Consider the following 72,089-nt stretch of genomic DNA (forward strand, 5'->3'; position numbering starts at 1 on the left):
GCGCACTAAATGTCAAAATCAATATTAAAAGTAACAGATATGTGAATCTACTCGCTTTTTTGAATGGTAAATCAAAAGGTTTTTAAATGAAGAAATCCAGTGTCCGGACAGCCGATCAAATAAATAAATTTTTTGTGAAAAATCCAAATGAAAAGTTTTTAGTGATAAAGCTACAATTTATGTTCCTACTGACTAATGATTTTACAAATTCATTATTAGACCATTAAAATTTGTTATATGTGACCTGGACAGTGAAGAAGGACCTTACGTGCGAAAACAAGTTTTCGAGAAAACAGCAGTTAAAGTTTAACTTAGAAAAACCCTTTTAACTTTTTTAAATATGAATATTTTTTAATCAAGTTAGGCTTATTTTCTTCACCGTGGATCACAGTATCAAAATAAAAAACATACAAGTAATGAAATTTTTTTTTAATAATTGTTTATATAAATTAATAACAAACTCCCAAAACATAGAAAAAACAAGTTGTTCATTTCATGACCATTTAGCTTCCTCAATATATAAAAATTGCGGTTTTGCAAACTTTTGAAAAACTATGTACAAAAGGGTTCGTCCAGAAGATTTCTTAAAAATAAAATTATATAAATCATTTATAAGTTGTTGTATAAATATTTGGTGAAATTTACACTTTCATTTGCCAATTGCTTCTATTTTATGATAGAATAATCATTTCAAAATATTAATATTAAATTAATTATGAAAAAAATACAAAATTTGAATTTTTTGTGAAAAAGAAAAATATTTATTAATTTTATAAATTTTGATAAAATACATACTTTGTATACATCAAGCGATTCGTTTTCTTGTCAGGAATGTAATTTTGAGAATAATTAATGAAAATATTAACAAATAAAAAAATTATTTCAAAAAATACAAAAAAAATTTTTTTCTGAATTTTAAAAAAATTGTATAAAAAAATTTTGTAGATATTTTTGAAAATCCTTGTGTCAGATTTTAGGCATTAATGACTGCAATAAACCTGAAAAATTTCAGGACAATCCATCAAAATTTGTCTGAGATAATTTGTACACAATTTTTGTGACATACTCACACACATACATCTGGACATTTGCTCATAATTGAATATACATATGTTCTAGATGAAAATGGGTCCATATAACCTTCTTTTGAAAAATTGAAAATCGTCACCAATGCAAAGCTTCCTCATGAGGAAGCAATAATCTAAGTTTTCTAACTATCAACAATAAGTATAAATAAGTGACTTCTCTAAAAAGTGATCGTTTTTTGTAAAAAAGACAGTAATACGGTTTTTGAGGTCGCTGATTACGAATATGATATCAAATTTGAATTTTAACTGTTGACAGTTGTCAAAGAAACTGTCAACTTTTCTAAATAATAAAAAATTATCGTCTTCGTTATTTTAATTTGTATAATAACACAGAATCAGTTTTATCGTATTTTTACACTTGTTTCTTTAGACTTTAAAAAAAATTTTTTTAAACTTCTAATCAACTTATGACATTTTGGTTTTCACCATCTTAAAGAGCGTTTCAAACCCTATCCGAATCAACAAAAAAGTAAACAAGTTGTTCATTTCATGACCATTTAGCTTCCTCACTATAAATAGAAATTCGTGACGTAATTCACGTACAATATTTTGAAATTCAAAAATTCAAAAATTTGAATTTTTTGTGAAAAAGAAAAATATTTATTAATTTTATAAATTTTAATGAAATATATACTTTGTATACATCAATCGATTCGTTTTCTTGTCAGGAATGTAATTTTGAAAATAATTAATGAAAATATTAACAAATAAAAAAATTATTTCAAAAAATACAAAAAAAAATTTTTTCTGAATTTTAAAAAAATTGTATAAAAAAAAATTTTGTGGATATTTTCGAAAATCCTTGTGTCAGATTTTAGGTATTAATGACTGCAATAAACCTGCAAAATTTCAGGACAATCCATCAAAATGTGTCTGAGATAATTTGTACACAATTTTTGTGACATACACACACACACATACACACACATACACACATACACACATACATCTGGACATTTGCTCAGAATTGAATATACATATGTTTTAGATGAAAATGAGTCCATATAACCTTCTTTTGAAAAATTGAAAATCGTCACGAATGCAAAGCTTCCTTATGAGGAAGCAAAAATGATTTTTTGACACGTAAGGTCCCTTTTCATAGACCAGGTCACATATAACTGATAAAAATATAACCTAAAACACATCTACTTTAATAATGAAGTTGTGTTGAATTTTTTGGAGTCATAGTTTGCAAAACCTTCCTCCCTCTTTTCTTTTTTCCTAATTACAAAAAACTTATTTTAATATGTGACATCAATTACATACAAAACAGTTTTCTTCAAGTTGTTCTTAATTTCTCCTAAAGGAATGAAGAATTTCTCCCTTTTACGACAATATTCTGCTACAGTATTTTTAATTTCGTATAAACATTTCTGCCAATATAGAGGGTGGATCACAAAAAACTTTTTTTTAATTTTATTTAGTGCTCATGGAGATTTGAATTTCTTTTACCAAAATATGAAAGTACATTTTTTTTATTTAAAAAAAATTTTAAAGGTCGCGCAAGTTACTTTTATACAAAAAATACTTATTTCTTAAGTTTTCTTTATTTTTAACATAGTTATAGTGCGGTTAAATAAGTCGTCCTAGTATAAAATTATAGCTTACTTTATGGTACAAAAGACTGTATATGATTGACGATTAAAAACTGATATATGGGGTTAACGCAGCTTTGAGAAGTTATCTTTTTAAACAGGAGTTCAGTTATAAAAGCATGTTTCAATCTCAAATATTTGTTTGTTTATCCAAAAAAGTTGCAGTTCACTCTTGATTTATCAGAGAAAAAATACACTAGAAAATTAAGAATAAATTGATTAAATAGATCTTCCAAAAATAAAGAAAGTTAAATTTTTAAATGTGGAAATTTTAATTTTTGACGTTTTTATCCCTTATAACGTCTTTGATTTTTCTCATACAATGTTTGAAAATTTATATAACCTTTGTTATATTTAAATATTCAAAAAGCAAGGCTATGTTGCGAAAGTCTTCTGTTTTTTTGTTAACGAGGTTTACCTTAGCAACAGAAAGTGAATCGAAATCGTGTAGAAAATTGTGTGTGGAATTTTTTATGTTTAGCTTAAGAGTTAAATAAGTATATTTTTACGGTTCGGTTATTTTCAATTCCCTTTTTGGAATTATGAGTGCAAAATATAAAAAGCATGATTTTTGGTTAGTTGGAAGTCCTTTACAAAATTTAATAGGTAATAATGACAGCTTACCTTTAGCGAGAGATGTTTTGCGCCGCTTTCTCGAGTGCAAAGGTAACAACTTTGGAATTGATTGAGATATGGGGAAGAACGAAAATTCCTCTTAAATTAGAAAAAAACATTGTAAGGCAGGTAAAATAAATTCATTTGAAATGGGTAAATCTTAAGAAAGGCATTTCCAGGAAATCAGAAACAGAAGAAAGTAAGAGAAACGACTTTATCAATCAGTTGTCGAAGCTTTTCGATATAAGCCAATCAAAATAATGCTCTTCAATCAATGCAACAAGAAGAAGACAAAATGTTTACATGTTTTAAAAAGAAGGCAAAAGAGCCTCAATAAAAATGAAAGCTCTTCAGAAGGTTGAAAAGGAATATGAATTAGAAGGTATGAAGAAACATGATGAATGTAAGATTAAAATGATTGAAAATGAGCGTGATTCGAGAACTGATTCTAAAAGTATGGATTATTTAGAAAGTGAAGAGAGCATTGAGAATGGAATAGAGTATAGACCACCTAAAAATTACTGAAAAGCAATAAAAAAATTAAGCATAAGCAAAGAAGTGTGCATTGCCCTTGACCGCACAGGAGTTAGTGATCGAAGTGCATGTTTTATTTTAGCAAGCGATGATAAATTTTAAAGCAGATCATCGATTAGAAGAGATCGGTTAAAAGCACGTAATGATGTAACGGAAGATATTAAAAACTCTTTTAACCCTAATGTTGCTTTGACTATCCATTGGGACGGAAAATTATTGCCTGATTCCTCGAAACAAAAGGTAGACCCACTAGCAATATTGGTTTCAGGGGAAGGTCTTGAAAAACTTTTAGGGGTCCCAGGAATTTCTGCAGGAACAAGAGAGGCACAGGCTAGTGCGGTTTTTGAAGAAATACAAAAGTGGAATCTTACGGATAATGTAATATCTATGTGTTTTGACACTATTTCAAGCAACACTAGTCTGAAAGCTGGCGCATGTACCCTTCTAGAACAAAAATTTGAGAAGGAACTTTTTGCTCTTGCATGTAGACATCACATACTCAAACTAATTGTAAAAGTTGTATTTGATTTGTTGTTTGGACCATCAAGTAGACCAGATATTTTCCTCTTTAAAAGATTTTAAGCAGCCTGGAATTCTGTTGACCAAACGAAATATCAAAGTGCTATGATAGATGAAAAAATATCTGGTTTTCTTTTTCCAATTCGAGAAAATTTAATTGCATTTGTTAATAATCAATTGTTAACATTCCAACCACGAAACGACTATAGGGAGTTACTTCTACTTACTTTGGTATTTCTCAATTCACATACTGAAGAAAATGTCAAATTCTACACTCCTGGCGCTTATCATCGGGCTAGATGGATGCCTAAATTAATTTACTGCTTAAAAATATACATTTTTCGAAGTCAGTTTAAATTGTCTGGCAAAGAGTTACACAGTCTTTAACAATTTAACATTTTTGTTGTGAAGGTATATTTACAAAAATTGTATACTTCTCAATGTCCGATTTTGGCCCCACTAAATGACCTTCAACTTTTAAAAGAACTTATCGATTACAGTTCCGTGCATCCTAAAATTTCAGAAGTAACATACAAATGCTTTTCCGGACATTTGTGGTATTTGAGTGAAACATTAGTTGGTTTAAGTCTTTTCTCTTCTTGCATTGCTATTAAAGACAAAAAACTCATAGTACTAGCTCTGGAAAAGGATTCAAGTGAGAGGGTTTTAAAACGTGTTACAGTGAACAAAAACAATGCATTAAACAAAAAGTTATCCGATTTTGTAACTAATGAGAGCAAAAAATTTTTTGTGGCCAATAATATTCCACTCGATTTTATAAATGAAGATCCTACTACTTGGCAAGAAAACCAACGTTACAACCTATCTCGCGAAAGACTACAAAAATTAAAGGTTGTAAATGATTTGGCTGAAAGAGGTGTGGCTTTAATTTCCAAATTCAATTCCATTCTTACAAAGGACGAGAATAAAAAAAAATGTTTGTTACAAGTTGTTGAGGCACACAGAAAGCAATATCCTACATGCAATAAACTAAAAAAAGTATAAGGTAATGCAATTTCATTAAAATACTTGTACTATAACTTCCTTAAATATTATATCGAAATATTAAAATTAATTTTGGGAGTATTGAACAAATTGAAAGAAAATTATTTAACATGTTATTTAATATACCTTAAAAAATTAAAACTTTCCCATATTTCAATTTTTTCATCAGTTCTTTCAATTTCAAGGATATATCTCATATTTTTTCACTGATGAATCAACAGTAAACTGCAATTTTTTTGGATAAACAAACAAATATTTGAGATTGAAACATGCTTTTATAACTGAACTCCTGTTTAAAAAGATAACTTCTCAAAGCTGCGTTAACCCCATATATCAGTTTTTAATCGTCAATCATATACAGTCTTTTGTACCATAAAGTAAGCTATAATTTTTTACTAGGACGACTCATTTAACCGCACAATAACTATGTTAAAAATAAAGAAAACTTAAAAAAATAAGTATTTTTTATATAAAAGACTTGCTTTCATCACATTTGTAAACGAGATAAACTTAAACTGTCACTTTTGCTACCTAACCTGACATCGAAATATAATAATCTCCTATATTAACAAATAACAACTATTTAACAACAATTTTCTATTTTTTAAGTGGAAAATACTTAAGTTTTTTACAATGTCTAAGTGGAAATATTATTTTCGAAGTAAATTGTAGTGTTTTATTATAGGTGGTTGAATGTAGACACATATCCTTCAAACGTATTAACTAAAGGAGTACTTCAGTTTTATTTTGATACAAAAACCTGATCAAAATTTGTAAAATTTAATTAGTTCTTGGAGTTTATAAAAAACCTGGTTCAATGTAGCCTACTCTCCCCTATATACAAATTAATTTCTATAACACCTTGCGTCAAAAACTCGACTAAAGTGCCGTTTTTGACGCAGTGCACTAGTGCGAGAAAAGAAGGGTAATCGAAAATTCTCGCATAGTGTACCCCACCTTCCATGCTACTGAAGACCTGTTACCAACCTAACATAAATATTTTATAACTAACAATTCTTAAGAGATACTACTACGCATGCTTAACTCTGCGTGTTGTTGACAGCAAATGATGCATAACCTCAATTTTCCTCGGGATTTAAGTAATGGTGATTGAGATTGGGGGGCTTCGTCCCCCGAAGCGCTGTTCTGCTTGTACTAAAAGTACTAAAGTAACTAAAGTTTTTTCAACATTACTTCTGAGACAAATTGTTTACTTTTTGAATATCATTAAAAATTTATAATTTTGAGTTGGTTTTTATGTTATCCATGAACCCCCTGGTCGAGGCTTTACCCCTGGACCCACTCCGCGCGACCGAACAGCGGCGTACGTTTAATTGTATATCGATACACTAGCCTGTTTGTCTCGTTTTTGACTTCAGGTTTATAGAAAATAGTGTGTGTTACACGTGCACATCTAGGGGAATCTCGACTCGCTTTTGCAAATGACATTGCTAGCTGTAATAAAGGTAGAGATGAATGCATTAAGCTGTAGGAGGAAGAGGCAGCGTGCATTTAAAAATTGAAGAAGAGGTCAGCAAGATGCTGAAGTTCTATGAAGTCCAGAGAAATGTCAATATGACAATCAAAGATGGACTCAAAAGATTAGAATTGCGCATACAGGATGTCAAGGAGAAGCACGCAGCAGCGACCAAAAGAGACGAGAAATTCTACCAAGGTTTAACTTTGTTGGAAGAAGTTTCGAAGGTTTGAACAACAAACAATGATGAGCGTAAAAGTGACTGTAGGAACGCAAACGCCACAGTGATGTAGAAAGTTCGTGAAGAGGCAGACCTGGGGTCCTGTCAGACATGAGTTGTGGGTGCAAGACCAAGTATTAAGGGAGACCTCCTTATTAAAATTGGAGGGTCTTCAAATAAGGCATCGTTCACATAGGAGGTGACAAAGCTGATCAAAGACTTAGATAAGATGCAGAAGGCGGACCAGCAGACTATGTTGGGAATTCGCGATATGTATGTCCTTGCGGAACAGGATTCCTTAGAAAAAAATTTACCATACCAGCAGGAAGCAGAAAGGTCACAGTCCTTTGACTAAATAAGCGAGGAATAAAGCTTGTTATCGTGGTCACCAGCCAAGAAGATGCTGAAAAGCTAGAAAAAATTGGGCACGTTAAGATTTGTCTCATGTCCTATAAAGTTAGAAGAAGAGTTATTGGTGCAAGGTGGCATAGGTGCCTTGACTACGGTCATGTAAGTATCGAGATTGCAAAGCATTAAACAGGTCGAATGCGTGCTTCAAGTGCGAAAAAGCAGGTCACAAGATATCAGATTGTAAGAAGATGACCATGCTGCTTCTTATGGCAGAAGAAGTTCGATGGAAAAGAGAATATCCAACACGTTGCTGGATCAGGAAGATGAAAAGTCTTCAGAACTACTCTAGAGGAAGCAGAAAGCAAAGGAGGCTTTGTCAAGGACACGGAGAAGATAAGGCCAGAACAAGAGCGGCACGGAAGAGTCGCGTCAACGACTACATGGGAACGTTCATCTGCGAAGTGTGAAGCTGAAAGGTAGTTCCGTAGATGGATACTGGACCGACATCCAAGGGAATCGTGACTGCCTAAAGCAGGTATACAAGTTTTCTTCTTCCATTTTGTGGCGAGCCCGACATACCCAGCGAAATGGGAGTTTCCTGAGCATTAAGTTTTTAAAAAGTCGTTCATCATATTAAATCCACCATTTTGAATTTTGAAAAAGTAACATCAGATTAATAATCAGTGGTCTCAAAAGCCCTCGAGTATTAAGTTTTAAGCTAATTCAATGAATTTAAAATAATTTGTTCTATAATATTGAATCCGACATTTTGAATTTTGAAAAACTAACTTCGAATTCAAAATCAGTGTCCCTAAAAATCTCTTAGATCATGTTTGGTTTCTAAAAATTTTCTCCTCCCTTTCCGGTGGCGCTAAAGGGTTAAAAGCAAATGCTCTTCAATGAAGAGTATTATTTTTTATTCAAGTATAAAATATGTAAAGGATTCTTTAAGAGAAATTTTCCTCTCAAATTATGAATATTTTCTTTCAGCGCTTATTTATCACATGTAAGGAGAATTAATTCTCGATATTGGATTTGAATAATGCAAACATTACCGCTTAGTTTTGTATTCACATCAAGTAGTCGCTCTAAGGAGTAATATAGAGTAATTTGGTTTCATTATGCTTGAATTTTTAAATAATCGATGCCAATAACAAGGTGAACTTAATTATTTCTCCTAATGTCTTAATAACAATAAATTCTGAATGTCTTTTAAAAAAACGGTTAGAACTTTCAGTGCATTTGAAATCCCTAAAATAATTAAATTATTAAAACATTAATATACAGTTTCTCTTAATGTATTTTTTAAAAACTTTTTTACTTTACATTTTTTCAAAATGGGAAAACTTTCGAAATCCAGTTTAAAGCTCTATTTTTACTAGGAAAATTATAAAAATGAGTGTAGTATTTTAAAACTAAAATTTTGTAATAAATCACCACATAATAAAACTTAAATGCCTATCTTATAGTAGGTACAATATTTATATTCTTATGTGATTTTTATATAACTTTTAGAACCGGGAAGTTATGAAAAAAGTTATACTTTACATTGAAAAAGTGATAATAATTTTATAAATATATAAAGATTCTATAAAAATGATATTCAAATATGTAATAAATAAAATTTAATTGAATTTCTTATCTACAAAAGGGAATGACTCAATTAACATAGAGGGTGTGTTATAGTATAGATATAGTTAACTACCCCTAGACACCTATGTACTTAACGTAACCCATGTAAGCTCACGCTAGAACAAATTCTCGGCACCATCTACTTCGAGTCCCTTCTCACTCCCTAATTCTCTCTCAGCGCCGATGTTATGAAGTTGTGTTGAACTTTTCGGAGTCATAGTTTGCGAAACCCTCCTTCCTCTTTTCTTTTTTCCCAAATTACAAAAACTTACTTTAATATGTGACATCAATTACATACAAAACAATTTATTTTAAATTGTTCTTAAACTCTCCTAAAGAAAGGAAGGAATTTTATTTCTTACGATAATGTTTTGTTATAGTATTTTTAATGTTGTATAAATATTTTTTTAAATATAGTATATATAAATTATCTTTCAACAATTAAAGATAAACAAACATGTTAGGGTAGCAATACAGAGGTAAATAGTATTTAGAATACTAGTGTGATTGAAGATCAGTGCGAATTAGGATGAAAAAAAAGAAAATATTCCGTATAAATGAGATTTTCAGTTGAGTAGTCGGCATCGACAGAAAGAAAACTCCATTCCGTTACCGCAGTAAATTCTAAATTTTTATAAGTAAATGATAAATATTATTATAAATTTATAAATTATTCCTTTATTTAAATAAAATATAGCAAATACTATTGATTGTTTGTTAATAAAATTTTATTTTTTTACATTAGAATCAATATATTTCGGAGCTATCGAAATTAACAAAACTCCATTCCGTTACCGCTAGTGGCTTTTCTTTTTTTTTGATAAGTAAATGAAAATTTTTATTAATAATTCTTTGAATAATTTTTTATTTTTATAAAACTTAACGACATTTAACGTTTTAATTCAAAGTTTAGAAAATTTTTTAATATATAAGAAATCAATTTAAGTGTCGTCCAAGAGAGCAAAAACTCCATTCCGTAACCGACAGTACTTTTTTCGTTTTTTGCTAAATAAATGATAAATAAATTTAAAACTCATTTCTCGGGGGTTTTTGGAGCCACTGATTACGAAGTTAATGTTAGTTTTTTAAAATTCAAAATGGCGGATCCAAAATGGCGGACGAAATATTTTAGAATATTTAGTGAAATAGCTTAAATCTCGTTACTCGGGGGTTTTTGGGGTCGCTGATTACGAAGTTAATGTTAGTTTTTTTAAATTCAAAATGGCGGATCCAAAATGGCGGACGAAATATTTTAGAATTTAGTGAAATAGCTTAAATTTCGTTACTCGGGGGTTTTTGGGGTCGCTGATTACGAATTCAATGTTAGTTTTTTAAAATTAAAAATGGCGGACGAAATATTTTAGAATTTAGTAAAATGGCTTAAATTTTGTTACTCGGGGATTTTTGGGGTCGCTGATTACGAATTTAATGTTAGTTTTTTAAAATTAAAAATGGCGGACGAAATATTTTAGAATTTAGTAAAATGGCTTAAATTTCGTTACTCGGGGATTTTTGGGGTCGCTGATTACGAATTTAATGTTAGTTTTTTAAAATTCAAAGTGTCGGACGAAATATTGAAAAATTAATTGGATTAGCTTCAAAATAAATTCTAAATAAAATTCGCTATCTTCACCCTCGAAAACCTCCAACAAATTTCAAAGAAATAAAATTAATTTTTTAAAATTTGACCGCCATATAGGATCCGCCATTTATAATTTTTGAATTATGACCGCAAATTCGTAATCAGCGACCTCAAAAAACCCCGAGTAACATGTTTTAAGAGAATCCAATTAATTGTCAAATATTTTATTTGACATATTGTATCCGCCATTTTGAATTCTAAAAAAAATAACATCAGATTTGTAATCAGCGACCCCAAAATCCCCTAGACAACAAATTTGAGAAGAATCCAATCAATTTTTACAAATTTGACCGCCATATTGGATTCGCCATTTTGAATTTATGAATTTTGACCTTAGAATCGTAATCAGCGACCTCCAAAAGCCTAGAGTAACCATTTTCAAATTTTCAAGCCAATTCACTCATTGTATTTGCGACAAAAAATGAAACAATTATTTTACAATAAACAATTATTTTTTAAACAATAATGTTTATAAAGATCGTAACCACATATTTTAGAGACTTACTATAGTCCTCCTCTTCACATAGGAATAGGGGAGACTGGGGTAAACCCGCTCACGTTTTTTCAGATCGGCTAAAATCTAGGAAATTATTCTCTAAATCCAAGTTAATTTATATCATTTGAAAGCTTATGATTTCTACTAAAAAAATAAAAGAGAGTTTTTGATTTATCTTTTTTAGTTTTACTTAGAGAAACTTTTTAATAAACATATACCAAATTTCAAAATCACAATTTTCCAGGGTAAACCCGCTCACTTTATCTTTTCAAGACGGAACAGTTTTATTTTTTAAATATTAAAGTTCGTCTTATTCCCGTCTTAAGTATGATTTATTATTGATAATTTATGAGTTATATAAACAATTCTATAAACAACAAATTGGTTTAATAAATATTGAACATAGATTTCATGAATTACAACTATAAATTTAAATAGTGTTATATTTTATTAAGAGAAAGTGAAATGTAGTTACAATTTTGGTTTTAATAAGGCATAAATAGTGTTATTGTTAAAATATAATACGTGAAATTATTTTATTCTAAAATTAAAACTAAGTGAGCGGCTTTACCCCGACTTCACGTGAGCGACTTTACCCCGAGTGTATTCCTCAAATTTTAGAATAAATTTAATTAAATCTTTTTAAAATAAGACAAAACTATATATGTACTTCGAAGAAGGACATCCAATGGCAACAAAAAAAATTTACCAGATAAATTAATACTCAAAAATAATGATCGAAAAACTTAAAAATCCAAAATACGTTTTTTTTCTGACACCTCTAAAAACATTTGATTGTCTCTGATTCTATGTTGAATTCATGAAACTAAACGAAAGTTCGTTAATATAAGTTGAATGTTAAGTACTATTCACAGTACCAATATTTCCATCTTAAGTTGAGTTCATAGCGTCAAATCGCTAGTGAGCGGGTTTACCCCAGTCTCCCCTAGTCATTTTAATTTTTTTGAAACTTTTTTTTTTTAATTACAATTTAGAATTTGTTCTTTTTAAGAGATTCACCCTTAGACGTTAATTTAGTTTCGAGTCGGCACGAAACTAAAATCACTTTGTTTGTTTAGTTTCGTGTCGACTCGAAACTAAAGTCGCTTTGTTAATTTAGTTTCGTGTCAACTCAGAAACTAAAACGAAACTAAACTTTCAACACACTAAAAAAAGTTTTACTTTTAGCCCGTTTTCGAGGCTGAATTTAAGGTGTAAACGGAGTCAGCCCCATTAAACAAGGACATACTTATGTGAAATACATGGGCTGAATTTAAGGTGTAAACGGAGTCAGACTTTTTTTTCCTGTGAAGACGGTCCCTGTTTTTGAGTCTTAATTTATTTGGCAAATTTTTTTTATTGCTTTTGGATGTCCTTTTTCAAAGTACATATATATATATAGTTTTGTCTTATTTCAAAAATATTTAATTAAATTTATTCTGGAATGTGAGGAATACACTCGGGGTAAAGTCGCTCATGCTCACGCTCAAGCAACTTAAATTTTGCGACGCATCAAAAGTGCTATTTTGATAGTCATTTTATTTTATTATTTAAATATTTGGTTTTTATTACTTTTCGTCAAATATGGTTTCGTTGCAAACTTTGACACTCTAACTTACGATTTTCATAAAGAAACTAAGAAAGTGTAAAAATGTCAATTTTTATAGAAAAAAGGTCTGCCAAAAATTGCAATTTTAGTGTTTGCTTTGTTTACATTTACAACTTGGACATGCACTTAAAAAGCACAAATAAGCATATTTTCTAAAAGATCATGCCTGTTTAAAAATCTTGAAAATCGATCATTTTGTTTTTATAGAAAATACTATTAATAATAATATTTTAATTATTTTAATATTAATTAATTATTTTTCTAGAGGTCTGCATTCTGTTGGATAAACCACCTGAAACTTAACTACCAATGGCGTTGAGTTAGCGCCTGCTTGACATATAGTTCGGCAGCTCGAATAAAAAGAGAGTTACCTTCCCAAAAATAAAGTGAGCTGTATGTTTCTTTTTAATGCGGAATTTTAGCGCATTAAGGGAACAGTTCTGCCAACATTGTTTCACTCTACATCTTTTATCTTATATTTTTATTTTATTCTTGTCAAAACAAATATGTTATGATTAAAATGTTATTGTGTAATACATTTCGGATTCAGGAAAATTCTAAATTAAATTATTTTTTAGTATGTACGAGGCTCTCGGTGAAAATCTTAAACGTGACTAATACAACTTTTGATCTAGTCTCGAATTTTTTTCTTATGTCTATGTCTCGTTGTGTTGTCAATGTTGCTGCGAGTTAAGATACTGTAGGCCTACTCAACGAGTAAATATTCCAATAATATAATTAATAAAATAGAGATGACGTTTAAGGGTAGTTTTCGGATTTGAGTCATTCTGTAATAACTCCACCAAATAATTCTCATGCAATACCTTAAAAGTGTATAAAAGTACATTATGGTCAATAAAGTTTTATTATAAGTAAAGTAAATAAAGTATAATATGCACAAAGTGTCATAAGTGCGCCTTTATAGTCAAGCGATGATATTTCCAACTCGTCTCCGGCTCTTTGAAAATATCACACGAGACAAAAGACGCTTTGTGATAATATTATACGCTTTTAAGGTATTGCATTGAAATTATGCATGGGGATTTATTTCTTTAAATACTTTTAAGTTATCAATTTCAAAAATTCTGACGTGATGGAGCAAACCGGACAACGGATGTGAATATAGCAAGTAAAAATGCTTTAGAAGTGAATTGTCCGGTCCGGTGAAACAACAAATTTTTTATGGACTGTGTAATTAGATAATGGGAAATGTGTGAAAAAAAGTTTTGTATACACATAAAACAAATTTACGAATTTTCTTTAAAGATCATTAAATGTAGGAGGAAGAAGAGGGGGAAGAGGGTCGGTTAAGCGTTAATGCAATTTGATCTCGTATACATATACATATGTTGAAATCGCGTCCGAGAATCGTGTTAGTTTGTGAATTGGTGTAGCGTGCGGGTTAATAATTACACTCCCTTCCCGATCCAACACCCCCGATTTGAATCCTCGCGGACCTTGTGGGCGAACAGATAAAAATCAGTAATTAGCCGGGACCATTATGGCGGCCGTTTGAAAAATTAGCGGGTCGGGGGTAAACCGCTCCTCTGGGCACAATCCCGCTTTAACATATAGCCTTCTCTCTCTCTCTTACTCTCTCTCACTATGTATATATGTATATGTGTAACAAACGCTGAATCCAGCCTGTCTCTGATTTATACGGGTTTGCTATTAATTATCCACCTCTACCTCGATTCCACAACCTGTGCTCTCCGCTTTTCCACCCCGCTAACAACTCTCAAACCACCCTTAAGAGTTTGTTCACAAATGTATATAAATTTAAACCTACACACCTTGTTTACAAGCTGTCGAATACTTATTCATTTACATTTAGAAAATTATTCATGATGTATGTCAGTACCCTAAATGCTTTTCCCATCGGTAACAAACTAGTGAATTATCAATAGCAATCAAACCTTTATCCAAAGTTTACGCTCGAGATTAGATAAATGTTTGTCGACGGCAATCACACACCGACTAGATAAATCTCTTTATGTATTTATAGATAAAAAATAATTAAATATCCTACAGTGTGTATATATGTGTTTATAGCATTTATAGTTAATTAACAGAGAACACATTTTTTAAGGTAAATATTTTCGTTTTTTGAGTTATTTCCTTTTTGCAATATACATTATTTATTTTTGTGTTAGTAAAAATAACTTTTATCATGCTGTCGAATATTTTTTACTTTCTCGTGAAGAAAGCTTTGTAGTCCTTTAATTTATAAAATTTTTAAAACTGGTTTAATCTAATTGTGTGGATCTCTTTTTTTGTGAGCACGATAACTCGAAGAGGTTTTAAATGATTTTGGTAAAACTTGCTGTGTATATATATTTATTATATGAATATCTCAAAATTGACAAAAGAATTTTTAAAAATCATCACAAAAATTTTTTTTTCCTTTTTTAAACAAAATTTTTTTATGTTGAATATTGAAGTTGATAAGTATGGATGTACCTTGTTTCTTTTAAAAAATTGATATTTAATTATTAAGTTAACAAGTTTCAACCGAAATTGATCAATTTTTAAAAAAACTGTCTGTCATATTTGATACGCTATTTTTAATTTTGGAAATTTTGAAAATATAACTTTAGATTTGTTTCTGGTTATAATCTTATGAGTTTTTAAGCTATATGAGGTTTATTTGTTGTAAGTTACAGACATAAAAAAAATCTATAAGTTGTTACATGTATTTTTTAGATTTTATGAGTTACTGATTGTGAGTTCATGAGTTATATAATTTGATGATAGTATGTGATTTAAGAGTTAAATGTATAGAGAACTTTTCTAAATAACTACATAAGTTTATGAGATTTTATGATTTACCGAATATAAATTTATGAATTTGCAAATCTTCTTAATATTAATTTGTGTCAAATATATTTCTCAATACATTATGAAAAAGTGTTAAAAAGAATTTTACGAAAAAAATGTATAAACTGATGGGATAATTGACGATTTTTGGATGTTAATGATGGATCATTATCGAAGCAATGAAAGCCAATGGATCGTTGTTATGCGTTTATCCTACTTGAATGTCAGTATAGTGACTCTTGAGCAGCATTGCTCGAATTCTATAGGCATCAGTTGTATCTGGCAGTGCCTACAAGCCGACAAGTTAACGTGTGCTAGACATGGTTAGGTTGGAATCCAACCACAAGCTCTCAACCTCATTGCAACCATACCTATTCCGGAGCCTTCGATCCTCGCTATGATCGTGTCGAGACATTGGAACATAACGGACTGAGATATGCATCATTAGGCTACCAGTGAAGCCAACATACTACGATCAACGTCGAGCATTCCCTAATGCTAATATTATGGAATGCAGAAGGGTCCTCCGAACTCAAATTTTCCGCATACTCAAAAGCCTAGTTATCACTCTACCCCCTCTTTCCCATAATTATGAAAATGGGTCACATTCATTTCTTATACACGTTTATTTTTCATATTAGGTGTATTAATATTATTTTTAGGACTACCAAAAAACAGCGAGCATATTATATTTCTTGATTCGTACTCTTACAATTCGTACAACTTACAATTATTAATATTATTATTACACTGAACAAAAGTTATTCTATTCGAATAACTGATTACTTATCTATTACCAATTAAATATTTATACTTGATAATGCGTTTACTTGACTAAAATAATTTTTTTTTTAAACTTTAACAAATTACTTTTTATTAGGATGTCCATTTCATATTGATCATTAATCATTTAAGTAAAATCATAAGTATTAACTCATGGAAGCTCATAATTTTCATGTACATAAATATAAATCTTATTTTAATTTAAAATTAAAATTAATAGAAATTACATAGGGGAAGATAGGCAAGGTTGGCCCATCGCGATATTTAGACAAAATCACTACCGCCACCTATGCGCATGTTTGTGACCTCTATACATTAAGAAACTCAGAAAAAGTTTTGTACATCAGGTGAAAAACCATTAAAAAAGAAAAAAAATTTTCAATCGTCAAGGTAAGCATGCAGAAGTATTGTGGGATTCATAATTGAAAAAAACTAAGTAAAAAATTGAATCCCGAAACGTATCTCTTTTTGGTTAGAACAATTCGACAGTGTTACTTTTTGTCAAGGTGTGCCCACTATTTATAATAAGAATTTAACATATACTTTTTAAATAAATATACAGATAAACATTGGTACACACACATTTTGACAAAGATATTAGAAAAATAATATTAAATCCTATAAATTTTGTTCATTACTTCATTCAGTTAGTTTGAACTGTTACTCGTTACTTTTTTGTAACAGTAACATATTACTTTTCTGTTTTTTGTATTTGTAACTCTTTACAAGTTGTAAACAATAAAGGATAAATTTTTCGTAACGCTAAAAATGTTATTTTATTTTTTAACGGTAATTGTCTTTGAATTTCAAACATGGGCCGCCCTTGACTATAAGGGCCAACCTTGACTACATTTATTTCGAAACCTTTATAACTTTTTTATTTTGAAACTAATCAATTTACTCTGTTCAGCAAAAGTTTTCCTATTATACAGGACTTTCCAACAATATACTTCAATTGACCAAATTCAAATAAGCAGCCATTTGATTTTTATTGTAATTTTAAGTTTTGATAATTCAGTAATTTATTGAGTGCTATTTTTCTCCAAATAGACAAAAAACCTTAAAACCTTAAAACATTGAAATTTTAGTTTCCAAAACGGAATTTATAAAAACTATTTATTTTCCACAATTTTTAACTGAAATTCTTCTTTATCTTTAAATTAATTATTATTAATAATTTCTGAAAAATTTCTTTCAACATTTTCAAATCCTTTTCTTTACAATTCAATTTTACGAAATTTCATCGATTATTCAGGTATTCGGAAATTCTTCAATCAAATATATATTAGAAAATAAAAACTTGAAATAACTTCCAAAAAATTCAATTCAACTTTTACAAAAAAATTAAATCTACACAATTTTAAGTTAAAAGTATAAAAAACTCAATCATTCAAAGATTATAATTTGAAAACTTTTCAAAACTCAATTACTATCTAAAGTTTTAACTGAAATTCACATTTGAATCAATTATTATTAGAAAATTCTACGACAATTCAAGTATTTAAATACAAAAAAAAATAATTTATTGAAGAATTAAATGTTTTTTAAAATTCAACTCTCAGATGATTTTACTACTTTTGATGTAGTTAAAGAATATTGTTCAGATGACTAAAAAAAAGTAGTTAAATTACAACAACTACAAAATCTGATTATACCAACTACATTCTTACTTCTTTTTACTACTTTTCGGTAGTCAATACAACTTTTTAAATTCAGTTGAGGACATATTGAATCACGCAGAGTAGTTAAAAAGTAGTCAAACCTACTAGAATTTTTTTTTAGTGCATTTAAAGAATTTTATCAACAATTTTTTAAATAGGTAATTAAAATTCTTTTGACGAATTTCAATAAAATTTTTAAGACCAATTTCATTTTTCGAGAAATGAGATTAAAAATGTATTAAAAATAACACAGGCACACAAAAAAATAAAAAAGTCAAAACCCAGAGGTCACACCCCCCTATCCCCATGTTTTTGGGGTTGCTGAAACCGAATATGACCATGACAAATTTTTTTCATCGGCCATTTTCCCGCTACCACCTCCTTACACCTGCTCCCGGGGGTTGGAATTTTAGTTTAAGAAAAAGTGGAGTAGGGTGTCTATTCCTATGTTTTTTGGGTCGCTAAAACCAAAAAAGACTACCAAAAACAAATTCTTCCCTCCCTTAACCCCCTACAACCTCCTTAACACCCGAAAGGTGGGGGTCGAAATTCGAATTTTCACGAAAAGTCGATTACGGTGTCTAAACCTACGTTTTTTGGGTCGCTGAAACCAAAAAAGACTACCAAAATCAAATCCTTGCCACCCTCGACCCCCTACAACACTCTGCAATAATTTTTTATAATTAATATTTAATTTTCAATTTCCCAAAAATCGGTTCATTTTATTTGAAAAACATTATCGCAGGGGGTTGTAGGGGGTCGGGGGTGGAAAGGATTTGATTTTGGTAGTCTTTTTTGGTTTCAGCGACCCAAAAAACGTAGGTTTAGACACCGTAATCGACTTTTCGTGAAAATTCGAATTTCGACCCCCCACCTTTCGGGTGTTAAGGGGGTTGTAGGGGGTTAAGGGAGGGAAGAATTTGTTTTTGGTAGTCTTTTTTGGTTTTAGCGACCCAAAAAACATAGGAATAGACACCCTACTCCGCTTTTTTTTAAACTGAAATTCCAACCCCCGGGAGCAGGTGCAAAGGGGTGGTAGCGGGAAAATGGCCGATGAATAAAAATTTTCATGGTCATATTCGGTTTCAGCGACCCCAAAAACATGGGGAAAGGGGGGGTGTAACCTCTGGGTTTTGACTTTTTTATTTTTTTGTGTGCCTGTGTAATTGAATCTCTGTAAAAAAATTTCATTGAATTGAGAAAAGTTTTTAAAAATAATTGAAATTTTGTCAAGAATTTTATTAAATTTTTTTTAAATAAGTAATTGAAATATTGCCAAGAATTTTATTAAAATTTTTGAAAATAATTGTATAAACTGATGCGTATATTGTCCCCGTATCCGTTTATACGTATAAATTGATGCGTATTTTGTCTGCGTATTTTGTCTCCATTAAATTCTACGTGGAAAATTAGGGGAAAGGTGTACGAGATGATCCCCCTAAGGGAAAAAACCTATTATTCAAAGAAAAATCAACATATTCGAGTTTTTTTTGTACGCACTACTAGATAATTAATCTATCTAACTATCCTGATTTGAAATATTTGCAGCTAATTAATATTTTACTGTTAAATTTAATTTTTCTAAAACCTTACAAAAGGATCATCTTGGACACCGGGGTGTCCAAGATGATCCCCATGGTATGGGCAAGATGATCCGTAGGATTATCTTCCCCAATTATTGGAAAAGGAGTCTATATTAAAGGAATATAAGTGTATCAATGTTAAATATACTTTATTTAGGCCATAAACGCTTTTGACCACTCACCACGAATCGTTTTCCTATTTTATAATTACGAGGCATTGTCTACAACAAGAAAATTAACAAAATAGATGAGGATGTCAACTTTTTGTTTTAGATAAGTTAGTTTTCATGATAAAAACATATAAGAAGCGAGAAAAATTAAATTTTTTATTAATACTAGAAAATTCACTTTGAGGTGAGACGAAATTCATGGGAATCAGGGGGGATCATCTTGTACACCCATTGAGGGATCATCTTGCCCCAAATGCCACTATTTTGTAATTTGTTCGTAACTTAACCTACGAGCTCTGTTATTCCATAATACCAATCAGAACACTTAGTTGAAGATATACTGAAGCCGTGAGTACAAGAAACATGGAATTTCAGCTACTACAACAAAAGTTATCTAAGCCCAAAGTTAAGCTTTCCTTAGATCAAAAGTATGAAATTTTTATTTTTTCCAATAGAATTTTTTTAATGACGCGTGTTGTCATGACAGTTTGACTGATTCATAGGTATGTCATTGGCAACGTATTACTGTATTTGCCTAAAAGGTGGCGCTAATAGGCTCTCCAAAATTGAAAAGGATCATCTTGCCCCAAGGGATCATCTCGTACACCTTTCCCCTACTTACAAAATTACTTACAAAATTTCAATTACTTTTAATACAATTTTAATGGAATTTCTCAAAAAATGTATAATTATATTCTTAAAAGTTTTATTAAAATTCATCAAAGAAATTCAATTATGGTCAAAAGCTTAAAAAATCTATCGTCAAAATTTCAGTTATCTTTATAAACATTAAAATTTTTCTACAAAATTCAATTATTTTCAAAAATTTTAATGAAATTCTTTTTAACAAATTCAATTTTTTTCAAAAATTCTCCTCCAGTCAATGATTTTTAATATCTACTATTTTAATAAAATTTTCCAAAAGAAATGAATTATTTTAAAATTTTTTTATAAATTTCTTCCCAATAATTCTATTATTTTAAAAAATATTCAATTTATGTTTACAGAGATTCAATTATTTTTATAAATATGTAATACAATTTTTTACAGGGATTCAATTATTATTTTCATGGATAATAAAACTTATTGCAGAATTTCAATTATTTTTTATACAATTTTAATCGAATTCCTCCAAAAATGTAATTATACACTGAAAAAAAAATTTATTTGATTCAAATAATTCAAATTATTTGAAAAATATTTAATTGATTTAAATACTTTTTAGTTGGATCAAAAAAATATGTATTTGATTTAAATATCTGCAATTATTTGAATCATACTTATTTGAACCAAATAAATCGTACTTGATTCAAATAAATAGTTAATTGAATTGAATAAATAAATTTATTTAATACAAATATTGAATTATTTGAAACTATTCTTTCATTTATTTCACTCAAATACTTCGTTTATTTGATGCAAATAAAAATTATTTGACACAATAAATTTATTTTATTGATTCAAATAAGCGGAATTATTTGCTCCGAATAATTTATTATTCAAAGCTAATATAATATTTTATCAAGACAAATAAAAAAATATTTCAATCAATTAAATAATTATTTGAAACGAAAAAAATGAATTATTTGAAACTGCTCTTTCATTTATTTCACTCAAATACTTTATTTATTTGATGCAAGTAAGAATTATTTGATTCAGTAAATTTATTTTATTGATTCTAATAGACTGGAATATTTAATCCGAATAATTCATTATTTAAAGCTAATATACATTTTATCAAGACAAATAAAAAAATATTTCAATCAATTAAATAATTATTTGAAACGAAAATAATGAGTTACTTGAAACTATTCATTCATTTATTTAACCCAAATATTTCGTTTATTTGATGCAAATAAAAATTATTTGACACAATAAATTTATTTTATTTATAATTATTACAAATAAATTTATATTATTACTATATAAATTTATTATTATTGACATAATAATTAATATTATGAAAAAATATATAAATAAAAATATTACAATAAGTTGATTTTTTAAAGAAATATTGAAATATATTCGTAAATATACATTGAATAAAGTATTGAAAATATAGCGGCAAAATTGTTCACTGCCTTGTAGTAATTCTACAAGTTTTATTTCAGCTAGTGAGACATGAGAGTGTTTAAGATTTGAGAGTCCCATGCGAGCGTAGTATAGTGGTTAGCGTGCGTGACTTCGGTGCGTGAATATTCGGTTAGGCGTGGGTTCGTACCCCCAAGCGTTAGGATTTTTCAAATGTGTATGTAATAAAAATTGCGTTTAAGTGTATAAAAAAATGTGAAAGTGAACTATCAATGAATTGTCATCAGTATTTATCTTTTGCAATTAGTTATTTTTTATTAATATTTGTTGATGTTGAAATTATCAATATTGAATGAAATAATTTTCATACTTGATTCAAATAATTATTTATTACATTAAAATATTCGATTTATTTGATTAAAATAATTTGAATTTGATTTAAATAAATAGTTATTTAATACAATTAAATAAAATATTCGGGTCAAATAAATATACATTTGAGTTGAATATATTTTGAATTTTATTCAAATAATCATTTATTAGATTCAAATATTCTATTTATTTGATTTGAATTAGTTGTATTTGATTCAAATAAATAGTTATTTGATACAATTAAATAAAATATTCGGGTCAAATAAATATATATTTGAGTTGAATAATTTTTGAATTTGATTCAAATAATTATTTATTAGATTCAAATATTCTATTTATTTGATTTGAATTGTTTGTATTTGATTCAAATAAATAATTATTTGGTGCGATAATATAAAATATTTAGTTCAAATATTTATGTATTTGGTTCAAATACACATTTATTGGAATATAACCAAATAAATGATTTATTTGAATCAAATAATTTTTATTTGATTCAAATAATTTTTTTTTTCAGTGTACTTAAAATTTTATTAAAATTCGTCAAAATAATTTAATTATTTAAAAATTTGTTAATAAAATTCTTTATAAGGATTCAATTTTGAGAAACATTCAATTATTCAATAAATTATTTATTTTTGTATCAAAAATAATTAGGTATTTAAAAAGAAATATTATTAAAAGATTCTTTGCAGAAATTCAATTATGGTCAAAAGTTTAATAAAGTTATAGTCAAAATTTCAATTACTTTAAAAATATTAAAATTTTTTTCTAAAATTCAATTATTTTCAAAAATTTTAATAAAATTTAATAAATTTAATAAATAAATAAATTAAATAAATAAATTTAATAAAATTATTTTTGTATCAAAAATAATTAGGTATTTAAAAAGAAATATTATTAAAAGATTCTTTGCAGAAATTCAATTATGGTCAAAAGTTTAATAAAGTTATAGTCAAAATTTCAATTACTTTAAAAATATTAAAATTTTTCTCTAAAATTCAATTATTTTCAAAAATTTTAATAAAATTTAATAAATAAATAAATTAAATAAATAAATTTAATAAAATTATTTTTGTATCAAAAATAATTAGGTATTTAAAAAGAAATATTAAAATTTTTCTCTAAAATTCAATTATTTTTAAAAATTTTAATAAAATTCTTGGCAATATTTCAATTACTTATTTAAAAAAAATTTATTAAAATTCTTGACAAAATTTCAATTATTTTTAAAAACTTTTCTCAATTCAATGAAATTTTTTTACAGAGGTTCAATTATTTTTAATACATTTTTAATCTCATTTCTCGAAAAATGAAATTGTTCTTAAAAATTTTATTGAAATTCGTCAAAAGAATTTTAATTAACTATTTAAAAAATTGTTGATAAAATTCTTTACATGCACTGAAAAAAATTTCTAGTAGGTTTGACTACTTTTTAACTACTCTGCGTGATTCAATAGGTCCTCAACTGAATTTAAAAAATTGTATTGACTACCGAAAAGTAGTAAAAAGAAGTAAGAATGTAGTTGGTATAATCAGATTTTGTAGTTGTTGTAATTTAACTACTTTTTTTAGTCATCTGAACTATATTCTTTAACTACATCAAAAGTAGTAAAATCATCTACACGAAAATTGTTAGCAAAACTAAAAAACTAATTAATTTAACACCTTTCCACTCAACTAGGTAATGGTAGTTGAAGATTTGGACCAAATTTTTTTTCAGTGTGAGAGTTGAATTTTAAAAAACATTTAATTCTTCAATAAATTATTTTTTTATTTGTATTTAAATACTTGAATTGTCGTAGAATTTTCTAATAATAATTGATTCAAATGTGAATTTCAGTTAAAACTTTAGATAGTAATTGAGTTTTGAAAAGTTTTCAAATTATAATCTTTGAATGATAGAGTTTTTTATACTTTTAACTTAAAATTGTGTAGATTTAATTTTTTTGTAAAAGTTGAATTGAATTGTTTTGAAGTTATTTCAAGTTATTATTTTCTAATATATATTTGATTGAAGAATTTCCGAATACCTGAATAATCGATGAAATTTTGTAAAATTGAATTGTAAAGAAAAGGATTTGAAAATGTTGAAAGAAATTTTTCAGAAATTATTAATAATAATTAATTTAAAGATAAAGAAGAATTTCAGTTAAAAATTGTGAAAAACAATAATTGAATTAAAATAATGAAAGTAATTTTGAATAAGTTACAGTAACAATATTCTTATAATACGTATAAATTGATGATTTTATCAGTCCAACATTTTTAATTATTATAAAACATGAAGATATTGATTGCTCCGAGTCGATGACTCGGAGTGATCAATAAGAACAAAGAAACAGTATAGGACTACTAACTTCCCCCTGAAGTACACCTTTCGTTACCTTAACAGAACTTGAATGGATCTCAAATGATTCATATAAATTTTACAGAAACTTTGTGTGATATTAAAATAAGGTACATTGTTCCTATTTTAATAAAAAACTGAATTAATAATAGGTTAAAACCATTTATAAATAAGCTAGAAATCATTCATTTAAAAATAAATTTTTCATTAATTTCCAAAAGATAAATATATTTAAATAAAAAAAAGATCAAAATATAACATTTATTTTCCAAGAGAAAGCGGATTGAAAATATTTTCAAAATACGGTGAAAAATTTATTTTACAAATGAAATAATGTCATCTTTCTGTTGCGAACCATTACACAATTTATTTTTTGTTTTGTTTAAAAAAAATAAAAAAGTAAAAGAGACACACACAAAAAAAATGCAAGCTTGATGTTTTCTTTTGTTTCGTTTGTTATAAATGAATTTCAGGAAAAATTCCACGTGTGCTGGACGCGCAGTGCTTTAAACCATTTTCGCAGAGGACTCCCGTGCGAATTCCCGGTTGTGTGCTTCACGCATACCATCAGTGAGATTGCGCAAAAATTGGACAAAACGAGAACAACTAATTTAACTGCTTTCAAACAATTAATTCGGAGCATTTCATTTAATTGTTCAGCTCAGTAGAAGTTTTCACTTTTATTTGGAAATATACGCTCTCTTTTACACGAAATCGCGATTTTTCATTACAGGAAAAAAACAAAATGTACAGAAAAAGTTGTATAAATTTATCTAAAACAACATTTTTTGTTTGTTACATTACATATGACAATTATTCTCTTATATTTATAATATTTTGCAGAAAATTATAAAATATGTATGCATTATCTTAAATAAAAATAAAATAAAAACCTTATACAATAAAAATTTTTTTTTTTTTTTTATTGTTAAAATTCAAACAATTTAGGTCTACCAGGGACAATAGATACTGATCTAAGTAATTAATCTACAACGCTTTTTAATACCTCACAAATTACTGTGACACAAAAACACAGCATTTTTTTTGATTTTTTAAGAAAAATGTGTAGGTATAAAAAATTGTGAAACATTTTAAAAAATAGTTTTTGAGATTTGTTGTCTAGAAAAAATCCTTATGAAGAGAATACCGTATGAATTTTTAATTTATGTAAAATAGGTTGGCCGGAAACTGTCTCCCTGAATAAAAGACACCTTTTGGACGACGCTACCTACAGTTGCGAAAATTAACTATATTTAATTGGGTCAAGTAAATAATTAATTAAATGTAATAAATATATTCTTTAAAACTCACATAACAAGTTACTGACAAATTTATTTATTTATTTCATACTCGCAAGTATTTGTTTTTTGACACATAAATAAAAATTATTATTTACCAGAATTTAGTTATTTTATATAGATTCAAGTAAATTAAAAAATATAATAATACAAATAATAATAATACAATAATAATAATAATAATAATAATAATAATAATAATAATAATAATAATAATATAATAATAATAATAATAATAATAATAATAATAATAATAATAATAATAATAATAATAATAATAATAATAATAATAATAATAATAATAATAATAATAATAATAATAATAATAATAATAATAATAATAATAATAATCCCCGCCGATGGTTGTCCACTACCGAACATCATCGATGTCTTTGATGTGCTGGGAGAAGTGGATGCTTATCCACTGCCAGACATGATTGACATCATGGATATGTTCGGTAGACCTTGCCGTGGTGGCGGGGCTTTTCACTAAAGGGCAACCAACAGGGTGGTTCCCTAATTCTAAAACCAAAAAAAAATGAATGAAATGGATAAAGATTCAAATAAATTACTCCAAGCGGGTACCTCAAATGAGGGTAATCCCGTCACCGATTCTGATCGGGTTCAAGCCCCGGTAGTCGGTGCAGACGGCTCCAAGGATTTTGGAGGGAGCCAAATAAAAAATTCTGAGGATGTGGGACTTAGCAGATTCGAAGAAAATGTTTTAGAACAGGTCGATCTGATCCCAATAATACTGGATAGTATGTGGCGTGCTTGCAAAAAGCAAAAAAACATTAGCAAGGATGTTAAGGATGGAATGGTGGCAATGGAGAAGGTGCACGAGGTGCTTTGCAGAAACCTGCGATTTATACCTAAGCCCTTCATTAGCCCAAGCAAACCAAGGTCGAATCCTGAAACTCCTAGATCGATGTCGCACGCCACATCCAGCGAGAGCAAGTCCATCGACCCAAGGAAGCGCCCTAGAGAGTTTGAAGGTCCGGAGACTGATTCTTCTGTGACCACTCCCAAGGGTAAGAGGGTTAAGAACAAGGAGACCAAGGCAAACCCTACTGTTATGGAGACGGAGGTGAGTAAGGCTGCTTCGGCCAGGGTTGCTTCTTATTCGGAGGCAACTGTGGCAAATAAGCCTGAAAACGAAAAAGACTTTGAAACTGTCTCCAATAGGAAACGGGAGGCCCGTAAGAAAAAGGCCTTGAAGAAAGCGGAGGAGAGGGAGCGACTTCAGAAGCGCCCCCCCAAAATTAGAACAACGGAGGCAATAAAAATTGTGGCCCGGAATCCAGAGACCTACCATGATCTCATAAAACTGGCAACAACTTCGGTAAAGCCAGAGGAAACTGGAACAGAGATTGTGAAAATTAGGAGAACTCTTAAAAAAGAGGTTCTTGTTGTTGTGAAAAAGGGGGGTGAAACTTCAAAGTTCGCTCAGAATCTTACCTCCGTTCTTCTGGACAAGGCCGAGGTTACGGCTCTTGTCAGTAAAAAGACCCTCGAAATTCGGGATCTTGTCGAAACAACTTTAGAGGAGGACGTTTTAACCGTCTTAAAGCAGAAGTTGCAAAAGCCCGAATTAGAGGTGACTTGCCGACTTCTGACACGTTTTGGTGGTACGAAAGTGGCACTAGTACGCTTGAATGAAACGGACAGCAAGAGTCTGCTTAAGCTGGGCAAAGTGCGTATTGGCTGGATAAATGCATCCATCCGAACGCACTTAGAAGTGACAAGATGTCAAAAGTGCCTAGCCTATGGACACGTGACCCGAATTTGCAAGGGCCCCGACAGAACAAAAAACTGTCGGAGATGCGGCGAAGCGGGACACTTCTCCAAAAAGTGTACTAATGACAAGCCAAAGTGCATAACGTGTACAGATTTGGGAAAAACGGAAGTCAACCATATCCCTGGAAGAATTTCCTGCCCGGTTTACAAGGAGGAACTGGAGAAACTTAAAAGGGCAAATCCTTAAAGCTCCTTCAAGTCAACCTGCATACAAGTAAGGATGCACAGGTGCTCCTGATGCAAACAGCTAGGGAAAATGAGGTGGATATCCTGTTCTGCAGTGAGCAGTATCAAGGAAGCGACCTCGCACCTTGGTATCAGGATAAGGCGAAGAGAGCCGCCATCAAGCTGTGCAACCCAGAATTGCGGGTTGACAAGTTCTTGGAGACAAGCAGCGGGTTTGTGTGGATAGAGGTGGCTAACATACGTATGTATAGCTGCTACTTCTCACCCAACGACCCGCTGACCACCTTCGAAGCCAATATAGAAGACCTAGAATCGAGCCTCATAGAATCCAAGCTGGATGTCATCATCACTGGCGATTTTAATGCAAAGTCGCCAGAGTGGGGTGAGACGAGGCTCGACAAGAGAGGAATTCTGATTGGAGAAATGATCTCCAAGAACGATTTATTAGTTGTAAACCGGGGAAAAACATGGACGTTTAGACGAGGTGCGATCGGATCGATAATAGATCTAACGATAGCATCGTCTAATATATTTAGCCGCATAAGCGACTGGCGGGTCTCTGAGGAATATACAGCAAGTGACCACCAGTACATTGAGTTCTCAGTCTCAATGGGAGACACACGAGGAGGAAAGAGACAGGAAGCACCTAGTCGCAAAACCTTCTCGTGGAACATTAAGAAACTCGACAAGGAGAAGTTCAGCCGGTCCCTAAAAGAATCTATCTTAATTGAGGATTCTGGTTGGGTGAGGAGGCCGAAAAGTCTAAATGGAGAGGTGCGAGCGGTGCGAAATATAATCGTCACCGCTTGCAATGCGTCGATGCCACGTCGCAAAGGCGCCTTTCCAAGGAAAAAATCCTTGCACTGGTGGTCAGAAAAACTGTCCTCCTTGAGAAAGGAATGCCTCAAAGCAAGAAGGACTAAGGGAGATCCCTTGCTGAAAGAGGCTTTCAAGGAGGCGAAAAAGGACCTCAAGAAAGAGATCCGCAAGTCGCGACGCCGTAGCTGGAAGGACCTAATCGAGGAGGTCGATAAGGACCCATGGGGTCTGGCTTTTAAAATCGTAACTAAGAAATTAGTGACGAGGCAAAAGACCCCCGGCCTGGACAATCCCGATTGGGTCAGAAAGATAATAAGTTCTTTGTTTCCTCCTGCAGAACCATACCTTAGAAGGGACTGGAGTTTTTGCAAAGTCGAAGAGGAAGAACTCTTCACACTTAGTGAACTGAAAAAAGCAGGCAAAAGATTAAAAACAGGCAAGGCGCCTGGAATCGATGGGATAAGTAACGAGATCCTAAAGTTGGTAATCGACACTTCACCCCAGATTCTGCTTCGATGCTTCAATCTTTGCCTTGAGAGAGGAGAGTTCTTCCGCGACTGGAAGCGACAGAGGTTAGTCCTCCTAAGGAAAGGTGAAAAACCTCTAGATAAGGTTTCATCGTACAGGCCTATATGCCTGCTAGATACGATGGGTAAACTTCTAGAGGATATGGTTCTCCAGAGAATGCAGGGCCACTTGACCGAAGAGAATCGTCTATCCGATTACCAATTTGGTTTCCGTAAAGGCAAGTCCACAGTTGATGCCATCCAGGCAGTTGTGGACATAGCCAAAGCAGGAAAAAACAAATTGGGACCTGGGAAAAAGAAGAGCTTCTGCGCGTTGGTAGCAATTGACATACGCAACGCGTTTAATTCCGCAAGATGGAAAGATCTCATCGAGTCGATGGAAAAGAAAAACATGCCGCCCTACTTGTTGCGGATAATGGATAATTATCTTAGCGACAGGTGGGTTATATATGAGGGAGACACCTGCACTCTCAGGGAAGAGATGCAGCGTGGGGCTCCTCAAGGCTCGAGGGTGGGTCCATTTGTATGGAATGTATCTTACGATGATTTTCTGCGAATGGATCTGCCCGAAGGTGCGATGATCATCGGCTTTGCGGACGACGCGTTGTTCGTGTGCACTGCCGAGAGTGAGGAGGCTCTTGGGACATTGGTGAACGAATGTCTGCGACTAGCAAAAAGCTGGCTGGATACCAGAGGTCTTGAAATGGTCCTGGAAAAGACCGAGGCACTGCTAGTCACAGACAGACGTGGTTATGAGCTCCCACGAATCGTGATAGACGGATTCGAGGTCAAGTGGAGTAAACAAATTAAATACCTTGGTGTGGAGTTGGATGGAAGGTTAAACTTCCACCACCACATGGCTACGGCGTCGAATAAGGCGATCGAGTGTGCGGCTAATCTTTCACGGTTAATGCCAAATGTTGGCGGACCCCGTGAACAAAAAAGAAGACTGGTGGCGAGTGTCGCCCACGCTAAAATGCTCTATGCAGCACCAGCGTGGGCCCCATCCCTGAGGAGTAAAAGATGTGTTACCATCTGTGAAAAGATACTGTCGGCGCAGAGATCGATAACAACGCGTATCATCTCTGCATATAAGACGGTATCTACGAGTGCTGTGCAGGTCCTTGCAAGTGTCCCGCCAGCAGATCTCTTGGCGAGGGAAAGGGAAGAAATGTTTCTCTTTTCTAAAGAAAGCAGTTCCTGGGATGAGGAATTAAGACCAAGCAAGGGCCTGATCCGCAAAGAAGCGAGGCACAGGCTCATAGAAAGATGGCAGGAAAGATGGGATGGTGAGGGAAAAGGTCGATGGACCTATCGCCTTATCCCGGCACTCGCCACCTGGATAAATAGGAAACACGGTCAGGTTTCCTATTATTTGACTCAGGCGCTCACAGGTCACGGGTGTTTTAACTCGTACCTGTGTCGCTTTAAATTACGCGAGAACGAGGTGTGTGCATATTGCCAGTTCCCTGAGGACAACGCGGAGCACACCCTCTTCTCATGCAAAAAATGGGACTTGGAGAGGCGGGCCATGTTCGAAGGTGTAAACAGTCAAGTTACACCGGAGAATATGGTATCGCTGATGACCCAGTCGGAAGAGAATTGGCGGCAAGTCGAGAACTTCATAATCTCGGTAATGTCGAGGAAGGATCTCGACGGCCGCCAAAAAGCGTAATTTAAACAGCTTTTAATTTGTTTGTTTGTTTTTTAATAATTTATTTTGTGATTTATTTGTCCCTATACATTTTTTTTAATTTGTTTTGTTTTTTTTATTCATCTTTGTACAATTTTATGTTTTCAATATTTTATACGCGTTTATTTTTATTTTTTTTTATATATCCGTTTATAATTTTATCTTTTGACTTTTTAAACTTCTTAAAATTTTTGTTTTTTATTGTTGTTGTGCTGTTAATTCCGCTTTTATATTGAAATAGTTTTAAATTTTTTAACTATTGACGCAGGAGAACCGCAGACACAGAACAAAGTCGCAGCAGCGATAGAGTTGGAGCGCCTCCCTCGAAGGCTAAAGTCTTACGACAGTTCCGAGGGAGGGTAAAGGGCTCCAAAAGAAGGGTTACGGGTTTTAGTGGGTCGGGCTGGTAGTAGGTCGCCAGTTTATTAAATTTATTATAACATTTATTTATTTATCCTTTTTTTTAAATTCCCTTTTTTTTATTTTACCAACCCCACATAACCTTAAAGTGCGGAATCCAAGGTATCTGTAAACAGATTTCCCAAAATTCCCTAAGCAAAAAAAAAAAAAAAAAAAAAAAATAATAATAATAATAATAATAATAATAATAATAATAATAATAATAATAATAATAATAATAATAATAATAATAATAATAATAATAATAATAATAATAATAAGGGACTGGAGTTTTTGCAAAGTCGAAGAGGAAGAACTCTTCACACTTAGTGAACTGAAAAAAGCAGGCAAAAGATTAAAAACAGGCAAGGCGCCTGGAATCGATGGGATAAGTAACGAGATCCTAAAGTTGGTAATCGACACTTCACCCCAGATTCTGCTTCGATGCTTCAATCTTTGCCTTGAGAGAGGAGAGTTCTTCCGCGACTGGAAGCGACAGAGGTTAGTCCTCCTAAGGAAAGGTGAAAAACCTCTAGATAAGGTTTCATCGTACAGGCCTATATGCCTGCTAGATACGATGGGTAAACTTCTAGAGGATATGGTTCTCCAGAGAATGCAGGGCCACTTGACCGAAGAGAATCGTCTATCCGATTACCAATTTGGTTTCCGTAAAGGCAAGTCCACAGTTGATGCCATCCAGGCAGTTGTGGACATAGCCAAAGCAGGAAAAAACAAATTGGGACCTGGGAAAAAGAAGAGCTTCTGCGCGTTGGTAGCAATTGACATACGCAACGCGTTTAATTCCGCAAGATGGAAAGATCTCATCGAGTCGATGGAAAAGAAAAACATGCCGCCCTACTTGTTGCGGATAATGGATAATTATCTTAGCGACAGGTGGGTTATATATGAGGGAGACACCTGCACTCTCAGGGAAGAGATGCAGCGTGGGGCTCCTCAAGGCTCGAGGGTGGGTCCATTTGTATGGAATGTATCTTACGATGATTTTCTGCGAATGGATCTGCCCGAAGGTGCGATGATCATCGGCTTTGCGGACGACGCGTTGTTCGTGTGCACTGCCGAGAGTGAGGAGGCTCTTGGGACATTGGTGAACGAATGTCTGCGACTAGCAAAAAGCTGGCTGGATACCAGAGGTCTTGAAATGGCCCTGGAAAAGACCGAGGCACTGCTAGTCACAGACAGACGTGGTTATGAGCTCCCACGAATCGTGATAGACGGATTCGAGGTCAAGTGGAGTAAACAAATTAAATACCTTGGTGTGGAGTTGGATGGAAGGTTAAACTTCCACCACCACATGGCTACGGCGTCGAATAAGGCGATCGAGTGTGCGGCTAATCTTTCACGGTTAATGCCAAATGTTGGCGGACCCCGTGAACAAAAAAGAAGACTGGTGGCGAGTGTCGCCCACGCTAAAATGCTCTATGCAGCACCAGCGTGGGCCCCATCCCTGAGGAGTAAAAGATGTGTTACCATCTGTGAAAAGATACTGTCGGCGCAGAGATCGATAACAACGCGTATCATCTCTGCATATAAGACGGTATCTACGAGTGCTGTGCAGGTCCTTGCAAGTGTCCCGCCAGCAGATCTCTTGGCGAGGGAAAGGGAAGAAATGTTTCTCTTTTCTAAAGAAAGCAGTTCCTGGGATGAGGAATTAAGACCAAGCAAGGGCCTGATCCGCAAAGAAGCGAGGCACAGGCTCATAGAAAGATGGCAGGAAAGATGGGATGGTGAGGGAAAGGGTCGATGGACCTATCGCCTTATCCCGGCACTCGCCACCTGGATAAATAGGAAACACGGTCAGGTTTCCTATTATTTGACTCAGGCGCTCACAGAGCTCAGGCGCTAAGAAGACCTTGTCAAGAACAAGGAGAAAATAATGGCCAGAAGAAGAGCGGCACGGAAGAGTCGCGCCAGCGACTAAATGGGACCATCCATCTGCGAAGTCTGAAGCCGAAAGGTAGTTCCGTAGGTGGATAGAAGGTTCGAAACCCAGGGGAATCAAGAAGAGGTTTTAGTCGGTATTGTGACTGCCGTAAAAGCAGGTATGTGAGGTTTCTTTTTTTTTCCTTGCATTTTGTGCGAGTCCGACATACCCCAGGTAAGTGGGATCTTCCTGGGCATGCGTTAATGCATTTCCTCTTCTCCCCCGTTAATAAAAAAAAAAAAAAAAAAAAAATAATAATAATAATAATAATAATAATAATAATAATAATACTTTTCCGAAGGTTTTCGACGTGCTGATCCGAATTCGGCCTTAAAATAGACCCATCACGTCAGGTTTTCGAGATATTTTAACCTAAAAGTGCAAAAAACCTGTTTTTAGTCATATTTGATGTCATGTAACATCAAGAGATAATTTTTTCATTTAAAAAGTCAATATTGCGTCTAAAAGTGCTACTCCTCCCCTTTAATATCCATTTTGAAAATTTAAAAAATCTTTATTTGTCTCTGAGTAATCGTTCATTGAATTTTTTGAGTTTGGCGAATTCTTCGAAAACTAAGTAGAAACAGACAAAACTTCGATAATAAAGCAGATTTTAACTATAAACATCTAAATTTTAAATAGTTCTGAGGATTTTCGATATAACTGAATACGAATTCAATATTAGATTCACAAAATTCAAAATGGCGTATACAATATGGCAGACGATTTATTTCAAATTGATTGTATTTTCCTCAAATATGCCATTTTGAATTCTGTTAATCTGATATCGAATTTGTATTCAGTTATATCGAAAATCCTTAGAACTATTTAAAATTTAGATGTTTGTAGTTAAAATCTGCTTTATTATCGAAGTTTTGTGTTTCTACTTAGTTTTCGAAGAATTCGCCAAACTCAAAAAATTCAATGAACGATTACTCAGAGACAAATGAAGATTTTTTAAATTTTCAAAATGGATATTAAAGGGGAAGAGTAGCACTTTTAGACGCAATATTGACTTTTTAAATAAAAAATTATCACTTGATGTCATCTTGGCCAGATGGTAGTACCCTGTTAAGGCCCGATTGTCCCTCGACACGGGACAAAGAATTAAAAAAAACACAAATGAAATGGACAAAATTTTAAACGAAATACTCCAAGTGGGTACCTCGAAAGAGGGTAATCCCACCACCGATTCTGATCGGGTGCAAGCCCCGATAGTCGGTGCAGATGGCTCCAAGGATTTTGGAGGGAGCCAAATAGATAGCCAGCTGACATGCTACGAATCAAATGTCGCAAATCAGTTTCTGGCTATTCCCGGGATTTTTAAGAGCGTGTACCAGGCATTCAAGCGCCAAAAGAACGTCAGTCGTGACATCCAGGATGGCGTGGCGGTTTTGGAGAGTTCGTTCTTAACAATTTGTAAGAATTTACGTTTTATCCCCGAGCCGTTCAAAGACCAGGCGCCGCAACATCCAACTGTGGGAGCTCGAGATCAGACGGAGAGCACGACTACAGCTCTGGACGGCGTAACTGCACGCCCTAATAAGGCAAAGGGCGTTAATAAGCGCCCCAGGGAAGGTGCAAGCCCAGATGCGAGTCCGCAACGGGCGACTCAAAGCGGGAAAAGAATTAAGCGAAAGGATGCTCCACAGCTTGGTTCTGAGTCGCTAGATGGAACGAAAGAGGCGCCCTTAAATAGTCCTGGCAGTTCGTATGCTGAGACCGTTTTAAAGGACGGAGCGGACAATGGGGACGGCTTCAAAGTTGTTAAAAGCAAAAAGAAACGGACTCCAAAAGAGAAACCCTCAGGTGAGAAAAAAGAGCTTCCGAAGCCCCCTTTGAAGCTGAGGAGCACGGAAGCTGTTAAAATTACGGCAAGCGACCCAAAGCTTTATGAGGGTATCTTGCCGCTGCTAAAAGCAAAGGTAAACCCAGAAGATACGGGTACCGTGATCCGGAAAATCAGGAGAACCTTTAAACAGGAGGTTCTCGTGATAGTGAAAAAGGGCGGAGAGACCTTAAAATTTGCAGATGCACTGTCTTCGGCCCTGCATAGTAAAGCTGAGGTCACACCTCTAGTGAATAAAAGGTCTCTAGAGATTAAGGATTTGGACGAAGCCACCTCAGAGGTTGAGGTAACTGCAGCACTAAGAGAAAAGCTGGGTAAACCCGACCTGAAGATGGAGTGTCGACTTTTGCCGCGATACAGAGGAACTAAGGTTGCTCTGGTACGTCTGACAGAGGCAGAAAGTAACACTCTGCTAAAGCTTGGTAAAATAAAAATCGGCTGGATAAATGCTATAATTCGCGAGCATGTTGAAGTAGCTAGGTGCCAAAAGTGCCTAGCATACGGACACTCAACCCGAACCTGCAAAGGCCCCGACAGAAGCAAAAACTGTCGGAGATGCGGCGGAGAGGGACACCTCGCGAAGAGCTGTAAAGTTAAGCCGAAGTGCCTTACATGCTTGGACCTGGGAAAGCCAGAGACGGATCACGATCCCGGAAAGAGAGCCTGCCCGGTTTACAGAGAAGAACTGCAAAAGATTAAAAGGGCAAATCCTTAAAATTTTTGCAGGTCAACTTGCATACAAGTAAGGATGCACAGTTGCTCCTAATGCAAACAGCAAGGGAAAATGAGGTCGATATCCTGTTCTGCAGTGAGCAGTATCAAGGAAGCGATCTCGCCCCTTGGTATCAGGATAAGGCGAAGAGAGCCGCCATAAAGCTGTGCAACCCAGAATTGCGGGTTGACAAGTTTCTGGAGACGAGCAGTGGGTTCGTGTGGATAGAGGTGGCTAATATACGTATGTATAGCTGCTACTTCTCACCCAACGACCCACTGACAAACTTCGAAGCCAATATCGAAGACCTAGAATCGAGCCTCACAGAATCCAGGCTGGATGTCATCATCACTGGTGATTTTAACGCAAAGTCGCCAGAGTGGGGTGAGACGAGACTCGACAAGAGAGGAATTCGTATTGGAGAAATGATCTCCAGAAACGACTTATTGGCAGTAAACCGAGGCAATACATGGACTTTTAGACGAGGTGCGATCGGATCAATTATAGATCTAACAATCGCATCGTCTAAACTATTTAGCCGCATAACCGACTGGCGGGTCTCAGAGGAATATACCGCAAGTGACCACCAGTACATTGAGTTCTCAGTCTCTATGGGAGACACACGAGGAGGAAAAAGACAGGATGCTCCTAGTCGCAAAACCTCCTCGTGGAATATGAAAAGACTCGACAAGGAAAAGTTCGGCCGGTCCCTAAGAGAAGCCCTTTTAATTGAGGACTTGGGCTGGGTGAAGAGGCCAAGCAGTCTGAATGGGGAGGTGCGAGCGGTGAGGAACATGATAGTCACCGCTTGCAATGCGTCAATGCCACGCAAAGGCGCCACTCCAGTAAGAAAATCCTTGCACTGGTGGTCAGAGGAGCTAGCCTCCTTGAGAAAGGAATGCCTCAAAGCAAGAAGGACATATACCCGATCTAAGGGAGATCCCTTGCTGAAAGAGGCTTTCAAGGAGGCGAAAAAGGACCTCAAGAAAGAGATCCGCAAGTCGCGACGCCGTAGCTGGAAGGACCTAATCGAGGAAGTCGATAAGGACCCATGGGGTCTGGCTTTTAAACTCGTTACTAAGAAATTAGTGACGAGGCAAAAGACCCCTGGCCTGGACAATCCTGATTGGGTCAGAAAGATAATAAATTCTTTGTTTCCTCCTGCAGAGCCATACCTTAGAAGGGACTGGAGTTTTTGAAAAGTCGAAGAGGAAGAACTCTTTACTCTTAGTGAACTGCAAAATGCAGGCAAAAGATTGAAAACAGGCAAGGCGCCTGGAATCGATGGGATAAGTAACGAGAATCTAAAGTTGGTAATCGACACTTCACCCCAGATTTTGCTTCGATGCTTCAATCTTTGCCTTGAGAGAGGAGAGTTCTTTCGCGACTGGAAGCGACAGAGGTTAGTCCTCCTGAGGAAAGGTGAAAAACCTCTAGATAAAGTCTTATCATACAGGCCTATATGCCTGCTAGATACGATGGGTAAACTTCTAGAGGATATGGTTCTGCAGAGAATGTAAGGCTGGAGTCCCATGGTAGCGTTTTGCGTTGCGTTTTGTAACTAGGCCATGAGTGCAAATATAGCAAACATATATCTCCATCTCTCTCACACTCATTGCCTAGTTACAAAACGCAACGCAAAACGCTGCCATGGGACTTCAGCCTAAAGCCACTTGACCGGAGAGAATAGTCTATCGGATCACCAATTTGGTTTCCGTAAAGGCAAGTCCACAGTTGATGCCATCCAGGCAGTTGTGGACATAGCCAAAGCAGGAAAAAACAAGTTGGGACCCGGAAAAAAGAAGAGCTTCTGCGCGTTGGTAGCAATTGACATACGCAACGCGTTTAATTCCGCAAGATGAAAAGATCTCATCCAGTCGATGGAAAAGAAAAACATGCCGCCCTACTTGTTGCGGATAATGGATAATTATCTTAGCGACAGGTGGGTTATATATGAGGGAGACACCTGCACTCTCAAGGAAGAGATGCAGCGTGGGGCTCCTCAAGGCTCGAGGGTGGGTCCATTTGTATGAAATGTATCTTACGATGATTTTCTGCGAATGGATCTACCCGAAGGTGCGGTGATCATCGGCTTTGCGGACGACGCGTTGTTCGTGTGCACTGCCGAAAGTGAGGAGGCTCTTGGGACATTGGTGAACGAATGTCTGCGACTAGCAAAAAGCTGGCTGGATACCAGAGGTCTTGAAATGGCCCTGGAAAAGACCGAGGCACTGCTGGTCACAGACAGACGTGGTTATGAGCTCCCACGAATCGTGATAGACGGATTCGATGTCAAGTGGAGTAAACAAATTAAATACCTTGGTGTGGAGTTGGATGGAAGGTTAAACTTCCACCATCACATGGCTACGGCGTCAAATAAGGCGATCGAGTGTGCGGCTAATCTTTCACGGTTAATGACAAATGTAGACGGACCCCGTGAACAAAAAAGAAGACTGGTGGTGAGTGTCGCCCATGCTAAAGTGCTCTACGCAGCACCAGCGTGGGCCCCATCCCTGAGGAGTAAAAGATGTGTTACCATCTGTGAAAAGATACTGTCGGCGCAGAGATCGATAACAACGCGTATCATCTCTGCATATAAGACGGTATCTACGAGTGCTGTGCAGGTCCTTGCAAGTGTCCCGCCAGCAGATCTTTTGGCGAGGGAAAGGGAAGAAATGTTTCTCTTTTCTAAAGAAAGCAGTTCCTTGGATGAGGAAATAAGACCAAGCAAGGGCCTGATCCGCAAAGAAGCGAGGCACAGGCTCATAGAAAGATGGCAAGAAAGATGGGATGGTGAGGAAAAAGGTCGATGGACTTATCGCCTTATCCCGGCACTCGCCACCTGAATAAATAGGAAACACGGTCAGGTTTCCTATTACTTGACTCAGGCGCTCACAGGTCACGGGTGTTTTAACTCGTACCTGTGTCGCTTTAAATTACGCGAGGACGAGGTGTGTGCATATTGCCAGTTCCCTGAGGACAACGTGGAGCACACCCTCTTCTCATGCAAGAAATGGGACTTGGAGAGGCGGGCCATGTTTGAAGGTGTAAACAGTCAAGTTACACCGGAGAACATGGTATCGCTGATGACCCAGTCAGAAGACAATTGGCGGCAAGTCGAGAACTTCATAATCTCGGTTATGTCGAGGAAGGATCTCGACGGCCGCCAAAAAGCGTAATTTAAACAGCTTTTAATTTTGTACGTTTGTTTTTTATTAATTTATTTTCTGATTTATTTGTCCTTATACATTTTTTAATTGTTTGTGTTTTTTATTCCTCTTTGTACAGTTTTTTTTTTTCAATATTTTATACGCGTTTATTTTTTCTTTTTTTTATATATCCGTTTGTAATTTTATTTTTTGACTTTTGAAATAGTTTTAATCATCTTTTTAACTACGGACGCAGGAAAACCGCAGTGAGAAGAAGAATGTCGCATTAGCGACAGAGTTGGAGCGCCACCCTCGAAGGCTAAAGTCTTACGACAGTTCCGAGGGAGGGTAAAGGGCTCCAGAAGAAGGGTTACGGGTTTTAGTGGGTCGGGCTGGTAGTAGGTCGCCAGTGTATTAAATTTAATTTTTTATAGATTTTTTTCTTTTTTTTATTTCCTTTTGTTTTATCATACCAACCCCACATAACCTTGGAGCGCGGAATCCAAGGTATCTGTAGGCAGATTTCCCAAAATTCCCTAAGCAAAAAAAAAAATAATAATAATAATAATTCCGTGCCCGGTTGGAACTTTTGTTCTAATTGGAACTTTTGTTCTACCTGGGGCGCATTAGAACTTGTTCTTTTGCGCGGGGTTGCTGGTCCTCTATCGGACGCGTGCCAGGTGGCGGATAGTTTAGCTTCCTAGAAATAGGTGGTATCGAGGAAATCAAATACTCGACGCGGACCAAAACCAGCAAACAAGAAACATCCATCATGAGCGATTGTAAAAACGAGGAAGAGTACCTGCGGGGTAATGCTACGGCTAAATCCCTCACTGGTTCCGATCGTCAAGCGCAAAGCGTGGGGACGGTGGCCAGTGGCCCAAGGATGCAGGAGGGCAACAACGCGTTGGGAGTGCCACAGATCATCGTGGACAGGGCGGAGAGACGAGGGAGTACGAGCAGCGTGACAAGTCAAGCCAGCTGCATTTCTGTATTCAGTAATGCTTCTGCGATTGACATTGCTAGCTGCAATGAACATCGAGATGAATGCGTGAAGCTGCGGGCGGAAGAGGCAGCAAGCATTCTAGAAATGGAAGAAGAGGTCAGCAAGATGCTGAAGTCCTGCGAAGTCCAGAAGAATGTCAATAGGACAATTAAGGATGGACTTAGAAGCATAACATCGCTCATACGGGATGTGAAGGAGAAGCACGCAGCAGCGTCCAGAAAAGATGAGAAGTTCTACCAGGGGTTAGCCTGGTCAGAGGATGCACGAAAGGACCGAAGAATGAGACGTGACCGTTTTAATGCAGTAATGCTTAAAAACGTTGTCCTGGAGTCTCAGAAGCGGAAGAGAAGTGATCCTGAGAGTACGAAGGACCCAAAAAAGAAGAGGGAGGAGGGACCTTCTAGAAGGTCCAAAGGTAACAAGACCAAACCGGCACCAAAGCCAAATCCAGTTAAGAAGGGAAGAGCCACAGTGGTCGTCAAAGTGGCTGAAGGAGCTACCTTCGCCGAAGTGCTGGCGAAAGTTCGAAAAGAGGCTGACCTGGAGGCCAGTCAGACAAGGGTTGTGGGAGCTTTACCCACTAAAAAGGGAGACCTGCTCATTAAAATTGGGGGGTCTTCAAACAAGAAGTTGTTCACCAAAGAGGTGACAAAGGTGATCGGCGATCTGGGTAAGGAGCAGATGGCGGACCGGCGAACTACGTTGGAAATCCGCGATATGGATGCCCTTACAGAAAAAGAAGACGTACTGGGTGCCCTGGAGAAAATTTTTACGGTACCAACAGGAAGTAGGAAGGTGACGGTTCTCGGACCGAACAAGCGAGGAGCAAAGCTCGCTGTCGTGGTCACCAGTCAGGAAGACGCTGATAAGCTGGAGGAAATCGGGCACATAAAGATTGGGTTCGTCTCCTGCAAGATAAGAAGAAGAACTATGGTCACATGGTGTCATAAGTGCCTTGACTACGGCCATATAGGTAGAGATTGCCAAGGTGTAGATAGGTCAGCTGCGTGCTTCAAGTGCGGAGAAGCTGGCCATAAGGCAGCAGGTTGTAAGAAGAGCCCATGCTGCTTCTTATGCCAGCCAAAGTTCGGCGAGAAGGAGAATATCCAGCATGTCGCCGGATCAAGAGGTTGCAAGGTTTTCAGAACTGCCCTCGAGGAAGCAAAGAAGACTTTGTCAAGGACAAGGAGGAAATAATGCCAGAACAAGAGCGGCAAGAGACGGAAGACGATGTTGACCGGAGGAGTCCAGTGCTCAGCTGTGTGTGAGTGTGGGGGGGAGGAAATCATTTAGTTTTCCTCCCACCCACGTTCCCACAAAGCTAGAGCGGATTAAGGCCCAGTTAAGGAGTAGGACAAGGGGACCACCATTTGCGAAGTTGAAGGCCTGACGGTAGTTCCGCAGGTGGATCAAGTGTCCCAAATTAAGACGGGAGTGGTTTTTAGTGGGTAGACCAGAACAAGAGCGGTCACCCCCACATAACCTGGAATTCATTACCCAGGTATCTGAATTCGCAGATTTTCCACTTCCGACTACAAAAAAAAAAATAATAATAATAATACAAATAACTTATTAATTATTAATGATGTATTGTTTTATAAAAATTATAAAAAAATATTTTTAAACATTTTTAAAATTTGGCTCAGTGCACGGAGAAAAATCTGTTAGGATTATAATGCTCGAAACTTTTCATGTACTTTTTCCACAGATACTTTGATGCTAAAATCCTAACAGAGAGTCCTATTTATTACTCGAGTCCGCCTGAATATTAGGCGGAGTCAACTGATATTCAAGCAGACTCTTTACTTTATCGCTAGTTAGTGTCTATGCTATATTCATAACATCTACTCCATGCATTATTCGCAACAGATTTCTCTCCGTGTGTTATATCAATTAATAATTTTCGTCTAGATTTTCATGTAATATGAATTTCAATAAAGAAAGGCGTTTACTTGATCCTAGATAGCAGGTAATTTTGCAGCAAACTTGCTGTGTAAGCTTGCTGCAATATTGCTTTGTAAGCTTGTAGCAAACTTATATTTCATACGTATGCAAATAAATGTTTATTTCAGTTAAAAACATACAATACTGAATTAAATAATTAAAGATTGTGTATAATCTAAAACAAAAGTAAATAAATTATGTAAGAATAAGCAAAGTCTGAAACCGTTTATATCTCACAATCAGAATAAATTAAAAGTAATTAAAGAAAGGGAATTTATCATATGGTAATTAATATTAAAGGTAGAAGAAGTTAACAATCTTTCCGAATCAATTTCTCACATATAAATTTCATGAATAAGCTGTTAAATTTTATGTATCGACAGCACAGCTGTCCTAATACAGAAACCTGCTTTTTCTGAAAAATATTTTTCGAAATCAATTAATAATTTCAAAATAATCAAAGAACTTAGAAAAAACGGTAGCATCCTGATTCGAAATTTAAACCCTCTTTTAAGCCTCCTAAATAGTAAATCGAACCTGTTTTAAACAATGAGAAAAATGGATACTAAACTTTATTATCTAGATAGTAATGGTCAATATATGTGACAGTCAAATATGTAAAAATCTTAGATGTTCAAATTTAATATCTACAGATATTGGAAAAAGACTTGTTCAAACATAATTTCACATTTACAGATTATACTTTTTAACATCTGAGATATTAAACCATAACATCTAGATGATATGTATTAGCATCTTTTCTTAATATCTACACGGAGAGAAAAAACAAGGCTTTTCCCCATGAAAAAATATACATTTAACGCGTGAAAATTATCACAGTAAAAGTGCAGGACGCTCACGGGTTTTCCTGGTGAGATTCTTGCAACGAGCTTAGGCCAATAAGGGCTAAGGCGTGGCCTAACCGCTAAACGCAAGAAATTCATCGGGAAATCCGGTGAAACTGCTACCTGAAAAAGGCATGAATTGAAGTCACGGGGAAAAGCCTTGTTTTTTTTCTCCGTGTAGTTATTAATAAGATTTTTAATATCCACTTTTCTCAGTGAACCTGCTTACTTCTCAAAATCCTCCATTCACTCTTATTTCCTCTCTTTTTAACCTCTTTTCGACCTCTATCAAATTTTTATTCAAAATTTGGAACCCTCTTTTAAACCTCTGTTCACTTTTAAGATCTCTTTTCATTCTTCTAAACCCTCTTCTATAAAGGCCAGTCATGTTCAAGAGTTTAAAAAAAATTTTTATTTTTAAATTAATTATTATAAAAGCACTTTAAAATCTGTAAAAAAAGAGGGTTTGAGTTACCGCTTCAACTAGTAATTTTTAAGAGTTTTATAATAATTAATTTTTAAAGTATTAATTTGCACCATCAAAATTATCTTAATTTATTTTATATTTTAAAAGAAAAATGATTAAAAAATTAACATTGGAAATCTAATAGTCACATGCTGTGTAAAAAGAAATTAAATTATATTAAAAACATTAATACTCAGAATAATTTTACTCCACTTCTTTATTGTTTTTATTTTTATGTTTAGTGATAAAAAATATCACCAACTTCGTTTTTTTACCTGTAGGGTTGAACGGGGTGAAAAAGCCAAGGTGCAAAAAAGCCATTTGACTTTTATTTAATAACTGTTAAACCGATTTATCAGCCATTTAGATTATAAATACTATTAGGTAATACGCAACTTCTGATTCTAGTTTGGATGTTGTATCTATAGTAATATAGTTTTTATTGTAATTCTAATTTTTGAGTTGATCTGCGTATAACATTTCGATGAACTTTTCGAACATATTACAACCTGTTTAAGTGAACGGGTAATAAAAGTAAATGTTTGTATATAAGGAGAAAGCTATACTAAAACGTATACAATGTTAATTTTTGGAAATTGAACTAAATTAAAAATTTATTATAGCTTTTAGAAAAACTCGTCTTGGGGGTGAAAAAGCCAGGGACAAAAATCCATTGAATATTACCTACGTAAAATTAATTTGTTTTCTACTTAAACTAACCAATAAAATATGGCATCAGTGGTGAAATTTAAGGAAGACTTTTAAAAAAGGTACAAAAACTTGGTAGTGTAAATCGAAAACATGTAAACTTAACATAATATTCAATTTTCCTTGCTGAAAGCTCGTTAAAATTTATTAAAATATTTTAAAAATAAGATGATTTGTCATATAAATAAAGGAAAACTATAAAAATACCAAAATTAATAACATATTTTGTTAAAACCGCGAGGTGTCTTTTTCCCCCTACCAGGTGGTACAAAAAAGCCACTTGCAGTGCTTTTGTAAAACTCTTATAACTTAGTCCTTGCAAGGAATAAAAAATATTTCCGTCAAGAATATTTAAGCTTAATAGCTAAACTTTCAATGCCAATTGGAAATTTAAGAAAAAAATTTTAAATTTAGATTTTATAGCGTCAAATGTAAAAATGTGTCTTTTTCTCCCCGTTCTACTCTATCAAGTGAAATTATTTAAAAACAAGTTTTGTTCAAGAGAAAAATGGTTATATACATAACTAGCTGTCGTACCCGTCTTCGACGGGTTTTAGTTTCTACCAATACATTTAACAACGTTTCTACCAATCTGGAAACATTTAACATTTTTTTCTTCTCTTTTATCTCATTAAGCTTCATTATTTTGGGGCTCTTCAAAAACACTTTATTTATTTAATAGTCTCCACCCTTTGGTAAAAAATCTAAAATTATGGAAAATTAGCAAAAATTCTAAAAACGGAATTTCTTAAAATTCAACATTTTTTCTTCTCTTATATGGCATTTGCTTTATTAGTTTTGGGCTTTTCAAAAATACTTTACCTAATTTGTTATCTCCACACTTTGGTAAGAAATCTAAAATTATAGAAAATTAGCAAAAATCAAAAAACCGCATTTCTTAAATTCAACATTTTTCCTTCTTTTTTATATGGCATTTAGCTTCATTATTTTTGTGCTCTTCAAAAATAATTTACTTATTTAATAGTCTGCACCCTTTGTTAAAAAAACAAAAATTATTGAAAATTAGCAAAAATTCAAAAAACTAAATTTCTTAAAATTCAACATTTTTCCTTCTTTTTTATGGCATTTAGCTTCATTATTTTTGTGCTCTTCAAAAATAATTTACTTATTTAATAGCCTCCACCCTTTGGTAAAAAATCTAAAGCTATGGAAAATTAGCAAAAATTCAAAAAACAGAATTTCTTAAAATTTAACATTTTTCCTTCTATTTTATGGCATTTAGCTTCATTATTTTTGTGCTCTTCAAAAATAATTTACTTATTTAAGGGTATGTCCAAGTTGTGAAATGTAAACAAACAAAAGGTAAACAAACCAAACACAAAAATCGCACTTTTGTAACAGCCATTTCTCTTACAAAAATTAACATTTTTACACTTTCTCTACAAAAAAGGAAAATTAGAGTTTCAAAGTGTCCAAAAAAATCATTTTTGGCTATAAGCAATAAAAAGCAATTAGTAAAATAACTAATTAAAATGACCTGTAAAATAAATGGCATTTTTGACGCGTCGCGAAAAATTAACTGCTTGAGTATATCAACCGCACTGACAATGAAGAAGTCTCAGTCAGCGATTGGACCTTCAACATGTGGAAAGGGAAATTTTTTCCTTTCCTCCTTGAAATTACAAGAGAAAGGGTAAAAACTTCTTCATAGTCCGTGCGGTTGATATAGTCAAACACTTTATTTTTTCGCGATCTGAGACTTTGTTGCTCTCTGCGCAAGCGCAGTGCATACTAAGAATGCATTGACAGCACCATGTGGAAGTGCACATTTTCTTTTGAATGAAACTTAGTTGTTTTCTCATTTTTTTCAGCTATGCAAGACGTAGTTACCAAATAGAATACGTCAGTTCACCATTTTCATAAAGAAAATGTAAATTTATATTTATGTACGAAAATGAGAGCACAAAACTAATAAAGCAAATGCCATATAAGAGAAGAAAAAATGTTGAATTTTAAGAAATTCAGTTTTTTGAATTTTTGCTAATTTTCCATAATTTTTGTTTTTTTACCAAAGGGTGGAGACTATTAAATAAGTAAATTATTTTTGAAGAGCACAAAAATAATGAAGCTAAATGCTATATAAAAAAAAGAAAAACACAGACATAAATGAAAAAATATATTTGAGAAAGGCAAAACGAATGAATGAATATTTAAGATTACATTTCTCACTTTTTCGACAAATTCAAAAAAACAATTTTCTGAACAAATACATGAAGCTTTAATGAATTAATAATTATAACTTTAAAAAAAAATTTATTTTTTCAACGAATGTTTTTACTAAACAGCATTATTACAAAAAGAATTTCCATTTTTCGCATTTATTTTTTAAATAATAATTCACATTCATAATTAAATTTTATATAAACATGAAACGCAGAATAAAAATTTGCTCTTAAAATGAGATAATAAAATTAAATTTTTCATTTCAACATCAGTTTGTATTTAAACGATCACTTAGAGAAAAATCATGGTTTAATAATATTGATCGTCACCTGACAATTATTCAAATTCAAACAAACTTTTCCGTCTTCAAAAATATTTGACAAATGCGATGTATTTTCTTTTTTTTCATTATTAGTCGCTTTTGACGTAGATGCGCCAATATTCAATGTCTTTATTAATATTTTGAGGCTCAATACGACGATGTTTGGAAGTTGAAGGTTCTGACAGTTTCAGGTTAACAGAACTATTTATCTGTTTACAAATTTTTTTTCGACTAGAAATTGAATCTTCCACATATCCCATGGCAACTTTATCCGACTTCCACCCTCCGAGGCGTTTTATAGACACTGGTCGGCTCCAGAATCTGCTAAAATCGTTGCTGAAGTTCGACGAAATGAATGTCCTGTATATCTTCCAGGTTCATCAAACTGCAGATATTCCGCTATCAGTTTCGGCATAGCTCCGAGTGTATTTATGTCGATTATTTGCTGCGTACATTTTCCATTCCGCAAACATAAAAAGAATTGATCGGTGGGACAATTTTTTGGTCGTAAACTTACGTATTTATTGAAAAAATTTTAAAAATTCTCTGTCCACTACAAATTTCCGTGCAACATTGTTTTTTGTTTCCGGTATTGTGATTAGCACCATATTTTCGTAATGTTTTATATCCTTCATCTTTATTTTTTTTAATTCCTCTCTTCTACATGCTCCACAAATTCCTAGTATCAAGGCGACCTAAAATTAAGTGTTCATTTTTAGTTTTACTATATTGAAATTAAATTAAAAATAAATGCAAATTTATATTTGAATTATCTACGATTTATAGGTTATGTTTATATTTATATTACAATATGTGAATTATATATATTTAAATATTTACAATAATAATATTTATAATTTGATATAAAATTCAAATTAAATTATTTTTCCAATTTGTTTTATCTACAATATTTATAGGTTATGTTTAATCTTACATTTTTATTATTATATTATGAAAGTAATATTTTAAATAATTATACATTTATTGCCAAAAATTTGTTGTCTGGTGCTTCCCTCAAAAATTGTTCGACTTGAAAAGGTTCCAGGGTTTAAGATTTTTTACTTTCGCATCCTTTCATTTTTTTGCGAGAAGAGCAGCCAACCGTTTATATTGACTTATATCAACTCGGTGAAAATTCAAAATCGTAGCCCTCAACATAGAATATTTTGGCCACAAGCTTGTGGGTTTTAATTTTTTTGACATCTCTTCAAAATACACAAGCATTGTGTCCTCGGAAAACGAAGTTGTTTTTTTTCTGCTTGCCACGCTACAAAGAGTTCGTAACATGCTATATACTGATCTTTGGATTTTTCTGGGAGTAAATTTTCAGTCACTTCTCTCACAGCTCCAATTATTGCCGATGGAGTTTCGTTTTCAGTATTTTCACTCATTTTCCAGAAAATATTAAACTTACACACAGAAATTGTGTCAATCACTACGGAATTAAGAAAATGTCACGAGTCTTTGTGTAGACTTTGTTTTTGTTTGGGCGACACGCATTGAAGTTTTATTTCCTTCTCACATATGGCGCATTATTATTTGTGTTTCTGCTTTACCGGCTTTACCTAACAAGTCACTACAACGTTTCTGATTGGCTGTTAAATGAAAACTGTGAAATAAAAGTGTGGAATAATGTGAAAAGTGTGAAATTAAGAGACTAGGAACAATATATGCATGCGCGGAAATATTTATATGATCGTTCGCTATAAAACGCCCTTTCTCGCACATTTTCCTTGCACTAGAAGTGGGACTTTTTATGCATGTATTATATAAAGTATTTTTGAAGAGCCCAAAAATAATGAAACAAATGCCATAAAAGAGAAGAAAAAATGTTGAATTTTAAGAAATTCCGTTTTTTGAATTTTTGCTAATTTTCCATAATTTTAGATTTTTTACCAAAGGGTGGAGACTATTAAATGAATAAAGTGTTTTTGAAGAGCCCAAAAATAATGAAGCTTAATAAGATAAAAGAGAAGAAAAAATGTTAAATTTTAAGAAATTCGGTTTTTCGAATTTTTGATTTTTTGCTAAATGGTGGAGACTATTCAAATAGTGATATTATACTACCGAAATAGCTAATGGTAACTTATTATTAATTTTCTAATCAAATTAAGTTCCCGGCTATTTTCTGATTTTCCAGATTGGTAGAAACTAAAACCCGTCGAAGACGGGTACGACAGCTAGTTATGTATATAACCATTTTCCTCATGAACAAAACTTGTTTTTAAATAATTTCACTTGATAGAGTAGAACGGGGTGAAAAAGACACATTTTTACATTTGACGCTATAAAATCTGAATTTAAAATTTTTTTCTCAAATTTCCAATTGGCATTGAAAGTTTAGCTATTAAGCTTAAATATTCTTGACGGAAATTTTTGTTATTCCATGCAAGGACTAAGTTATAAGAGTTTTACAAAAGCACTGCAAGTGGCTTTTTTGTACCACCTGGTGGGGGAAAAAAGACACCTCGCGGTTTTAACAAAATATGTTATTAATTTTGGTATTTTTATAGTTTTCCTTTATTTATATGACAAATCATCTTATTTTTAAAATATTTTAATAAATTTTAAAGAGCTTTCAGCAAGGAATTCCTCGATCCACAATTTGAAATTACACCGCCTGTCAACCATTATAACGGAGGGCCAATCGCAAGCGACACGTTTCCATTGTAATCACCAATCAAAGGCTGTTGTCAGGTTTAAAGGGAATTTTCTTGGTTTCTCCAACTAATAAGGGGGAAAGTTACCATACTGAGAAAAATGGAGTTTGAAAAACTGGGAGTCAATATTGAAAAAACAGGACTCAGTTCAGTAAAAGTACATTAATTCATTTCCATCAAGCATCTTAGGGTATTGCGTATAGTGTATAGAGGCCCTTAGTTCCAAATTTCACTGTAAACAGCATTGAAACACAGGCGAAGATTATAAGGCGCGCTGCAGTTTGCATAGTAGAGAAACTGGACTCAGTCCCCTACTTCGAAATTTTCACAATAGGGTAAGAATTCCTGAACTGGGCAACGGATTTTCCAAGGTTTGCAATTTCTATAATAAACTTTATAAAAATAAAGTACTAATAGAGGGACAAACAGTCACCAAGTTTTATATGAAAATATTCATTTGTTTATTTTTTATAAACAATTTAATTTTAATGTAACCTTTTTTTTAAACATTTATATCTTAGAACTGGATTATCGGATTTTGATGAAAATTTTTGGACACAATTAATGAAGAATTGAGCTTTTTAAGAAAAATTATTTCAATGTTGAAAAAAATTATTTATTGTAAAAAATAATTGTTAATAATAAACAAATGAATAATTAATTGTGTTCTGGACCTTTTTCGTAAAATTTTTTTTCAGAACCTTAAACTATATAAATCAAGGATTAAATAACTAAAAGAAAAAGTTGGTAGATCGAAATAGTTTATTAACTGTGAATTTTTTTGTAAGCGCGGTCGCGTTGTTCTGTGAGTCGCGGCTTGACGTGGAGCTCCATAAGTTCATTGCACACTCACCACGAACACCAAGTATTCTTAAAAACTGAAATACAGAATAAGTATCTAAAATTTAAGATTATTAGTAGAATTATTTTAACACATTATTGTTTATATTAGTGACAATAATATGTAAAAATAATTTTTTTATTCAGGTATTTTTAAGAAATGTAATTTACTTTCAATTAAATAAATTTCACTTTGTTGGTGTTTAACTAGTATTTTTGTTTTAATTTTCTACTGAATTTGTAAGTAAATAAAAAATGTTTTTGTTAAAAGTAAAAATTTAAATTAAAATTTTTGTTATGGAATTTTATTGAAACTGGTAAAATTTCGTCTAAAGCAAAGATTTGAAATTTGCTTATGTTAGATTTATTTTTTTAATATCATCAGCAATAATTTGAAGAAAAACAACTGTTTATTACTCAGAAGACAATATTTTACACTTGGAAAGTTTTCAATTTTCCCTTTCTTAAAAAAAAATTGTACAATTTGTTTTATTAATCTAACACAAGGAAATTTGAATTCTCTGCTTTAGACGAAATTTTACCAGTTTCAATAAAAATCCATAACAAAAATTTTAATCTAAAGAAAATTTTATTACTGTGAACTTTTTACTTATTTAACAAAAAAAATTTTTATTTACTTACAAATTTAGTCGAAAATTAAAACAAAAATACTAGTTAAACACTAACAAAGTAAAATTTATTCAATTGAAAATAAATTACATTTCTTAAAAATACCTGAATAAAAAAATTATTTTCACATATTATTGTCACTAATATAAACAATAATGTGGTAAAATAATTCTACTAATAATCTTAAATTTTAGATACTTATTCTGTATTTCAGTTTTTAAGAATACTTGGTGTTCGTGGTGAGTGTGCAATGAACTTATGGAGCTCCACGTCAAGCCGCGACTCACAGAACAACGCGACCGCGCTCACAAAAAAATTCACAGTTAATAAACTATTTCGATCTACCAACTTTTTCTTTTAGTTATTTAATCCTTGATTTATATAGTTTAAGGTTCTAAAAAAAAATTTACGAAAAAGGTCCAGAACACAATTAATTATTCATTTGTTTATTATTAACAATTATTTTTTACAATAAATAATTTTTTTCAACATTGAAATAATTTTTCTTAAAAAGCTCAATTCTTCATTAATTGTGACAAAAAATTTTCATCAAAATCCGATAATCCAGTTCTAAGATATAAATGTTTAAAAAAAAGGTTACATTAAAATTAAATTGTTTATAAAAAATAAACAAATGAATATTTTCATATAAAACTTGGTGACTGTTTGTCCCTCTATTAGTACTTTATTTTTATAAAGTTTATTATAGAAATTGCAAACCTTGGAAAATCCGTTGCCCACTTCAGGAATTCTTACCCAATAATGGAACGCAGGCGCGGAACCTGTGAAAATAAATGGCCGACGCGACGCGAAACGAGTGTTTCCTTTTATTCACTTCGTCAATTTTATATAAAAAAAAACAATAACCAATCATTAAAAAAAAGAAAAATATGTTAAATGCACTCTTTATATATTCATATTCATTAATTTACAAGTTTTATTCTTCCCACATCTTCATACTTACAATTAACAACTAAATGCATCGGAAAATCTTACAATCATACGGGATTGAATACCTACCTAACCATACAACTAAATATACGCATAATTATTAATCGCACGCTTTTACATTAAGCCTCTCGGCTACGCAATCGATAAGGGAAATTTCCTATTTAAGAAACATCCCTTACCAATGAAATAAATTAGATCATGCGTGGATTTTACCTTGTAATTAATGTAAGTATGGATGTCAACAATATTCATAATATTGAATAAATAATATTGTCAACTAGTTTCAATTTGATACGGTTATTAGAATTTAATAATAAATAAATAAAAAAAATTAATTTTTTCTTAACCTTTTTCAAGTTTGAAGCTCCTCATGGTAAATTTGATTATTCTTTTTTTTCGGGTACAAAATAGTGAATTGACCTTGAATGAAATGTATAATTAATTATTCTCACAGCAATATTTAATAATTTAATTAACTTAACTGCTCTGCATAATAGTTGAGAGTAGTAAGAGTAAGTGAAACGGTAAGATAAGTGAACGACCATTAGTGTGAGAGAGAGAGAGAATAACTTGTGGTTTTCGAGTAGGTATCTACTTTATGTGCACGGCGTTCATTTTTGGAAAGAACTGGACTGAGTACTAGTTGTTCAATATTCGCTTCTATTATTGACTTGTGTTTTGTACACTGCCGCGTTCTTTTAACAATTACATGAGAAAGTAATTTCTCATTCCAATTTTTTATACTCTTATTCCCTTTTAGACTATATAAACAGTCTTGTTTGAGCTGATGAATGGGATAACTTGTGTTGAGTCCCAAAGTCTTCAGCTATGAAACTTCTAATACTATAGTGTGTACCTGTCACATATTATTCTAAAAAGAAGTACTACACTGACTGCATAAATCATTTTTCCATTTTTCTCCGTGCACGGTTACGCTCCTGTTGATCAGGATATTCCAACAACATATATAAATACGTCTTGCTGAGTGCTGAGGACGAACAATTTGGAAGCTTGCCCTTACCACGGACTCCGATTCAGCCTTTTATCTTTTTTGGACTTATAACAACACGGAGAAAAAAATGCTGTTGAATCAATGACATATGGGTTTGATTCATTGAATAGTGTCATAACGGGCTGCCTAACGTATATGCTGTTGTTTTGAAAGCACCGATTCTAATGATTCGATAGTATCACTTTCTTTGAAACAAAAGCATATTTCTCAAATTGACAGCATACTATGTTAATTCGAAGGTATTCCTTTTGAATCAATGAACAAAATTTTTTAATTTAACAGTATATGCTTTTGAGTCAATGACTATAACTTTTAAATTTAAAAGCATCATTTTTATGATTCAAAAATTTGTACTTTTAATTTTTTTAGTTGTTGCTATCGATTGAATAACACCATACTGTTAATTCAATTCTTTTATGTGGTTAAATATATACTAACGATAAATTGAAAAAAGGGAATTTTTGTTCACATGTTTTTTATATACTATAAATTAATTCTCACACCATTAACATAACACTTTTTATACACATCTTTTTTTCAATTTTTCACACTAACATATACACATCTTTATTATTATTTTTATTTTTTCCAACGGCTAAACACACACACACATACACATTCAAACACACTTATCTTTTTTAGTCAGAAAAATACGGCTATTCCCAAGCGGTCACCCATCCATTTAGTAACCGCGACCAACGACGCTTAACTTCCGTGATAGACGAGAACCGCCGCGCTGCAATGTAATACATCCGCTTCTCAACGTTGGGCACTTACTTTGTGGTTAAATACCGTGCTCGAGATTTTTCGCGTATATAAGGGAATTTATATAGTGAATTTATATTTAACTAGTCATTAATTAATTAAAAGAATTTAAATAATACTTTTTTATATTAGAATCTCAAAAATGACAGGTTTAATAAACATATAAATATATGTGGGTAAGTATTTCAATAAATTTAGTACCTGTCAATGTCTCAAAACATAGTGTTCTTATTTTTATAGCATATGCTATAGGCAGTCCGCAATAGCACCACTCATTGAAACGAAAGCATATGCTTTCGTTTTCAGAGCGCGCTTCTTTAGAGCAAACAATTTTTCATTTGATTTAAATTTACATGCATTTTCTTCAAATTTATCTATTAGATGCTTCAAATGAATAATGTCAAAGAAGCAATAAATTATTCTGTTGCTATATATAGATGAACTATAGAAACAATTTGCACAATATCATTAATTCTACAGTACCGTACTTTTAATTTAAACAGTTTCATTTTTTCGTTTTAAGCAATATACTTTTCGATTAATATAAATGTGTCATTGAATCAATGACGGGGAATTCAATAGCATGGAGATATTTGATTCAACAGCACTTTTTTTTCAGTGAAGAAGTGATTGAACGGTATTAATTGAACTAGTCCACGAGTAATGTCTCTATAGTGAAATTCTGCAGAATAAATAAATTTTATAATTTCAATTTTTGAGTTTATTTTAAATTTTCCTCCATCTATAGTTTCATTTTGAATTTTTATAATTCACAAGTTGTGATGAATCTAAATTTTCTAGCTTTAAGTTAAAATTTTGGTTTCTTTCTCCATGGAGGTGGGCTTGAGTAAATTTAGTTATCAATGTCATGAATCGGATGAAAATGATCATGATTGACGGAGAGGTTTGGAGCTAACTCAGTAAGTATTTTGGTTCATTTTTTATTTTGTTTATGATTGATTATTGTGTTTGATTTTGACATTCTGAGTTTTTGTGACTTGATCTTGGGAAGTCTTGCTTGCTTAAAACAAGAAGTCTGGTTGGTAAGACCTTCTCCAAAGAGGGAGGGGTTGTAACGTCGTAAAATTTTGTCACACAACTTCTTGGTGTAGTCTCGATGGTCGCAACAGCTCGGAGGTCAAAATCGTTAATTATTGTAATTTCGACGTAAATATTAATTTTGTAATTTCTTTTTGTGTAAAATCAACTGAGGATTTTCGAGAAGTACCAGCTGGAGTTTTCGGCCGAAATCACTTTTTCTAAGAGTCACCAGATTTGAATTTTCTCGTCACTTAACGAATCTATTCCTCGATCCACAATTTGAAATTAGACCGCCTGTCGGCCATTATAACGGAGGGTCAATCGCAAGCGACACGTTTTCATTGTAATCACCAATCAAAGGCTGTTGTCAGGTTTAAAGGGAATTTTCTTGGTTTCTCCAACTAATAAGGGGGAAAGTTACCACGGTTACGCTCCTGTTGATCAGGATATTCCAACAACATATATAATTACGTCTTGCTGAGTGCTGAGGACGAACAATTTGGAAGCTTGCCCTTACCACGGACTCCGATTCAGCCTTTTATCTTTTTTGGACTTATAACAAGAAGTTGTTGCATACTGTAGTTTTCTTTTTGGACGCCTTTGGACCCCCTACTAGTTACGGACTACGAGTACGCACCATATGGCTAGTAAAATCCTAGGGAATTTTGAATTTTGGTGACCAGGGAGGAAGGAGTGAAAAGCATTCACGGCCCGCCGACGAACGACGCGAAGCATCGCTCTCATTCCTGCAGCGGCCACCGAGACGACTACTTGGAAGTGCTTTAGACAATATTAGTTTATTTTGTATTGTGTGAGGTGACCTGTGTTTCATTGGGGACTCAACGAATTGTTTGTTCAAGGTATGACTCCTGTTTATTTTGTTTGAGTAATTGGTTTCTCAAAAATAATGCCCCCGCCTGATTGAGAGAATACCCGAGTTTAAAATTGTAATTTTGGTGTAGTATTATAGTTGTTGGTGGATTAACCTGGCGGTCTTGTTCCACCGAGGCTATTTATTATTTTTGGTGGTGTTATATTTGCTGGATTCGTTCCTCGGGGCTTGATTTTTGTCTAGTCGGGATCGATTTCTATTGTTAAATTTCCTATACTCGCGTCATTTTCTCGATCAGTCTTGGACTAAGGTCACACATAATTATAAATTTTATTATATTAATTGTTCGGGTTATATTAAGTACTGATTTTGTTCTTCACTCCGATCTTTGCGTGCGATCTCCGAGCTGGCAGAAAAAGCGTCCCCCCCTTTAATTTAATTTTATTAACAAGCGTTAATTTTGTACAATTATAAAAAATCGAATTATGGTTACCTCTGATTTTTTCCCCCTTCTCCCTTCGTTGTAATTTTTCGATTGTTATACCTGCTTTATCCTGTGCGATTTATGGTTACCAGTCTCACTAATAGATTGTTTGTATTGTTAATCGAAATTATTATTGTTACTATAGTATCTAGAAAATCAATCTGTACTTTAATATTAATTAATTAAATAAACATTTGTTATTATATTAATTTCAGTTTTTTAATGAAGAACCACCCCTCTCTCCGCAATAAAGCTAGATTCATTTTAAGTTGAGAAGTTTCAGAATTGATGGGTATTAAATCCCCTTTTTTTGGCTTTCTTGTTATTAAATTTTTGGTGCTGATGGTGTCCCAAGAAAGGACTGGTGCCTAATAAAATAAAAATTATGATCAACAAAACTTAAATCTTCTCATCTCCATTTTGAACGAGAAATTATATGTCTTTGGCAAAAATAATTTTACTTTTGATTTTTTGTAATTGTACAAAATTAAAGCTTGTTAATAAAATTAAATTAAAGGGGTGAACGCTTTTCCTGCTAGCTCGGAGATCGCACGCAAAGATCGGAGAGAGGAACAAAATCAGTACTTAATATAACCCGAACAATGAATATAATAAATTTATAATTATGTGTGACCTTAGCCCAAGACTGATCGAGAAAATGACGCGAGTGTAGGAAATTTAACAATAGAAATCGATCCCCACTAGACAAAAATCAAGCCCGAGGAACGAATCCAGCAAATATAACACCACCAAAAATAATAAATAGCCTCGGTGGAACAAGACCGCCAGGTTAATCCACCAACAACTATAATACTACACCAAAATTACAATTTTAAACTCGGGTATTCTCTCAATCAGGCGGGGGCATTATTTTTGAGAAACCAATTACTCAAACAAAATAAACAGGAGTCATACCTTGAACAAACAATTCGTTGAGTCCCCAATGAAACACAGGTCACCTCACACAATACAAAATAAACTAATATTGTCTAAAGTTGAGTCTCCAATGTGAGAGAAGGTGCGCATCGATGTTCATAGCTATAGATATACCATATCATACTTTAGTATACCTATAGCTATGAACATCGATGCGCACCTTGTCTTATTGGAGACTTAACTTTAGGCACTTCCAAGTGGTCGTCTCGGTGGCCGCTGCAGGAATGAGAGCGATGCTTCGCGTCGTTCGTCGGCGGGCCGTGAATGCTTTTCACTCCTTCCTCCCTGGTCACCAAAATTCAAAATTCCCTAGGATTTTACTAGCCATATGGTGCGTACTCGTAGTCCGTAACTAGTAGGGGGTCCAAAGGCGTCCAAAAAGAAAACTACAGTATGCAACAACTTCTTGTTATAAGTCCAAAAAAGATAAAAGGCTGAATCGGAGTCCGTGGTAAGGGCAAGCTTCCAAATTGTTCGTCCTCAGCACTCAGCAAGACGTAATTATATATGTTGTTGGAATATCCTGATCAACAGGAGCGTAACCGTGGTAACTTTCCCCCTTATTAGTTGGAGAAACCAAGAAAATTCCCTTTAAACCTGACAACAGCCTTTGATTGGTGATTACAATGAAAACGTGTCGCTCCCTTTTTAGAGAAGGTCTAACCAGACTTCCTGTTTTAAGCAAGCAAGACTTCCCAAGATCAAGTCACAAAAACTCAAACACAATAATCAATCATAAACAAAATAAAAAATGAACCAAAATACTTACTGAGTTAGCTCCAAACCTCTCCGTCAATCATGATCATTTTCATCCGATTCATGACATTGATAACTAAATTTACTCAAGCCCACCTCTATGGAGAAAGAAACCAAAATTTTAACTTAAAGCTAGAAAATTTAGATTCATCACAACTTGTGAATTATAAAAATTCAAAATGAAACTGTAGATGGAGGAAAATTTAAAATAAACTCAAAAATTAAAATTATAAAATTTCTTTATTCTGTAGAATTTCACTATAGAGACATTACTTGTGGACTAGTTTAATTAATACCGTTCAATAAACCAAACTCAAACTTATTTAATATCACATTTGTCAGGTAATGAACTTATAATATACTTCACGTAATACTCGTGGTAAATAAAAAAAACTTTGAACAAAAGGAATAGACAGATTTACTTAAACTGTCATTTTGGTATCATTAATCGACCTAGTCGCGTGGCTTTAACCATAGAAGTGATTAATCGTAATTGCCCTTTGGCTAATATCAAATAGACTTTAATGAAACATAAGAAAGTTTGTCAGCTGATGCTGAATTTGAAAATAAACGAAGATTATTTATAAATTTTATGGGTGTTAATCTTTGGATGTCAAAGTCGGCGGGTAATCGCAAAAAAATAAATTTTAATAAACAAATTCTGTTCGATATCGTTAGACGACCCTTATATCACAAAAATTGGGTTCAGTTGCATCTTAGCAAAATCTTAACTAAACATTAGTTCGCCGATTATAATATTCACTCATCTTGGTGAAATTGAGTATCAAAACAAAAGAAAAACGAAGATTATTACGAATAAGTAACAACAAAAAACTAAAAAATCTAAACAATCAATAGCTAAAAATAGTATAGCAATATTTCTTTTAAGAGAAATAAACAATCTGTTTATAAATCATTTTGTCGCTCAATGACGAACAGTAACATCAATAAAGTTGGATACAGGAATTTTGTATGCATAAAATAATAAAATTGAGTTTTTAAACGATAATAAAGACTTAAACGTGACTCGGGTAAGTGTGTCAATTGCGTCCCAAAATTTCTCTATTAATTCTACAATTTTCACATAGTGAACTCGTAGTATTCTCTTCTTCGCAATCTATACAGAAAATTCGCGTAATAGGGTATGGACAGTTCTCATGTCCGTGTAACCTACCATGACAATTCCAACAACCGTGACGGGGTTGTCGACGCAGCCAGCCTAGCAAAACAGGATCTATATTATTGGGTGGAATCACATTTATCTGGAGTAGACACGGAATCGGTTCGGCCAAATGATTAGGCATTGGTCCTTGGGGTGGCGAGTAGTTTTCGTGTACGTAATCGCTATTCGAGGCATCTTCGATTGGAACAACGAACTCCACCCTTTGGTAAAAACCAAAAATTATTAAAAATTATGAAAATTTCAAAAAACCGAATTTCTTAAAATTTAACATTTTTTCTTCTCTTTTATGGCATTTAGCTTCATTATTTTTGTCTAATGTAGCAAATTTCTTACTTTACATAGAGTAGAACGGGGTAAAATAGCCACATTTTTACATTTTAATTTATAAAATCTGAATTAAAATTTTTTTTCTCAAATTTCCAAATGGGATTGAAAGTTTAGTTATTAAGCTTGAATATTCTTGACGGAAATATTTTTTTCTACCACACGCACCGAAAGTACACCATTTCCTACCTGTCAGACAGGAGAAAAGTGAATCTTTTCCTGCGAGCGGGAGGTAAAGTTACTTTTCCTCCCTGTGACGTCATAACGGGGATGGATTTAAACATACTTTAAAGTGTACAAATTAATCACAATTTGTAAAAAATTATTACTTTTTTGAATTATTCAGTATCAAAATAAGTATAAATGAATAAAATTGTCAAAACAAGACTATAAAAATCTTCAGTAAATTTTGTAACCTTTATTTAAAAACGTACATAAAATCAATTTAAAAATTAACGTATAAACATCATTTAAATTCAATATTTATCATATTATTAACGCCATTTTGTATTCTTAAAAATCTGACGTCATATTTGTAATAAGCGACCCCAAAAAACCCCGAGGAACGATTTTTAGACAAATTGAATCGATTTAAAAAAAAGCATCCGCCATATTGGATCCGCCATTTTGAATATTAAAAACCAACATCGGATTCGTAATCAGCGACCCCAAAAACCCCCGAGTAACAATTTTCAGCCAAATTGAATTGATTTAAAAAAAACATCTGCCATATTGGATCCGTCATTTTGAATATTGAAAAACCAACATCAAATTCGTAATCAGCGACCCCAAAGACCCCCGAGTAACGATTTATAGCCAAATTGAATCGATTTTCAAAAAAAGCATCCGCCATATTGGATCCGCCATTTTGAATTTTGAAAAACCAACATTGGATTCGTAATCAGCGACCCCAAAAACCCTTAAGTATACAATTTCATCAAAATCTATGAAAGCGTTTGTCCACATTAACAATTCGTTGTAAACTTACTTATTTGTTAATATAAATTGTTTATAACATTCGAATATTTACCTGCACAAATTTTTTACAATTTACAGAGTACTCTAGGTGTGTTTCTAAAAAGTTTTTCGCACGTGCTATTCGATTATAGAGGCTGGAGATAACTTTTTCTTAAAAATAGATGCTTTTGTTAAAATTTGCAATAAAAAATAAATATAAACAAATTGAAATTTAAAATTCGGCCTCGACAAATCTCTTCCAAATTTAATAATCTTTCATTTAAAATAAAGTTTAGTAAAATCGGTTAAAAAATGAAGGCTATAGACTATTATGAACAGTAAATTGCAGTTTGGTCCCACTGTGGAACGGTGTCGTTTTAATAAATCAAACATTCTTATTCTACAATTGTGTATGCGTTTGGAAGCGCACACTTTTGTATAAAATTTGAATTGTATATTGATTATTTAGTAGACTAATTTAAATTGAAGTTTTTCAAATTCTGACTAAGTGAGTACTTTATCACTTGCGCAATAGAATAAGAAACCAAAGTAAAGGATTTTCAAGACTTAAAAGAGTTTTAAATTTGTCCCCTTTTATGCCTGAATCCATGCAGATTTGCATTTTTCCGCACATTTAGAAGTTCGAAAGCAGGTCTTATTTGAATGCAAACTAAACCTCTTTTCACAGAAAAAAACTGAACTCAAAATGCATATGATACTCATTTTGAAGTGCAACAAAAATGATACCCCTTCGACTCATTCTGAGTTTCTGGGGAAAAGACTCAAAATGAGTAAAAGCGGTATCATTTTGGGTTTATGATAAAATTACAATAACATTGGAATAACTGGGAATAATTAATAAAAATATGAATTAAAATAATTGTATATAATGAATAAACAATAAACACGTTGCACTTGTCAAAACATTAATACTTGAAGTCGATTTACCGCATTTATGAGAAATGAAAAACAAATTTTTAGGTTAGAAACTTGTGAATTGACTGTCAGAGATGGCAACCATGTAACACGAAACATGCAAAACACAAAAAAGTAACGGCGCAACGCGCAGCAGACATTTTCTACAGTTGTTGCCAACATAACACACACAAAAAACTAGAACCTAACATTTTTTTCATTTTGAGTCACTTGAAGTTGTCGATTACTCATTTCGAGACCGACTTCCAAATGCGTTGCAACAAAAGTGAGTCGGGTTTTTTTCTGTGTTGATTTTCCTAAATTCTGAAAATTAGGAGGGTAAAGAGGTAGAGTAAAGTGGTTCAAAAGAGAGTCTAAATTTTGACTCGGGTAAAAGTAGCCTATTTTTGTGTTTATAATTAGATTAATGAAGTTATAAATATTTCTAATAGTTATGGTTTTAGTCAAAATTAGGTTGAAAGCAAGATTTATTTGTACAATGTGGTGTCCTTCTTAGGATTTCTAAACTGTCCATCTTAGGGTCCATAACACAATTTTTTAACCCCCAGTTAAAATTTGTATTCGAAAAAAATCGAAAAAATCATTTTAGAATATTATTGTACAATACATAAGTAGTATTTTAAATATAAATATTTATTAAAAATCAAAAATTTAAATAACTTTACCGACATAAGAAGAAACTGCGTATGAAAACTTCGTGAGACACAAATTTCAGTAGGTGTGTGCAGAAACAAAAACAGAATAAAAACAAATTGCTTTTTTTCCTTCAAATGTTCATCAAGAATTTTGTCTATACTAATAATGAAAATAACAAAAAAAAAAAAAAAAAAACATAAAGTGTTGCTACTTTATACAAAAATTTTAAACGCAATGTCCATCTTGAGGCCCTGACCGTTTTGGGGCCCTTTCTCTTATTATTATTTTATATTCTTTCTTCAATGGATTAAACATTATCTTCAAAAACTAATTTTTTGAATATTTTTTCAAAAATGAAACTTTCAAAAATTTTTTAAATGAAAAGTAAATTTTTAACTAAAGTGAGATAATTGTGTAGTAAAAAGAAAAGAATTATTATCTCTGGATTATAGGCAAACTTTTTTTGAATTGAATGAGTGTTGGGCGAGAAAATGATTTTCTTTTATTTCGTATGTGATATGAGTGGTCGTTGAAATAACATTCTCTCTTCGGGAAATATATTGCATACCTTTTGCGTATATAAGTAGGTGAAAGAGTGGGGGGAGGTCAAAATACACATATAGGTTTTATTTAGGGATGAAAGTGAATGTAAGCGTAATCGCTTCTAGTTCCATGTTTTTTACCATTCTCCCTCTCACCCCCTTTTAACATACTCACACATAGAAAGAGAGAGAAACACGTGGAATCGTCTCCTCCCCCCCCACAGTGGATACTATTTATTGCCCACACTTGGCCGGTTCACAACATAAATATGTTACACCTATGGCCATTGGGTACTGGCGAATTCTTCCAACGTTTTCATGAAAATACCTCTCTTTCAGTCTACTTTTTTCTCTCCTCCATCTACTGCTTCTTTCTCCATTCACATGTTTTTTCTCTCTCTGTCTTTCACACACAAAACTCTTTTCACGCTCGTTCCATGTCCGATAACTCGACTTTATTGCTTTTACATCGATACTCTCGTGTGAGTTCAATTTTATTTTCTTTCATCAACGCTTATTTCTTTTTATTTTATGAAAAACAAAAACAGAAAGTTCTTCGTGAGTTTTGTGAATTTAAAGAAAAAAAGAATTATACGATAATCGTTTAAATTTGATTAATGTGGTCAATATACCACATTTACGGTATATTGTCTGATTAATTTTCTTAAAGTGTAAAATTTTCTGTTTTCTTAGTTGGAAAATTTAATTTTTACATCCTAGTTAGAAGTGGAAAATTATAACGTCTTAAAATGAGACAATGAAAATTAAGGTTTAAATCTTCGGACTAACAAGAATTCAGATGAAGTAAAAATTTCTACTTCTTTTTAATTCCTTACTTCTTACTTGGGGACCTAAAAGCAAACATGACCGCAAAATAAAATCTCAAATCCAAAGAAAAACTTGTCGCTTAAAATTTATAACATCAAAAGTTTATATTTAATGTGTTCTTTAAATATCAAGTCAAATTTATGAATTTAAAAAAGCAATAAAAGAAAAATGATCTTCCTTAGTAGTAAAACCATACCGATGTAACATTAGGCTTCAATTAAAAAAACAGGTCAAGAGCAAATATAACCTTACTCTCTAAATCTGAATATGTGAAATTTCACTTATTGTACGTTATAATGTCGTCTTCTCGATCAATAAGTGCATATACACTTATAAATAAGTGAATTTTTCACTTATTCTAAGTGAAATTTCACTTATTATAAGTATATATGCACTTATTAAACGAGAGAGCGACTTATAACTTACAAATATGTGAATTTTCACATATTCAGATTTAGAGAGTAAATATTTTACTTTTTTAAATCCAGGAAAATTATTCATTTTTCATAATAAATATCATACATTTGTGTTAAATAAATAAATAAACCATAAGATGAGAAAAACTCTCGGAATTTATATTAAAATAATTAGTTAATATAAAGATTCAAAGTTTGCGGTTAAAGTTGAACATAACAGCCAATAGGTAGATACTATCGATTGAAACTTGTATACGTCCAAAGACCTTATATTTCAAGTGAATTTCGAAATTTTAAATCTTATATTATAAAAATATACTTAATGAGAACATTAGCTAACATACCCTCAATATTCAGATCAATACTAACTAGTATGTTATAAAAATAACTTTAAATTTTAGGTCTAAAGTTACATGCTAAAAAGTGGAAGCAAATTTCCTAGTAATATTATTTTTGTAATATATAATATGCTTTTAATATTAATATTTATTTGTTTCAATATTATTGTTATTATTATTATTATTTTCTTGCAAATATTGATGCTATTCCCATAAATAATTAATTCGATTCCGAATTTTTAGAATATCATTATGTAAAACTAATTAAAAAGTTTTAATTTTCCCGATGAAATATAATTAATAACAAAATTAGTTTACATTTCTGACATAACTCAATGCAAGCGCGAGTAAATTATTTACGTTTAATTATTAATTGAAGTGTTGTAATCCTTGTAATTGAATATTTCAAATTACTTTATCAATTCTACTATGTTACTGACTTAACATATTGTTTTAAAGTCATGATTAATTTTCTGTATTGCAAATTTGATGTATTGCTTGTAAAACCGTTAATTACAAGCTGAATTCTCAATAATATATGTGCTTTTATTAGGTATTTATAAACTCGAGAAAAAACTGATGTAATACTGCAGTTTTATAAAGCTTTAACAAAAATTGACAATCAGTTATTATTACCTACAAAGAAAATAAATTTGACATACAAATAATTATAAAGTTCAATGAATTAAAAATAAATCTCAATAAAACTATAGATTACATGAAAATTAATTATTAAATTTTTAGTTAAGTGACATTCAAATAAATGCAATATCAGTTTAAAAAGGATTAAATTTAAAATCAGTTTAACTGTACATTTCATAAAGAAATTAAATAAAATTTAAATTAAGTGTCAGTTCAGTTAATAATTTAATTAAACTTTGTTCATTAGAAATAGAATGTAAAGTGAATTTTTTATAAAATTTTATTAGGATCAATTACTTTTCAATTTTCAACTAAATATCTATAAAATGCCTCTATTACACGGAAAAAACTTGGACTCAACTGCGTTTAAAAATTTAAGCAATGTTAAATGACATATAAATCGTGGCGCCACCTACTGGGTTTCTGCCTTAAAATAAGATTTTCTTTTTACTGTGTATTAGTATTAGTAAATAGTAATAATTAATTATTATTAGTTGTAGTCAACAAACTACAGCTACAGGGATAGGCAAACTTAAATAATTCGGAATTGATTTAATTAAAATATGCGTTTATTCGTTTATTAATGAAAATTATTATAATTATTAGCAAATGCTAAGTTGGCATCAGTATAAATAACTAAATACTTGCAAATTATATGCAAATATTGACTAATTATTATAAAAATACTAATTATTAATAAAAAAATAATTTGCATTAGTAAATAGTACCTATTTATTAGCTCAAATCACTAATTTCAGTTATCTATAAATAATTTTAAGTAAATATAGTTACCCAAGCAAAAATTTTTGTCAAATGACAGTATTCACATCAGGCGCAGTATTGCACAAATACTGGCATGCTAGCAGTTGGCTTCAATAAAATTTCTGTACTATGCCAGTATTGCACAAATACTGGCATGCTAGCAGTTGGCTTCAATAAAATTTCTGTACTATGCCAGTACTGTGCCAGTATTGCGAAGACAACACTGGCAAATAAGTACTGGTGCAGTACTAGTACAATATTTAACCCCACTACTGCAGAAATGTTTGTGTGTAAGCAAACAAAGTCTTATTTCACTATTTAATTTAATTTTTGTCTATATATATATATATATATATATATATATATATATATATATATATATATATATATATATGTGGCATTCCACGTCAAGTGATCCAGAGGTCAAATTTACCTGAAATGTTTGAAAAATTTGTAGTTTCTTTGAAACAAAACGAAAATATGTTTTCTATTTTGGGATTTTTTGCTGTTTTCCAACACTTTCTAATAGTGTAAACAAATTTAAAAAAAAAAATTGTTGACCTTGAAAAATTAAATTAAAAAATAAAATTTCATTTTTTTATCAAATGGACATTTTTTATTTAAAAAAAAAAATTTTTTCATAAAGGTGAGGTTTTTTCCTAAAAAAAATGTGTAGGTCAAAACGTGGGACAAGAACTTTTAACTGGTCAAAATAAGCATTTACTTCTGCAGTGCACCGGCCCACAGTGGAATTTTTTTTACAATTTACTGTTAAAAAATGTCTACAGATTACAATTTTTAACCGATTTGAATGTTCTCTGTTTTAAATTAAAGGGGAATAAATTCTTAATACATCCCTCGAAGCCGATTTTTGAGATTTTAATTGTTTATAATTTTTTTTTAATTAAAGTTAACAAATTAATACACTTTTTCAAAAAAGGACATTTATTTTCTTATTCCGTTGCTGCACATGATCTAAATCAATTTAAATTTATCCAATATAACCACCAGATAATTCATAAAGCATAAAATAATTTATTTCAGTTGTTATAAACAATATACAGCCTAACAACGCGCAGCGGAGGTGTACTGCAGAAGTAAATGTTTATTTTGACCAGTTAAAAGTTCTTGTCCCACGTTTTGACCTACATATTTTTTTTAGGAAAAAACCTCACCTTTATGAAAAAAAAAATTTTTTTTTAATAAAAAATGTCCATTTCATAAAAAAATGAAATTTTATTTTTTAATTTAATTTTTCAAGGTCAAAAAATTTATTTTTTTTAAATTTGTTTACACCATTAGAAAGTATTGGAAAACAGCAAAAAATCCCAAAATAGAAAACATCTTTTCGTTTTCTTTTAAAGAAACTACGAATTTTTCAAATATTCCATGTAAGATCAAAAATTTAAACTTTGACCCCCTCCAGTTTTTACATTTGTTTAAATAAATTAATAATATTTTGTATTTTTAATTGTATCTAATAGGACTACTGTTTATACAAACTTTTAACCTGATCCCAAACATTCCAAATTATGCCCGGATCACTTGAGGTGGAATGCCACATATATATATATAATATAACTATAGTAATATAATTTATAATTTATTAATTTTTTTACTTTCTAATCAAGTCTGTAATTTTTTAAAAATATAATACTATGTGTCAGAAGTTTTCTTTAACCAAATTTTTCAGAAATTCAATTTGAGTGATTTCACTGTGTGACAGTAAAATGGCACTTTAAATCGGACCTATTCTAACTTGTTTGTCTTGAAATACTGAAAAAAGTAGTATGTTTGAAATTTCCCAAACACCCCCAAAATTTAATTTTAAGGTCAAAAACCCATTTTTTGTGTATTCATGTAAAGAATTACTCGTAACTTCCGTAATTTTCAACCGATTTTCAAAATTGTTTTTTTTGTTTGAAAGGGGAAAAGCACACCTTTTTAACCGTGTATTGCTTGTTTAGTCAAAATAAAAGCTGACATACCCGCAGATGAAAATATTTGCGATTTATCGATTTTCATTCAATTTTTTCAATTTTAACGAGGTTTTTAGAATAGCATTCAAATTTACAATTTTTTTTCATAATAATTTTTTTAAATTATACTTTTTTTTTTTTATTGTTTATACTCCTGCCCTATTGGCCTTACGCACTTCTACAAGAGTCCCCTAGAAATACTTTTTTGGATTAAGCATAACCATTCTACATATGAAAATTCTATATATTAACCTAATTTTTGCGTCTACAGCCGACTTTTATTAGGAGTACTCGCATTCGCCTGGACCATCCGTCAATGGGTTTTCTCGCCAGAGAAGAGGGAAACTGTAGAAAACCTCTCTGAGTACAACCGGTTTATCGACAGTCGAGTTCTAATGGTGTGTACAGGACAATAATCGACGGTGCACATCATTATACCTCGACGTCAAACCTCCCGCTCAGATTATCTCACGTGCCGGAAAAATACCAAGCCAAATGGGCGCGAACCAAGAGTACTTATACCATTGGTCCTTAAACGACCGCCAAGTGAGGCATCTATCCGACTGAGCTAATCCGTCGGTTTAAAATTATACTTAATTCTGCGTAAAATGAGCATTTTTTGAAAAACTTGTAATACAAATTGAGGGAGATACGTGAATTTTAAGATTTTAAAATTTTTTCGCTAAATTTACAAATATTTCAATTTTGTTGTGGAATTTACATCAGGGCACTTTAAATTTTGTATTCCATAAATTTAATTGATTAACTAAAACGGCATGCATGTCAAAATTGTTTTTGATAGATTTAAATAAAGACAGAGTCCGTATTCAGAGGGGGGGTCCGGTTAAATTTTAACTTTTCTATATTTATATTGTTTAAGTGTGTCAATGTTTATCAAACATTAATTAGGATTTAAATCTATTCTATATTATCAAAATTAATAAAATTGTTCAGTTTTTCAAGACGAACAAGTTAGGATAGGTCTCTATAAAAGTGCAGGCAACAATTATACAAATTATACAATTATACAAATCGCACACGTGCATATTCTCTAAAAGTGAATTAATAAAACTTTTTAACTAATTTCAATTAGTGCACAACTTTTTACTCTAGGTCAAGTAAATTTTGCATATAAATTGTTAAAACAAATCATTTTATTAATTATTTAGACAAAATTTAACTAATTTGTAGCAAAAGATGAGCTACTAATTAAAGTTAGTTAAAATTTTTAATAATTTTCATTAAGAAAACATCAGTTTCTCGTTAAAGTTAGTTACTTTAAGTGCAACTACACTAGTATAAGCAATAGAATCATTATTAAATTAAAAATTTACCAGTACTTGCTGCCAGTACTGCGCCAGTAACATCGAACCAGTACTGAAAAGCGTTATCATTACGGTCAAATGCCAGTACTGCGCCAGTTGTCAATTTTTGCTTGGGTATTTTCCTCAAAATTATATTATATTTTTATTAGAAAATTATTAGAAAATTATATTGTTATGTAAATCAGTAACTTGTCTTTGTGGGATTGAATTCTTTATTTCCAAAGTTTAACTGATTCAAATTTAAAAACTTCTTTAAAACAAATTTTTCTAGAAGTTCAACAATTTTCAAGAAATAAATTTCGAACAGCCAATCTTCACTTTAAATTATTTAATTGAGGGGCTGCTATAAGGCGTGTTACGCGCCATGTTAAGTGAATGGCGTGTAACACATTATAGCATCCAACCCCTCAATTGGATCTAAATATAAAATGTAATATATTATAAATGTAATGTATCTAAATATATCCCGTGTAGAAATTTCGCTGGGGCCCTGATCAGGGCCGGATAGGGCCGACCTATTAGGGAATGAAACGCCGCGCCCGATGTGGCCCTGATCAGGAAATCCACATTTTCTTGTCACCCCGATCTGGCCCTGATCGGGCGCGGCGTTTCATTCCTTACTATGGCCCTAGTAGGGCAATTTCTACACGGGATGTAATTTGAACTACATTTTAATATTTATAAACTGGGTTCAAATAAAACTTTTTTGGTCAAAATTAAAAACGTATAAAATATTTATTTCATTCAGAATTAAATTAAAAATAAAGATGTTAATTAATTAAACATAAAATTGACTTTAACAGTATTTTTAAATATTTGGCGTTATAAAGATTGAAATAAAAATAACATAGAAAAATAAATTTCTTTTCATTTTTAATGAAATGAAATGTCTACAAAATAAAATTACAAAAAGTTGAAGGGTTTTGTATAAGAGCGTTACACTTTAAGGGCTTGAAGTGGCTAGTTTCGGGGGGTGGTTTGAGCTTCGAAAGATAAAAGAAGGACCAACTGTTGAATATCGGCAACCCTCGTGATAAGTGGCAGTAGGGGTGATAAAGGGTGGTTTCCAACGACCCTGCAATCGACCATACTGTTTCCATAAATTTATAATAAATTCCAAAGCTACCGTATATTATACTAACGAGACACTTGCATACAAATCTCTATTGGAAATTTCATTGCTATCAAACTTTATAAATAAAATATTTTCAAAAAATAAAGTCCTAAAAAAAATTTTTACAATTTTAGTATAAAAATTTTATATTTGTAGTTAAAAGCGAATCAAACTTCCAAACAGTAAAAGTAATATAATTTTGCTGAGTGTATTTAATAACTTTAAATTCCTAAAAAAAAATGAAAAAAATTAGTAATACACTTTAAGCGGGTATTGTTTAGAGAAAAGTTGATTCTCGGGAAAAAGATAATGAAAACAATTAAATGTAATATTGTCATCTCTTTTCTTTTATGAAAGAACATAGTCTTGCACCATTAAAATAATATAATATTATAATAAAAAAAAGAAAAAATATTGTTTATCGAATATTTTTCCAGCTAGCCCTCTCTCCTTTGAAAAAGATGTAAACTTATTTCAAATAAATACTCAATTTTAAATATTGTAACATAAAGTACTTCTTAAATGTTAGTAAAAAAATTTTTTTAAATTAGAGAAAAATTGTCTAAAAAATTGTTAATAATTTAAAAAGTTTAATAACAGTTAAAAATTTCTAATAAAGATAGAAAATAAAAAAGTACTTACTTCCGGTTCGCGATTTTGACATCTCAAGTGCATTGATTCTTATCCCCTTTTGTTGTCGAGGGTCATGACCCCACATGAGCCTTTTCCCTTTTCAACAACAAGAAAGCTCAATTCACCCCCCTCTCCCTTTCTCTATACACACGCGTTATTTATTTCTTTTATCTCTTTCTATCTCGTTGCTTCTTTAAAGCTTCACACACAGGTGAAAAGATAAAGTCTTTTTTTGTACAGTTTTAAAAAAGAGAAAAATGCCTCGGGAATTTGAGAAGCTCGCCGCGAGACACACGTGCAATCGGGTCGCGTGGCACGTGGTATTTGTCGGTGTGGCTGAAAACTATTCGCAAAGCTCGTTCCCGAGAGTTGGTGAGCTTACGGAGCTTGCAAAATGTTGATTGGCCATAGGGCGGTAACTGCGCACGCTTATGGGCGTGTTTTTCAATTGCAGGCAGGAATATGCTCAGGAAAGTGATAGGACACCCCTCTTGCGGAGGCACGTCTTCAGGGTGGCTACCTTCCGAGGATACGGACAATCACCTCCCCCACTGGTACCCCGATCCCTCTCCCTTTCCCCTACAGGCCACCCTCCCCCTCTCATTCCTTTTGTCTCCTTGCGCCTTAGGTCACAGCTTTCTTCTTCATCTTTTGCAATTTTTTCTTCAAATTTTTTTCAACTTCTTTACTCACAGTTTTTAGCTCTAACTTACAAAAGTTAAGATAAGTAAGATAAAACAAGTTGTTCATTTCATGACCATTTAGCTTCCTCAACATATAAAATATAAATTCGTGACGTAATTCACTTACAAAATTCTAGCAAACTCCATCTAAACATTTGTATAAAATTAAATTTATCCCATAAAATCGTGCTAAATAAATTAATTTGTAAATAATTTTATTACGAATATACTAATTATCATTTACTTTTACAGCCATTTTTAAGATGCTTGATTGGCTACCTCCTCGCGGTGCATCTTGGAAACAATATCATTAAATTCTTTATTTCAAGCTTTATTAAACAATTTCAATAAATTCAAAAAATTAAAAGATTTTAAATGTACTTTAATGATATTGGCTAAAATCCAATCAAACATATAAAATATTTACTAAAGTTAATAATATATTCATTACTTCATTTTAGGTACAAATCTCCATGAAAACCAAATTATGATTTTTCAAAAGCATAACAATCAAAGCATACATTCTTCTTAAGGAAATTTCTTTTTGATGCAGCAAGATATATTCATAAATTAAATGTAATTATATTGCGGTTTGCAAACTTTTGCAATTCGAAATGATTCGAATTTTCTGTTGTCGAGTCGATTAATGTTCGGTTCGATTAAATACACACCTCTATTTCATATGCAAATTGCTTCTTTTTTTATGATAGAATAATCATTTAAAAATATTAATATTAAATAAATTATGAAAAAATACAAAATTTGAATTTTTTGTGAAAAAGAAAAATTTCTATTAATTTTATAAATTTTGATAAAAAATATACTTTGTATACATCAATCGATTCGTTTTCTTGTCAGGAATGTAATTTTGAGAATAATTAATTAAAATATTAACAGATAAAAAAATTATTTACAAAAATACAAAAAAAAAATTTTTTTGAATTTTAAAAAAATTGTATAAAATTTTTTTTTAGATATTTTTGAAAATCCTTGTGTCAGATTTTAGGTATTAATGACTGCAATAAACCTGCAAAATTTCAAGACAATCCATCAAAATTTGTTTGAGATAATTTGTACACAATTTTTGTGACAGACACACACACACACATACACACACACATAAATCTGGACATTTGCTCAGAATTGAATATACATATGTTATAGATGAAAATGAGTCCATATAACCTTCTTTTGAAAAATTTAAAATCGTCACGAATGCAAAGCTTCCTTGTGAGGAAGCAAAAGAGGTTGAAGGGAAGGAGAGAGAAAAAGATTGCTTTTTTTAACACGCGAACTCGATTCTTCATCCCGAAGAAATCGTTTTATAATTTGTTTCCTTGATTTGAATAATTTGGTTGTAATATATTTTCTCTTAATGTATAATTTTACAAAAATATTAATAAAATGAAACAATATTATTATAATCAAAAAATAATAACAAATAATGTTAATAAAAATAATAGTATTTTAATTAATTAATTTAATTAA

The 72,089-nt window shown here is 32.3% G+C and overlaps 1 protein-coding gene across 1 annotated transcript; it reads left to right on the forward strand.

Moving 5' to 3' along the window:
• The first annotated feature begins 7,652 nt into the window (after window positions 1-7,652).
• LOC122510801 lies at window positions 7,653-41,124 on the forward strand. Its single transcript, XM_043625704.1, has 5 exons — window positions 7,653-7,865; window positions 34,657-35,110; window positions 35,243-35,439; window positions 39,178-39,218; window positions 39,948-41,124. The coding sequence occupies exons 1-5, from the start codon at window positions 7,653-7,655 to the stop codon at window positions 41,122-41,124; spliced, it is 2,082 nt and encodes a 693-aa protein (XP_043481639.1).
• The last annotated feature ends 30,965 nt before the right edge of the window (window positions 41,125-72,089 follow it).

The sequence above is a fragment of the Leptopilina heterotoma genome, unplaced genomic scaffold, assembly GCF_015476425.1.
Source record: "Leptopilina heterotoma isolate Lh14 unplaced genomic scaffold, ASM1547642v1 Lhet_74, whole genome shotgun sequence".
In the NCBI taxonomy this organism is placed as follows: Eukaryota; Metazoa; Arthropoda; class Insecta; order Hymenoptera; family Figitidae; genus Leptopilina; species Leptopilina heterotoma.

Excerpts from the sequence above, each read along its gene's own strand:
- LOC122510801 (XM_043625704.1), top strand. The coding sequence starts at position 7,653 with ATGACCATGCTGCTTCTTATGGCAGAAGAAGTTCGATGGAAAAGAGAA. Across the intron at positions 7,866-34,656 it reads TGGGAACGTTCATCTGCGAA|CCGTTCAAAGACCAGGCGCC; the intron begins GTGTGAAGCTGA and ends TTTATCCCCGAG. Across the intron at positions 35,111-35,242 it reads CGACCCAAAGCTTTATGAGG|ATGCACTGTCTTCGGCCCTG; the intron begins GTATCTTGCCGC and ends TAAAATTTGCAG.